The 71,416-nt window shown below is 35.9% G+C and overlaps 4 protein-coding genes across 6 annotated transcripts; 1 reads left to right on the top strand and 3 right to left on the bottom strand.

Annotated features, from left to right (window-relative positions):
• Positions 1-1,978: 1,978 nt before the first annotated feature.
• Positions 1,979-5,649, bottom strand: LOC136820235 (methylcrotonoyl-CoA carboxylase beta chain, mitochondrial-like). The gene is made up of 4 exons (XM_067076427.1): positions 5,407-5,649; positions 4,577-4,804; positions 4,099-4,289; positions 1,979-3,073 (listed from the first exon to the last, which is right to left on the bottom strand). The coding sequence occupies exons 1-4, from the start codon at positions 5,582-5,584 to the stop codon at positions 2,069-2,071; spliced, it is 1,602 nt and encodes a 533-aa protein (XP_066932528.1). The 5' UTR covers positions 5,585-5,649; the 3' UTR covers positions 1,979-2,068.
• Positions 5,650-24,300: 18,651 nt separating this feature from the next.
• Positions 24,301-56,982, top strand: LOC136820243 (dynein, cytoplasmic 1, intermediate chain 2a-like). The gene is made up of 16 exons (XM_067076438.1): positions 24,301-24,426; positions 25,322-25,451; positions 25,911-25,977; positions 44,836-44,899; positions 45,340-45,400; positions 46,110-46,184; positions 46,645-46,804; positions 47,563-47,662; positions 48,105-48,230; positions 48,671-48,817; positions 49,148-49,261; positions 49,982-50,115; positions 50,506-50,650; positions 50,976-51,116; positions 51,561-51,686; positions 55,982-56,982. The coding sequence occupies exons 1-16, from the start codon at positions 24,349-24,351 to the stop codon at positions 56,132-56,134; spliced, it is 1,821 nt and encodes a 606-aa protein (XP_066932539.1). The 5' UTR covers positions 24,301-24,348; the 3' UTR covers positions 56,135-56,982.
• Positions 56,983-59,635: 2,653 nt separating this feature from the next.
• LOC136820226 (zinc finger protein 107-like) lies at positions 59,636-64,286 on the bottom strand. The gene is made up of 4 exons (XM_067076412.1): positions 63,908-64,286; positions 63,024-63,668; positions 61,632-62,982; positions 59,636-61,320 (listed from the first exon to the last, which is right to left on the bottom strand). The coding sequence occupies exons 1-4, from the start codon at positions 64,191-64,193 to the stop codon at positions 59,961-59,963; spliced, it is 3,642 nt and encodes a 1,213-aa protein (XP_066932513.1). The 5' UTR covers positions 64,194-64,286; the 3' UTR covers positions 59,636-59,960.
• On the bottom strand, positions 64,246-70,612 carry LOC136820232 (uncharacterized). 3 transcript variants are annotated; one of them, XM_067076419.1, is made up of 5 exons: positions 70,175-70,612; positions 66,249-66,530; positions 65,790-65,925; positions 64,676-64,922; positions 64,246-64,414 (listed from the first exon to the last, which is right to left on the bottom strand). In XM_067076419.1, exons 1-5 carry the CDS (start codon positions 70,232-70,234, stop codon positions 64,246-64,248), a joined length of 894 nt encoding a protein of 297 aa, XP_066932520.1. In that variant the 5' UTR covers positions 70,235-70,612. The 3 variants fall into 3 exon arrangements, with proteins under 3 accessions (XP_066932520.1, XP_066932521.1, XP_066932519.1); XM_067076420.1 differs by having other exon boundaries at positions 64,676-64,910; positions 70,175-70,611; XM_067076418.1 differs by having other exon boundaries at positions 64,676-64,967; positions 70,175-70,608.
• Positions 70,613-71,416: the final 804 nt, after the last annotated feature.

Genomic DNA, 71,416 nt, shown 5'->3' with positions numbered 1-71,416 from the left:
TGTCATGAGAAACCTTTTAATAACAAGCTTTTTTATTGAGCTCTTTTGTTATTCCTTTGATACTATTATTATCTTTTGTTTGTGGTAATTATGTTGTTTAATTAGCACTTCTTCGTTGAGTCGTTTTGTGTTTTATGAAGAGAGATAGAGGGTGAGAGAACTCTATGGAGAAGAGACAGATGTTAAAGACATTTAGAGAATATCGGAATGCGGGAATCCACTTGTGAGGTTTTACTTTTCCCAAAATGAAAACTTCCCCCTTTGGAAAAATACTGCAGGCGTTATTGCTCAAAAGATATCAAAAACGATTTTCCTTAAATCTACAATACAGGCTTTATTCATATATCCTCTAATTCGACTTTCAAGAGGAATTGGATTTTCATCGAATAAGGGAGCTTAAACAGTAGAATAATAGATTGTCGTTTATGATAGTTTCTTGTTGGACAATGGCTTTCAATATTATCGAATAATGGAGCGTATCGAATAGTAGAGCGTCGAATTAGACTGTATTATTGAAACTATGTACCTCTCTCTCTTTTTTCACAAATCTTCGTATTGAAACTCTGTTAAAAAATCGTCCCGATGAGAAAGTACTACCCCTGAAATTTCATCCCATTCGGAGAACAGTTGACACATTCTGATTCGATTTTCAAGAAGAATTGTATTTTCATAATAAGAGAGCGTATGGAAAAGTAGACCATCTTTTTATGAGAGCTTCTTGTTGGCGGTGCTTAGAAAGAGTTCTTATAAAAAATTGAAATTGCCGCGGGAGAGTGGTTTGGAAAGACGTATTCAGTGAGCCCATTGCAAAGCGTAAGCTTCAGCGAAAAACAACGACGTGGTTTACTAGTCTATGTTGGCGGTGACTTTCATTTTAATATTATCGAATAATGAAGCCTATCGAATTGTAGAACGTCGAATTAGAGAGTGTCAACTGTACCGTTAAGCTCAGTACATCATTTTCTAATTTGTAAATGGATAGAAAGATCATAAGATTGCAGAAAATATCAAGTGAAAATTCTTCAAAAATATTTTAACGTTAAGAATCCATAAAATCCATAAGTTTTATTTACAAAAATTACCTATCATAACTCATAAGTTATCCTGTTAATTCTAAAAAGAAGTGATTAAAAATAAAATGCGAAATTGGAACTGAATATTATCCATAAAATAATGAAAAATTGTCCCGTATAAAACAAGGTTTTTAAAGGTGTTTTTCTTTCTGTGGTCTGGCCTTTAAACCACAATTTTTCTTTCAAGATGCAGTTAGAAACGAACCGGGGGAGGAGCAAAAGAGGATATTTTTGTTCAAACTGTGCACTCTAAGTGCTTTAATGTTTATCGTTTTTTTTTAGTGACCATTCGTCTAGTCGGATATTCCATTCAAAATCTTTATAGTTTTTCTTTCATTCATACAATAGACTACCGGTTATTCGAAGTGAGATGGTGTTCCCCTTGGATCTGCTTACTCAACCCAGGCAAAAACACTCTCGGTTATCCGAACTTCAGTTATTTGAACGTTCAGTTATTCGAAGCGATTTCTATTCCCCTGGGGATACATTATAGGCTAAATCAGCCTCAGTTATTCGAATTAATTGTTCATATTGGGAGATCTTCGAGTGAGAACATTGATTTTCTGCTATTGAAATTTTCTCTAATAAATCAGGTTTCAATATTCATGGCTATATATTGCTATTCAAGCAATTTCTTTGTGTTTATTACGCTCAACTGAACCACAATGTCTCAATTACTTCAGAAAAATCCCTCCAATTAAGTCTAAGTTGAGAATCTAACAGGAAAATGAATTTTTCAGTTATATTATTCGAACTCCCGGTTATTCGAAGTAAATTCTTACCCCCTTGGAGCTTCGAATAACTGGGAGTCTACTGTAGTTTCATTAAAATTCATAATTATTCTTAAAGGTCGTGTGAAGCGTACAGTACGTATAAAAAATAAAACCTTAAAAATAAAATCATTACTATTTACAACCTGACCCTGAATAAAATCAAGGGTAAAATAATTATTGCAAACGCGTTCCGACATATCGTTACGTTAGCGAATACTCTATTTAAAGTCTGACCACATTTTTATTCGAAGACTTCTTAGTCTCCTTATGCATCATACTAGCTGTCAAAGATTGAATCAAAGCCTGCCGTGTATCTTTTGGTAAAACAATTCCATCATCCCAAATACGTGACGAACCATAAACAGAAGTGACTTCACGTTCTAGCCTCTGCAAGTGCTTTTCATCATTATTTATAGTCTGTTTCATGTCATCAACGCTATGTATACTAACTCGGGCCGTCGGCCATGAAAACAAGAATCGTGGACTCATGCTACGACCACACATAGCATAGTTGCCAACTCCAAAACTGTTTCCCATTATAATAGTAATCTTTGGAACTTGAGTTGTAGCTACGTACGACATTAATTCAGCTTGATACTTAATAAGTTCTATCGCGGTTTCCGCATTTTCGACTTTCAAGATGTCTTGAAGGAACACAAGAGGGATTCCTCTTTCATCACACAGACAAACAAAATTGGAAGCTTTCAAACAAGATTGAGGCGTGAAACGCCCATCATTTGCGACCACACCAACAAGCATACTCCCCAGTCGCGCAAATCCACATATGATTTCACGCCCATAAGTTGGTTTATATTCGTGAAAACGACTTCCATCAACAATGCGTGCTACAATCTTCTTTGTGTCTAATTTTCCGTCCGCGTCACGCTTTACGGACAAAATAGACAGATCCTCTTCATTAAAGAACGGGTCCTCAACGAATGACAACTTCGGCAAGAACTCTGGTAAGTTCAAAGTCGATAAAACATCTTTCATCGTATCTATAGCATCAATTTCATCTTTAGCTTTATAATCAGCACATCCAGAAACCTCACAGTGCACCGTGGCTCCACCCAATGCTTCTTCTGTGATTTGTTGGCCGATAGCCGCGTGCACTAGTGGAGGACCAGCCAAGAAAATAGTTCCTATTTTGTCAACCATGACGACTTCGTTAGCCATTGTAGGGATGTAAGCCGCTCCAGCTGTGCACGAACCGGCAACCATACATAACTGAAAAGAATGAAAAATTATCAGTCTTCTATCAAACCACAAAATGAATTTGCAAGAATTTTACTGGATAAAAATATTTGCTGAACATATTTATGCTAATGTGGTAATCTCCGAGCAGATTCTGATTCTCCGCGCATGACACGTATTCACTTTAGAGGACATGGCTCCGTAAGAAAATCTACCCAGGTTGGCGCACCGCTTTGATCTTTTTCATCCACATTTGGGTTGAATATTGAATGAGCTTTTGAGCGCGAAGAATGGCTGAAGCAAAACAATCGCACCATAATCAAAGCCAATCATAAACATAAAGATTAGAACCCACCCGCCTTCGCTTTCGTTTTCAAGCAAAAAGCTACGCAGTTTTGAATGTTTTGGCTGAACAACCAGGTCAGATCGTCACATTCGCTATACCCCTTTAGAACAGAGCGTGGTCTCAGAGACAGACCGTACATAGTTTGGACACCCCCCCTTTCTTAAGGAGGGGTGACACCTTCCAAAAAAGTGAAGAAGGGGGGGGGGTCAGAAATTTTCATTAAGGAGGGGGGGATCGTTTAAGAAGGGGGGGCTTATATATATTGTAGATTATTTTCCAGCACTGTTATGAAATTTGGTCTGCATGAAAGGAAGTTCTTTATTTTCACTAAAAAGTGGTATTATATTTGCCAGACTTAATTTTCTTTACTGTTTCCCTTCCCTTTTTACCATAGAAAATTTAGCCCAAAACCCTTGGGGGATAGGCATTTTTAAAGGTTGGGGGGATGCCAAGAAGGGGGGGGGGTCATTTAAGAAGGGGGGATCAGACCCCTCGTTCAGGTCGCACAGACACGATGACTAAACTAGCTTGATAAATTCTGTTGCAGAGCATCAAACAGAGAGGCATCAAGTCTTTGGTATGAGCCGACCAGGATTGACCTTTACCTTGTGCATCGTAGCCGGATACTCTACCCTTTATACTATGGGCTCTAATAACGTACTAACTTTATGCCCCTGTATAAAAAGTTTCATAAATAAAGGGGCAACAATACCTGTGGAATTCCTTTGGAGTTCATGATTGCTTCATTATAAAAAGAGCGTCCACCTTCAACAAAAATTTCTGATTGTAACGGCAAGAAAGCACCACCCGAATCGATGAGATAAACAGCAGGAAGATTGTTCTGTTCGCAAATCTCTTGTAAACGAAGTTGTTTCTTCAACGAGATGGGATAAATTGTTCCACCTGTAATGTTAGTGTACGAATAAGAAAATAATCAGTATATTTAATTGGCGTGTTTCTTCTAAGAAAGTTCTGATTTTTTTGTGAGGTTCCAAGAAGTTATCAAATTAATTAAGTGTAAGTGTGTGAACATGTTCACATGCTAAAATTTATCTTGGGCATATAAATATACCTTCCCTAATCAAAAAGTTTCTAACATCGATTACTTATGAGAATCTAAAATACTTGATGAATATGGTGTAATATATTAGTGTAATATATTAGTTATGCTTTTAGTTAAAAAAAAGTACCTTTGACAGTAGCATCATTAGCATTGATGACGCATAGCTGGCCACTGACTTTTGCTATACAACCCACAATACCAGCACTCAAAACGTCCCCATACTCCATGTCCAATCCAGCCAGAGCACTTAGCTCCAAAACAGGGTAGTCCTGGTCTACAAGTAGTTTAATCCGATCTCGAGCTAGCAGTTTCTTATTTTTCTGTGTATGACGGGCTACAGCTGATGCACTACTTCCTGAAAAAAGAGAGAGGAAAATTATACTTAGTGGCAAAACTGGGTGTCCACTGGACAATCATTGGTTCACCCCGAATTTTTTTTTTGCAAATTATTGAACTTCAAGACAACCTTGGGAATCGAAACGAAAGATCCATTTTTCATATTTCTGCGCGATGATGAGAGAAAAACATCATCTGAATTTATTGCAAACAGGTATTTGCTTATTTTTTCTAATATAAAGCCAGCTTAACAAAGTTGGAATTAAATCGAATTAAATATATCATCGTGTAAGTTGATTTTTGTAAACTTACAGTATGAAATATTACATTAACAAAAATAATTCTTAAAGAAAAAATAAACGAAACGAAAAGTGTTTGAGGGTGAAACAAAAGTAATACGTTGGCTCTTAACATGCAAAAATAAATCACAATTTCATCGTCACTCCGAAATTATGGGTACTTTTGGGAGTGAAGAAGTAGTTGCCTTGCTGTCAAAACGAATATTAGACTAAAACGTTGCAATCTGATATAATACAGAAAGCAAGTATTACACCAGATTATCAAGAACAATTTCAAAAAAAGATTATGGGGATAATTAGATCTGAAAATGCTTCAACTTACCTGCCATAATTTGAGCCAATTTCTCTTGATACAACTCTTCTGACTTTTGTGCTTCATCCGCTAGTCTATCTCTTTCACTTTGATCCAAGGACAGATTTCCATCCAACACACGAAACCTTCTGATAGTTCTACACCCAAATTTGGTAAAATTGGAGTGTCTTCTTAACAGAGCTAACATGTTTGTCAAAATTGTGCAGAATTATCAAAACGTTATTTGTTTTTAATAATTGTTTTTTATTTGGATTTGCTATAAAAAAAGGATGAAAGAATTTGAGATACAAATTAAAGGTACCTACTAGAATCCAAGTGTCTCTAGGCCAAAATGACCTTACCCCCTTCAATGCTTTGCCAAGTTGGCAAAAACTTGTTTTGCAGTCCCAAGGGACCTTATAATGAGAAAATAAAATAAAAACCCATATTATACTATTTGTCAGGTGAACCAAGTCCTCCTACTGACTAAAAACAAATAAATAATTTCAAGTCCTGTGATGAAGATTCAATCATTTTGAGGGGAATCACACACACTATGGTTTAATATTTAAAATATTTGTGTATTGTACTTTAAATTTTGTATGAAGAGTTAAGGGCTATACTGCTTGAGTTAAGTAATAGCCCTTTAGAAAACGACACTGCCATTTTTGTTGGAGGTTTACCACAGCTCTTTTTCCCATCCCTTTCCGTGTTTAAGAAATAATTACTCTCCAAAGTAAACAAAGGAAAGAACGGCTGGAGTAAACGTTAATCAAAATGGTAGTGTCATCTTCTGAAGGACCATTTATGCTAAAGTTATTAGTTATTCAAGTTATTTAGTAGACTTTTTCCTTTTCCTTTTCTTTTATGCCTATATTCCAGACTCTCCCACTATCGATACAATCTATAACTTTTATTTAACTATTATCAGAATCAATTGATATCCAATCAATCAATTGGTTATCGATTAAGTTCATACCTAGTTATTATTTGAAAGAAATTATTGATTGTAATTGAGTGGTAGAGTCTGGTATATAGTTTTTAATGATATGTTTATGCAGTTAGGGAAACCATCCAGGATCCTGCCTTTCTATCAGCCAGCAAAAACTAAATGACACAGCAAGTTTCTTAACCATTTTCCATCGAAAACAACCAACATTGCTACTTCCCAAAGCCAGAGACCAAAACAAATTATCTTGCAAGATAACAGATGGCGAGTTACTTTAGGTGTACAGAGTTTTGGGAGCAGAAACTTTCGCAATTTTTGCAAATTTTAGCCTTTTTCGCGAAAGTAAATGCCTTTGAAAATTTTAAACAGGGCAATTCGCGAAAGTTTATGCTCCCGAAAGTTTGTACACCTAAAGTAGTTGCCACACGTGTTATGTCATGCACTCCACTACGGCGCGAAAAGAACGGTGTTTCAGTGAATATCAATGTAAGAATATCTTAAATGCTTTAACTTCAGTAGCCTTCGAGTGCTGAAGAAGGAGGAGGAGCCATTTCGCAACCATGGGGATCGCGATTTTACAGAAATGGGAATCCTCATATCAAATTAAGCATCTTCTGAAAATTTCATTCTTCCCCATATATAAATGCAAAAATGAAAAACAAAGAAACATTTGTTATCTAATTGTCTTTTTAATCTGCCATGAAGTGTTATAAAATTCCTTATTTATTGAATAACAAACACGTTCTCCTACTAAAAGAGGTTTTAAAAATGACGCAGAAACAAGAAACTTTGAAAATCGATTACAAAACCTACGTCACAAGCACGGAGTGCTGACTTTTAGTTTTAATGACTTGTTCTCACTTGTTTGGTTTCCGTAATAAAAAGAAAGTTGTTATTGTGAACTATGAACATGCTTTAAATGGAGGTATTTCCACTAACTGTTAGGAAACTGGTTCATTCCAAAGCTTGTTCCTCAACTACCGTGAGATTGGGTAACTTGCATCAGTGGAGTCTAACATGCATAGCCCTCAAATGAATGACCTGGCTGGTCATTAAAATACAATTTTAAATCAAAACAAAAATGGCAGAGTAGAGCTGCGAGCGGAGCTGCGTAGTTGTATTTTAATGACCAGCCAGGTCATTCATCATTTGAGGGCTATGCATGTCCAGACAATCTCAATCGAACGGAATCGACGATCGAACCAGTCGAACCAAATCGAACGCAATTGACCGATTGAAATTCGATTGTCGAACGCGATTGAATCTCAATCGAATATTACCGCAATTTTCAGATTCAATTGATATTCGATTGCATTCGATTGATGTTCGATTGCGTTCGATTAGGATCCGACCCTTAGAGAGACTAATCTTTGTTAAAAAGCTGACCCTTTTCGAAATCCTCTCGTTGATTCGATTCTTTTGAGCTATATATGAGAGTTAAGGAATAATGGGAAGCAGTGCGCGTCACGTAAAATATAATTGGGACATGCCTTGTTTCACCCGAACAATCGAATGCAGTCGAACAACAATCGAACCAGTCGAACAATAATCGAACCAATCGAATATTACCCAGAATTTTGACGTTCGATTGAGATTCGATTGCGTTCGATTGATGTTCGATTGCGTTTGATTAGAATAGCAACTCCAGAAGATTTTTCAAGTTTTAATTTTTTTTTCAAAATCTATCCTATCTTGTAGAGCTTTGAAAAAGAAAGAAAATGAGGGGTCGTAGGCCTCCAGAGGATTAGTGGTTGTAAAGATATTCAAATTTTAGTGTCAAAAATTTGACTAAAAATGTCAAAAAAAAGGTTAGGAAAATAGCTTGGAAAAACTCGAAAAATGGGTCAACAAAGAAAAAAAAGAAATTTTCCAGTCATGCTTCTTAAATTTTGCATATCTCTTTTTCTTGTGTAGCTAAAGGGGCAGGTCTAAAACGCCTAATACCTACTACTTAATACTTACTACTTAATACTTAATACTGACTACCTAATCCGTTTGGATACTTTACAGACCAGAACTTCCAGACCCTGACTCTCCTTCGCATGTTATGGTATGCACCCTAAGTTTCTTGGAATTTGAATGCTAACAGTCTTTGCTTTATATTTACCTGAAGTCTTTCAATGTGTTATCTAAAAGAATATTTAAATATTTTTGCATTAAAGTAAATATTTTCTTCGCCCCATTTAAGTACAAAGCAAAAGGTCATTATCTTAGTTTTTTTTCTTTTTCCTGCTCTTTTATATGACTTTGATCTAATTATAAGAAAACATATGTAAATATTCAAATCAGTTATTCTTATACACCCCTGTATCCTTTATAAAGATTCAATTGGCTAAAATGTTATTTAAACGCTCTTCGAAATTAGATATAGGTCATTAATTGTATCATTTTGTATTATCTGCATCATATCGAGTAGTGTCATAATACTTCTTGAGATTGGTTCGTAGGGATTTATATTCAATAACTATAATAATATTTTTGTCAAATAATGTCACTTTGTCAATAATAGGCAAAAGTTCAATTGGCACCTCCAAAAATCTCTCTTTTAGCACTTTCTACTAGAAATTTCTATCTAGTGATATTTAAAGCATCTTATTCAGCACATTAATAATTCTTACTATAATTAAGTTTCGAAAGGGTCATTTGTAATCAGGTTTGTAATAAAATCAAGTCAAGCCAAAATATTCTCGGTCATCTACTTCAGTTACCTGCTCCAATGAAACAGGGGAATACTCACTTATTTTGAATTTTCAGATCGACTGTTTCTTATAAATAATGCTAATATGAATGAGCAAACGAAATATTCTTCTCCTACGAAAATCTCGACAAAATCTGTGCAGTCTGTAAACTTTATAGAAAAAGCGCGGAAGAATAAAGTGAAGAGAAAAAAAGAGAGAAAATACTTTCATGTCTTCAAAACGCTATAAGACAAAAAGTTGAAATTTTTTTAACACCAAATTTCCAGATTAGGTCGAGTTGGGCATGCTGATTATTTTAAAGGTATTTTCGAGCAATTTTGAGGTATATACAGTAAATATTAGGTATTAGGTAGTAAGTATTAAGTATTAGGTATTAGGCGTTTTAGACCTGCTCGTAGCTAAAGACCTCAAATTTGGAGGGAGAATTCTTTGATGGTGTTAAAATATTATTATATAAAAATATTTGTAAAATATTTAGTATATTTATCAAAATAACGAAAGATATATATTTTTTTGAAAAAAGAAGACATTGCATTGTTTTATTTTTGTTTTTGAAGAAAATAGCTTGGAAAAGGTTGAAATGAGTCAAAAAAGGTGGTAGGATCCATTTTCAAGGGGCCTCTGGAAATGGAGGAACAAAAACTTATGAGTAAAGAATAAGTTTTTCTGAAAGGAGAAACCCCATGAAAAGAAAATCCATTTCGGCAGAAATAAAAACTTTTTTTTGGGACTTTCCCATGCTAAAGAAGCAAAAAAGTTTAAAAAACTACATGAAAATGAAAGAACTAGAATTAGCGATTGTGATTTTTGAATTCCTCACCCTTTTTCTGATAAACATACAAAGTTTCAGCCTCCAAATACATTTTCCTCCGTTTCCAGACACATTTGTTCTTCGATAGTTGCAAATTTTTTTTCTCCCGTCGGCAAACAATTTTCAAAATGTTGCAAAACGTTCGGCATTTTACCAATTTGTCGTCTAGCCCGTGTCCACAGTGTTATATACCGCTGGAAAGCTAAGATCACGGGCTTTCATTTAGTAAAAACTGGAACGCTTTAGCATACATAGAAAAAAAGTTCCAAGGGTTCAAAGTTCACGGAAAAATGAAACATTTGGTTTAAAACGAAAATTGGCCCTCTGCTGAACACAAATGGTGAATTGACGCAACGAAGCAAAGAAATGGCTGAAATTCTGTCAAGACAATATGTTTCCGTCTTCAGTGCACCAAAACCATTCGATATAATACAGAGTGAAAATGATGAAGTCAACGTAGATATCATTTCAGATCTACAAGTTACAGAAGATGATTTAATAAAAGCAATCAACGATCTGTCCCAAACTGCAGCACCAGGTCCCGATGGTTTCCCTGCAACCTTTCTCAAACAATGCAAAGAAGAACTTTCTATTCCTAGACAAAGGGATTGTCCCAGACGAACTTAAAAGATGCACAATCACACCAATCCACAAAGGAGGTAGCAGATCACTGGCATCAAATTATAGACCAGTAGCCCTAACATCCCATGTCATCAAGATATTTGAAAAAGTACTCAGAGCACATATTGTAAAGCACATGGATGAAAATAATCTGTTCAATCCCAATCAACATGGATTCAGAAGCGGGCGTTCATGTTTGAGTCAGCTTTTGGAACAATATGACCTGATACTAAATATATTGGACGAAGGTGCTAATGCGGATGTTGTGTACCTAGATTTTTCAAAGGCTTTTGACAAAGTAGACCATTCAATTGTCCTACGAAAAATAAAGAAACTAGGAATAGATGGAAAATTATTACAGTGGCTAAAGTCCTTCCTAACAGAGAGAAAACAATCAGTGCTAGTGAATGGTGTCACTTCTGAATCACAACAGGTCATTTCAGGAGTCCCTCAAGGTAGTGTTTTGGGACCTTTGATTTTCCTCATATTGATTGGGGATATTGACAAGGAAGTGGTGCACAGCTTTCTCAAATCCTTCGCTGATGACACTCGCGCCACAAAGGAAGTCAAAACTCTAGAAGATGCTGTCCTACTTCAAAAAGATCTTGATAGAATATATAAATGGACGGATGACAACAACATGAAGCTGAATGATATAAAATTTGAACTCTTGCGCTATGGAAAGAACCATGAGATCAAGACTCAAACAAGCTATACATCACCGTCTGGTGTTGAGATTGAAAACAAAGATGTTATGAAAGACCTTGGAATCCTTATGGACAGTAATTGCACATTTCAGAAGCAAATTACTGCAGTAATCGAAAAGGCTAAAAACTTAACATCTTGGATCCTGAGAACTTTTTCTTCACGATCTTTAAATTGTATGACCGTACTATATAAATCATTGGTGATACCAATATTAGAATATTGCTCCGTTCTGTGGAGCCCAAATGCAGTTGGTCTCATTCAGAGACTTGAAGATATTCAAAAGTCCTTCTTACGAAAGATAAATGGCACCCCAAACAATTATTGGGAGTGTCTAAAACAGACAAAAATTTACTCACTTCAAAGGCGAAGAGAACGCTACAGAATAATGTACGTCTGGAAGGTGATGGAAAAGATTGTACCTACTGTAAATGGTATCAAAACCACTGAAAACCCCCGGCTGGGCCGGATGTGTACACTGTCAATTCCAAAGAACCAAACATCAAAATTTAGAGACAGCACACTTGCAGTGCAAGGTGCAAAACTTTTTAATGCTATGCCAAAGAGCATCAGAAACCTCAAAAACATTTCTATCGATAAATTTAAAAGAGCCCTGGACACACACCTTAAGTCTATCCCAGATGAACCCCAGATCCATGGATATACTGGGTGCAGGAGAGCTAATTCCAATTCAATAATTGACATGAAAAATATCTGCTGAGATTCTTTTTCTCTCGACAGATTGATCACACAGAGGCGTGGTTCACCAAGAACCTTACCTGAAGCAGGAGGGTGCATGTCACTAGTCCGACACTTTCTAGTCCGACAGTAAAATAGTCCGAATCTATAAAATAAATTTAAAATTTGGAAGTCTTTTTTTCCGACGTCACTTTTGTCCGAAAACGCAAGATTTTAGAGTGTCGAATGTTGAATAAGGGTTTTTCTCTGAGATAATATTAATAAAAGTTTATTTTGGCGACATTTTGACATAAGTAGAAATAAAGGACCAATCAAGGGTGTAAATCACTAAAGAATAGGGTCGTAAAAACAGCTAAATCCAATCTCTTGACTCTTGAAAGCCTAATCGTAACAAGCTTTCCAAAATTTAAGAAAAGTCGGGTTTAGGGGCCTAACCTCAAAATCGGAAAAGATGTGTTTCCTCTTCCACGATTCATATTTCGATTTTTATATGTTTTTTTTTTACTCGTTGTCGGACAAAATTGTTGTCGGAATACTGACACTTTCGTCAAATCCAACGTCGGACATTTTTACTGTCGGACTAGAAAGTGTCGGACTACTGACGACCTCCCAAGCAGGATGCTCGAACAACCACACAAGTAACACAAGTAACACAAGTAAGTAACGTCAACGAAAGTTGCATGACTTCTGGAGTCACTAATTAGGATCCGACCCTTAGAGAGACTAATCTTTGTTAAAAAGCTGACCCTTTTCGAAATCCTCTCGTTGATTTGATTCTTTTGAGCTATATATGAGAGTTAAGGAATAATGGGAAGCGGTGCGCGTCACTCAAAATATATTTGGGACATGCCTTCTTGATCTTGTTTCACCCGAACAATCGAATGCAGTCGAACGACAATCGAACCAGTCGAACAACAATCGAACCAATCGAATATTACCCAGAATTTTGACGTTCGATTGAGATTCGATTGCGTTCGACAATCGAATTTCGATCGGTCGATTGCGTTCGATTTGGTTCGACTGGTTCGATTGTCGATTCCGTTCAATTGAGATCATCTGGGCATGTTGTTAGCCTCCACTGATGCAAGTTACCCAAACTCACGATACTCAGAATACTGACCTTAACAAGAAGAGTGGCAGTAAGTTGCTGTCTTAGTCTGGAAAGTGGAAATCTTACCCACAAGCAAAACAACAGTAAAAGAAAAAAAGGTGTCTAGCCAATTATTATTATAGATAGAAAAACAAAAACAAAACAGACTGTGTTTTAAAGCCAATAGTCCATTTATGCTAAGAGAAAGATGTAAAAGCCTTTTTGTTGTCAGTTGTCGAGATAATAAATACCAAAATATTACCTGTCTTTGTCTGTGTTCCACAACAAAAAGAAAGCAAATGTTACTTTTGGTTTTGAACTTTGAACACTGAACACGACCGCCATTTTGGAATTCAATGGGCCGCCAAAATGATAAAAACAACATTGAAAAATGGAGTGCCGATTTGTCAAAATCTAGCCTCTATCTTCTTCGAAAAAATGTTCGACAGTTCGAGTGATTGATCGCAGCCTGCAATTTTTCCTTGTCTGGGCTGTATCGTTTAGTGTGAATTTTCGGTGTGATTAGATTTGTTATATTTTATCTCAATATTTCCTAAATATCTTTTCATATTTGTAAGTCAGCTGATAGTGGCTGCAGGGGCCATGGCTCCACTTTGAAAGGGCAAAGGGATAGGGCCATGATAAATGATGATATGGGATGGCGAAAGAGATGCCACCATCATTCATATCATGAAATGGCTGAATGGTTGTTGGCGCGATGCCCAGTTTTCAGAGTATGGCAGAAATCATTGAGATCTCGAGGGCAGAGATTGCTCACTTTTCTAGGGCAGGGGCAAAACTTTCATATAAATATCTACAGTTCAAGGGCAAAATCATAGACCTTTTTTCAAAGAGGCAACCCTGTTGAATAATTATGTAGTCCAGCAGAAAAACAATGATAAAATCATGCATAATTATTACAATATGCATGATTGATACAGTATGGCTCTATCATTTTGTTTTTATAGCTGGAAGGACCCTGCCGACGCACCGGACTGTCCGGTGTATTTGTCCGGTGGCAAAAAGTATCCTTTCGCTACACCGGACACAATAAGTCCGGTGTCAGTATGGTGTTGCATACAGGGAATTTTGGACGCCGGACATTTACGAAACAAAAAATTAAGAAACACCGGACGCACCGGACTGGTCATGTCCGGTGTTTTGATTGCCCGGTGTGGAAAAAATATTCTTCTCCGACACCGGACATCCGACTTCCTTAAGTCCAGTGTAGAGATTGTCCGGTGGTAAAAAAAATTCTCATTTTACACCGGACTTTCGCGTGTCCGGTGTTCGTTACGTCCGGTGCGTCGGCAGGGTCCTTAGCTGGACTACATAATTATTCAACAGGACGTCCTCTTTGAAAAAAGGTCTATTGAAAACTGGCTATATGTATATTTACCTGTTTTTCCAGGTTTTTGTGGTGGGAAACAGAGCTTATGGGTTGAGTTTTATGTTGGAAATTTTCCTTGGGGGCAACCATGACATGCTCTGAAAACTGGGCGCGATCAAAAGGAGAAAATTTTTGAATTTTTGCCCTTTTTAGTAAAAACAGCAGGTTTGTTTTAACATTATTATTAAACAAAATTTGGCTTGATTCAGGGGGGGGGGGTTCGGTACTAAAATCCAAGACACGTATGAGTACCCAGGAGGTGTCAATCGAACTGTTCGATTATCGAACTAATCAAACTTAATCGAACCCTATCGAACGATAGCTGTTCGATTAGGCGACAATCACAAATATTTTCAGGACCCTGCCGACGCACAACACCGGACTTATTGAACATCGGACACGCAAAAGTCCGGTGTAAAATGAGAATTTTTTTTACCACCGGACAATCTCTACACCGGACTAAAGGAAGTCAGATGTTCGGTGTCAGAGAAGGATATTTTTTTCCACCGGACAATCAAAACACCGGACATGACCAGTCGGGTGCGTCCGGTGTTTCTTAATTTTTTGTTTCATAAATGTCCGGCGTCCAAAGTTCCCTGTATGCAACACCGGACTGACACCGGACTTATTACGTCCGGTGTAGCGAAAGGATACTTTTTGCCACCGAACAAAATACACCGGACAGTCCGGTGCGTTGGCAGGGTCCTATATTTTCATTTCGCGTCCTCGTTGGGTCTAAAAAGTGAGTCGGTCGGTCGGTTGGTCGTAAAAATTTTCGGGTTTCCATTTTTCCATCCATTTTTGGAGTGCATTCTTGGAGGAAACTGTCAGCCAGCCAGCAGCTAAAAGCAACCGCGTGTAATGGGTGGCTTAAAATTATGACCTTTGAACACTGTGACCTCTGACCCCAAAATGGCGCATGTAATGATAAACAAAGTCAAAATGCTGCAAATGTGCTAGAAATCGCTCCCAAAAAATCGGCAATAATAAAATTTTTGAACGAAGGAAAGGTCATTGACAGAAAAAGTCCAACAAATTCACCGACTCATCGACTCAATTCTACTCAATTTTAGAGAGTCGGTCGGCCGATGCGAAACGAAGATATTTGTGATTGCCGCCTTATCGAACCCAATAATCGAACACCTATCGAACCGCACCGGAAAAACTTTCGTAAAGTTCGATGACGGTTCGGTTATAGAATTATAGTTCGATCGCAGTTCGATGAATACGATTGAGGTTCGATCAGTTCGATTAAGATCGATGAAGTTCGATTGGTTCGACTAAATCGATTTATACCTTACCGCCGAATTGTTTATTTATATTCCGAGTTTTTACAAGCTCTTTGGTCGTTAATTTGTAAAAAAAAGATTTTAATTTTTATTACTTTCTTTAAAGAAAGTGTCATCTCTATTATTTCAAATGAGCAATAATGAGTGAAGCATACGGTGCCTGTGTTTTGATTAAACAACCTCGTAATTTTCTGAAAGGTAAAGAAAAGTAGAATCAATATCCGACACAATCATCAAACTTTCATCGAACTTAAATCGAACTCATCGAACTTATCAAGAAATTTCCGTAAAGTTCGATAGCTGTTCGATCGGGTTCAGTAATCGAACAGCTATCGTACGATTTTGTTCGATAAAGTTCGATGGTTCGATAACGAAAATCGGTTCGATAGGGTTCGGTTGACACCGCCTGGGAGTAACTAAAAGGTTTTTTTGACGATTTTTGACATACCCCCACCTAATTTTTGAAAAAGGAATTTTAGTACACAGTCATGTACTAAGCTTTTATTTTTTTCATTTTGCCTAAAATACTTGGTCAATAGTTAAATTTCCTAAAGTTTGGTGATTTTTAGTACCGTCAACTGCTCCAACTTGGGACTATGTTACGCAACATGGGACGGCCATTCCATCACCATTTCACCGAACCTCCAAAGTCATTTGATTTGAGTTAAATGAACCGCGTATTAAAAATTACACAATTTCTCTTTCGCACCGAGAAGGCTTTTAAATCGAAATATGAAAAAAATCCTTAGTAAAGTAAGTAAGTAAGCGGCAAGTCCGCGGCGTCCGGTCATTTTAAATGAAAACAAAAGTTAAAAAGGGCGCGCTATCAGTGAAGGTTATCCTGACATGTTATGACAGAAAGTATGATTGATAAACTTAGTGGAGTTATCAAAACAAATTTGTTGTCAAAGAGATTTAACAGTAAGTGAAAATACAGGCCAGATGTCAACAAGTCCCATGTTGCGTACACTTGTCCCAAGTTGGAGCAGTTGACGGTACTCATGTACTAAAATTTTTCTTAAATTTCTTGAAGACCCCACCTAATTTGGGATTTTAGTACACATGGTACTAAAATGCTTTAAAGGCCTTTTTTGTAATACCACCACGTCACTAAAAGTCATGATGTCTGAAATTTTAGTACCGACCCCCCCTGCTTGATTAGTAAATTTTCTTTTTACTTTGAAAAATTGTGGTTGCTCAGAGTTTGCTATACAGTATTTTCCTCACCTTTTTTTCATCACTTTTTATAGAAAAGGCTCGGAAAATATGACAACAATTCTGAACTCGAAAAATATATCCCATATTTTACTCTGTACAATAAATGTGTGTGATAACTACCGTGAGTAGTCCTAATTCCGACAGCCCTGTCTAAATCCGATGGGGTTTTTCAAAGATACAAACTAAAATAAAAACAAAAACCTTTCGCTGTGACACAATGAAGATACCAAAGTGTCAACTAAACTAAGAGATTTGATACACTGAACCAATTGAACCATATAACAATAATTGCTTCTTATACGAAACATAATTTTTTATTACAAAATTGTTAACATTTTAAACACGAGCAACAGATTCAGAATAATAGAGAGGTGATTATTTTTACAAGTCACACTTTTTCAATCACAATAATTGACATCTTGACATTATAGTCATCTTGTTAGATGTTTTGTTTCGCGAGAGTTCTTGCAATAGTTTATTGTTCAACTTGGAGAGGGAATGTTTGTAAACATAGAATTTTTTTCACAGCAGTTATTTGGGGGGTCGGATTTAGACAGGGCTGTCGGATTTAGGACCACTCACGGTATTACGTAATTACGTATACTACCGTAAGTTGGTCTAATATTGACATCCCTTGTCTAAGGCGGCAATTACAAATATCTTCATTTCGCGTCGCCCGACCGACTCCTGAAAATTGAGTAAAATTGAGTCGGAGCGAGTCGGTAAATTCGTAGGACTTTTTGTTTTGATGACGTTTCCTTTGCTCAAAATTTTTATTATTGCCAATTTTTGTGAGCGATTTCTAGCGCATTCACAGCATTTTAACTTTGTTTATCATTACACGTGCCATTATGTGTCAAAGGTCACAGTGTTAAACTTCATAATCTGAAACCACGCAAAACAGGCCTCCCGCCGCCTCAGTTAATGCCCTTTTACCTTTTACAGACCGCCTCACAGACCAATTTTAAGAAAGCCCGAAAATTTTTACTACCCAAAATGACGCAAAATGAAGATATTTGTGATTGCCGCCAATTCCAACACCCTTCTTTAGAGAAAGGAATAATATGAAATCTTGAATCACTGATTGAAAAATGATTATTCCTCTCTGACTACTAAGCAAAGAAAAACAGTTTCAACCTTTCTATAAATTCAAGCTGATAAAAAAGGTGTCGGAATTAGAGGAGGGGTGTCGACATTAGACCAAGTTACGGAAATGCATAATATCAGTATGAATTTTTTTACATTCAATTTACTTACATAAAGCCTGGGTCACCAATAAGTTGTGTTCGGTCAGTCTGTCGGCATCTTAAATCATCAGAAAAATTCGCTCTGAATATAGGCGGTCGGGCGGTGCTAAAATCATCGGAAAAATGCGATTTGAGCATAGGTCTGCATAGGTTTTTATGTTCAGGCGACAAGAATCATTAAGCGTGCAAGCCAAAATTTGAATATTTTGCATATCGCGACTGCCAAAAAAGCAGTTGCGTAGCGCTTTTTAACGCAAAGAATCTTTGAAAAATTGCGGATAAAAATCTTAAAAACACTTGATGATCAAAACGCTGGCTACGCTGAATATATGAAATTCTTTGAATAATATTGCTAAAAAATCTGACAAATTTTCCAACTTTCCGACTAGAAAAGAGTCAGATTTTTAAGATAAAAAGTGAGTCGGTTGGAGGACACAAACACAATTTATTGGTGAACCAGGCCTAACCTTTCAGGGGTGTCTCACAAGCAAGCAACGATGAAAAATGCACCCACACAAATTTTTATTCATCTAAAACAGAAAAGTAAGAGCATCCTTAAATCTGCAAATTCACTACTGTATCCTGGGAAAATTTTACTATTCCTTTGCTTCTTAATGACCAATTAACTACCCATGCTAGGAGCTTTTTTCGAAGGTTTTTCGTCGATTGCTTTTTTATTCAATAGAGGAAAGCGCTACTTAAATTTTGGTATATAAAACTTTATTAAACCCGGTTCCTTCAAACAAAAGTTAGGTTTAAAAAAACTGAAAATTTTGACCAACCCAAAATGACAAAATTCATTAAAAACAGGTAATCAAATGGATTTGTCATTGCTAAATTTTAGTGAGAATGCTTGTGAAGAGAACAGAGAATTCAAAGTCTGTTTCAAAAAATTGACGGTCCGTATATCATAAAAAATAAAACGTTGTTTTTGAATACAAATTAAAAGGTGATATCGCTGATTCTAAATATGATTGCATTCAAAAATTTCTTTTCGTTTTCAATCACAACCGCTTTTTAGCCCACAGCGTTGACATTCTTGTGGCTGCTGTGTAGTACAAAATTCCATAAAATAAGGAAATTGACGAGCTTTCCAAAAATGTGGCCCTCTTTGAAGTTGAGTGATTCAGTTTTGAAATATAGGATGGCAAAGTGAGGGCAGGTTTTGTGGCTGTATGTCACTGTGGCTCACTCAACGGGTTGTATTATATGTGCTGTCCTGCTTTAAAACTTCAATATTTTTTAACCGTTTTTCTTAAAATTGGTAGTTTAAGGTCTGATAAAGATACTTATGGGTTTAATTTGTGGCTGCAGGGTTTTCAATGGGCTTAAAATGTGGCTTCAATCATACTTCAATCACTAATTTATCAATTTACACATTCCAGGTCGGGTTTTGTTTTCGAAACATGAATATTTGCAAAGCCTAATGCAAAACAAACACAATCTGACACAATACAGTGTTATTTTAAGAAAGAGTGTACATTTTGTGGCTGTAAATACCATTTTTTGTAACTATAACCTTCTGAGCTGTTACATATAAGTATTAAAGTCTGTCCAGATATAATTGGCAGTGGAAACAAGAATGCCTGTAACTTTTGATAGTCAAATATAATTATGGAAATTCTTTTTGCTTGTTTTAGAGAATCAAAAGCGCTATATTTAAATGTATTTTTGGTTGAAAAATTCGCGATTTTTAGTGGTTAAATTTGCGATTGCAAAAATTGAGCTTTTTTTCTACTTATGCTATAACGTTCATTTTTACATCAGTGGTAGTTCAACCTTAGGTTAAGAAGTTTCCTAAATTTCAAGGGAAACAGAAAAGTCCTTCGGAAGATATGGGACCCGAAATACCCCTTGGTAGCACTTTTCTGTGAAATATCAAATCTCCAACTTATTACTAAAAACGGGGGTTATATGTTATCATGTTTTTTGAACAGTGCAATTAAAAGTTGGAAAATGTTAAGTGTTGGTTCATTGGTACTATTGGTATCATTAATTATTTCGAAACGAAGTGAAATCACAGTATAATTGCTTTTATTGAAAAGATAAGCATGAACTTATATTGCCTTTGTTATTTTTAAGTCATTAAAGAACTTTGCTAATTCCCAAAACACTAAACACAGTTTGGCTATGAGGTCATTAAAAGATCGTAAAATGTGTTATGATCGAAAAACTGTTTTATCAATCATATCACTACCCCCGTTTTAAGTAATAAGTTGGAGATTTGATATTTCACAGAAAAGTGCTACCAAGGGGTATTTCGGGTCCCATATCTTCCGAAGGACTTTTCTGTTTGCCTTGAAATTTAAGAAACTTCTTAACCTAAGGTTGAACTACCACTGATGTAAAAATGAACGTTATAGCATAAGTAGAAAAAAAGCTCAATTTTTGCAATCGCAAATTTAACCACTAAAAATTGCGAATTTTTCAACCAAAAATACATTCAAATATAGCGCTCTTGATTCTCTAAAACAATCAAAAAAATTTCCATAATTAAATTTGACTATCAAAAGTTACAGGCATTTTTGTTTCCACTGCCAATTATATCTGGACAGACTTTAGTTGGCATTTTTAGGGTTGGCTTATGTGCTGTCCTGCTTTAAGACTTCAATATTTTTTAACCGTTTTTCTTGAAATTGGTAGTTTAAGGTCTTAAGATACTTATGGGTTTAATTTGTGGCCGCAGGGTTTTCAATGGGCTTAAAATGTGGCTTCAATCAAAGCATAATATGAAAAAAATTGTCAACTTTGAGCCGCAATTCTAGCCCAATGACCCAATAATTTGGGTTCCATTTTTAATATTTTGTGGATAAACCCTTTTGCTACGAGTTTCATCTGAAAAAAATGATTTTTACTCATTGAACAAATTTGTGGCTGCTGTTTTATCAATATAGTGTTTTTCTTGATTTGTGCCGCAATTTTTGCCCATTTTTTACAAAAAAATTTTTTTCAACCTACTTTAGAACCAATATTGTGAAGTTTCGTTTGAAAAGAGTTATTTTTAAAAAGGATATTCAAAGTCTTTTTTTTTGATGTTTTTGAAAACCTCACACAATTTTTGAATGCCATCATATATTCTCATTTGTCATTATCTCTTTTGGATCAAAAGTTATAGCCCTTTAAAAAAGGTCCATTTCAATCTATTGCTCATTTGGACCCATTTTGGAAGGCTGTAATTTTTGAAAAATCAGAATACACTTTTGAAATTTGAAATCAGTTAGTAGCAAGTTAGTCAGGCAAGTTAGGCAAGTATAAAATCAATTAGAAAAATCTTCCACTTTTTTTAACCTTCACTATTCATCATTTTCAAATTTTCAGAAGATCCTTTAAAGCTTACATCACACCAGATCAATGCACTAAAAATTACCTTTCCAACAATGTATTACTTTAAACTATGTATTCGTTGCTTAAAGAGCAATGTTAAAAAGTACAAACTGCCAATTCTGTAGGAATAGACTTAATAAATAAGTACTCTATGGATGGAGACCTCCATATACAGTCTTGTCAGTGAAGTATAATCTTTTTCAAATCATCACCTAAAATTCCAAAATTTGGAAATCCCAATGACAGACTGGCGGAGTCACTCTTGTGACTTGTGTCTAATGTGTTTATCTCTTTGATTTGGAATAACAGCTGTTACTCAGGTAACTTAATGCATGTCCCAGAATTGCATTAATTTTCCGCCCCAGTTCCAGTCCCTAAACCATGACAAACTATACATTTTTGGAAGCGTATTTGGATGTAGAATACCGTATTCGGTGTAACTTAATTTTTTTCTCAAAGTTTTTTTAAGAAAACGTGATTGTGACGTCATTATTTATGGTATTCTACATCCAAATACGCTTCCAAAAATGTATAGTTTGTAATGGGAACTGGGGCGGAAAAATTAATGCAATTCTGCGACATGCATTAAGTTACCCGAGTATCTATATTTTCCCAAAACAGTAAAAAGATGTTTGTAAAACATATCACAAAATTGAGTTCAAATGTGTTTAGTGCATGTGCAAAACCAAGCTTATTAAAAATTGCACAGATCAATACAGTAAGACCTCTATCTTTAACACAAATAACTAATCAAAATTGGAAATTGGGAAAGCTAAATCATGTGGCTATTGCTGTAAATGATCTTGAAAAATCCATATCAATGTATCGTGATGTGCTTGGTGCAAAAGTGAGCAACCCTGAACCGCAAGAGGAACACGGTGTTTATACTGTGTTTATTGAATTGGGAGATACAAAAATTGAACTTCTTTACCCTCTTGGTGAAAATAGTCCCATTGAAGGATTCTTAAAGAAAAATCCTAGTGGCGGTATTCACCATATTTGTTTGGAAGTTTCTGATGTTTACGAAGCTATGGAAACCATGAAGGAAAAAGGCATCCGTGTGCTTTCAAAAGAACCTAAGATTGGTGCTCATGGAAAACCTGTTGTATTTCTTCACCCAAAGGACTGTGGAGGTGTTTTGACAGAATTAGAACAAGAATGAATGTAATTGGTTCTGAAATGAACAAATAATATTTTTTGATAAAAATGAAAATTTCATAAACACACTTTCTTCATTCTACTGACAACCAAAATAAATTCTTATATATTTATCCTATTTTTGGACCTACCCCGGTGGGGTGAAGGTCCTATAAATTAACCCGTGTTCGTTAGTTAGTTAGTTCGTTCGTTCGTTCGTTCGTTCGTTCGTTAGTTACCAACTTTTCTCGAGATTGGCTCATTCAATTTTTCTGATTTTTTGCACAAAGGTGCATCACTATAAACCCTCGAATGTGACGGAGCCCGATTTTCGAAAAAAAAATTTTTCCGGCCGGTAGAACCGGAAATGTCCCGAAAAAAGCGGTTTTTTGAGATTTTCTCGAGATTTTATCATTAGTTTTTTGCGATTTTTTGCACATAGATGCACATTAGTACTGCCGAAAAGGTGTCGAAAAACCGTTTGCCGAAAAAAATTTTTTCCGGTCTGTAGAACCGGAAATGTGCCGGAAATCGTCGTTTTTTCACATTTCCGTCACATTTTTTCAACTTATTTAATTGTTTCTTTACAGAAAAATGTTCTTTATGATGATGCCCAAAACTTAGCATCGTTTGATTTCCAAAAAAATCATCCTTTGAATCCGGAACTCCTTAAAAATCGCCGGAACAGCCGAAAACCGGCGTAAAACGGTTTTCCTTCATTTTTTCAACTTATACTCTACAGATTTTCATGATTTTTTGCACAATGATGTAAAATGGCAATGCCCAAAATGTGACAGAGCCCAATTTTCATAAAAGAAATTTTTCCGGCCGGTAGAACCGGAAATGTCCCGAAAAAAGCGGTTTTTTGAGATTTTCTCGAGATTTTATCATTAGTTTTTTGCGATTTTTTGCACATAGATGCACATTAGTACTGCCGAAAAGGTGTCGAAAACCGTTTGCAGAAAAAAAAAATTTTCGGTCTGTAGAACCGGAAATGTGCCGGAAATCGTCGTTTTTTCACATTTCCGTCACATTTTTTCAACTTATTTAATTGTTTCTTTACAGAAAAATGTTCTTTATGATGATGCCCAAAACTTAGCATCGTTTGATTTCCAAAAAAATCATCCTTTGAATCCGGAACTCCTTAAAAATCGCCGGAACAGCCGAAAACCGGCGTAAAACGGTTTTCCTTCATTTTTACAACTTATACTCGACAGATTTTCATGATTTTTTGCACAATGATGTAAAATGGCAATGCTCAAAATGTGACAGAGCCCAATTTTCGAAAAAGAAATTTTTCCGGCCGCTAGAACCGGAAATGTCCCGAAAAAAGCGGTTTTTTGAGATTTTCTCGAGATTTTCTCGAGATTTTCTCATTAGTTTTTTGCGATTTTTTACACATAGATGCACATTAGTACTGCCGAAAAGGTGTTTCTTAATTGCTTTCTCCGCTCCAATAGATATATAATTCGAAATTTAAAATTATACATTACTTCCATTGAATTCTAATTATTCGTTTTATAAATAGGTAGGTCCATTAAAGTATTGCTTGTTTTTTGGAATTTATAAAAAATTGTAAGATCACTTGAATAGAATAATTCTTTTTTAACCAACCAGTCTCTGATTGATGCCTGATCATTAAAGTTAAGAGCTGATTAGTTTTTCTGAAACCAGAGTAAAGTTAAAAGTGGCACACAATTGTTGTTTATGATTTTAGAATGACTCATTTCTTTTCGTCTATTTTCAGGGATTTAAAACAGATAATATAATACTGTAAGCAATATTTAAACAAAATGGCTGATCGTAAAGCTGAACTTGATCGCAAAAAGAAAAGGCTTGAAGAAATTCGTGCACAACGAAATAAAAACAAAGTAAGCACTAACTTTTTTGTTTTGATAGTCAAAACATCTACAAATCCACTAATTTATTTCATTTTTTATGAGTCCAGGGGGGGTTCGGTACTAAAATCTCAGACATCATGACATTTAGTGACGTGGTGGTACTGCAAAAAAGCTCAAAAATAATTTTAGTACCATGTGTACTAAAATACCAAAAAGGGTGGTCCCTTAAAGAAATATTTGAAAAATCTTAGTATTTTGTTCTAAAATCAGCCAAAATGGAGCATTTTTTTTAACAATTTTGGAAAAAATTTGATTTTTTTTTTCAGGAATTTTTGAAAAAATCTTTCAGAATTTTTCCAATTTTTTAAATATTTAAAAAAAATATTTTTATGTACAGTTTAGCATAGTTTAGTAATAAAATTATATTATTATGCAGATTGATGCGCTAAATTCGACTAGGTTTGTAACAATGACCCCATTTTGGTAAATTTAAACCCGTAAAAGGGCAAAAAATGGGTGGTATCTATGTTAAATTGCTCAAAATAATTTTAGTACATGTTACTAAAATAACATTTTCGAAAAATAGGTGGGGGTATGTCAAAAATTTGCGAAAATCCTTTTAGTACTCATGTATGTCTTACATTTTAGTACTGACCCCCCCCCCCTGATGAGTCTAGTTTGTGTTAGACAGGCTTTGTCAGGCCTTTTATAAGTCTCAAGTCTAAGGAGAGAGGAGACTAAAATGATATTTATCAGGTTTGAATGCAGCACCTAAATTTCACGGTCTCACAACCGGAGAAACCACCACCTGGTATTTTTGACCCAAAAAGGCAACCCCTCTCCTTCAGATGGGTTGGGTTAAATCTCAATCACTCAAATATCTGGTGACAGTATTTCCAAACTGAACATTTTCTCTTCTATTTAGCCTTCAGCAGCAGCATCAACTTCAACTTCCAGTCCAGTACATAGCAGTCCAAAACATGGTGCTGATGCAACAAGTGGGTCTGATATTGATAACTTGTTGAAAGGACTTGACCTCGGAACAACACCATCAGGTTTGCATTGTAGTTTTTTTGTTTATTACATTAAACTTTCAACTAATTGACAACTTGAACGCAACCTTTTTAAAGCCAGATTGACAGTACAGAAGTGGGTTTTGTATTGCTGAGAAAAAAATGCTGACCTTGCTAAAGAGCCTTACATATGACAAACTGGATTTAATGCAGTTAATTGCGTTTGCAATAAATTTGTGGCCTATGGTTAATGTTAATTTTTGTATACACACCCAAACTTTACACACTGACGTAAGTTTTAATTGCTGGGATAGATTTTACTTTTGAATAAAGTTGGGAAATCTTTAACTTAAGATGGCAAAATAAGATATATATTCTTTTCTAAGTAAATCTTATACCAGTTTGCAGATATCTTGACAAAATACAAACACTTTAAATATAGCAACAAAAAAAAATACATGGAAAGTTTAATTTGAATAATCACCAAATCCTCTTTTGAAGCTTCAACGCCGAAGTCTGCTCCAGATACACAACCAGCAGGAAGTGAGGTTAAGACAACTACCACGTCGTAAGTTTCGATTCACATTCTTCATTTTCTTCACAGTTTATTTGTTTATTTAGTGTGTGCTTAAGTTATCCCGTTTTACAATTACATGGTTATCGTTTACTATTTGGTTGACAAATAATTTAAAAACAACGATCTACTTTTACTAATTTATTGCCTTTCAAAGTGTGTTATTTCAAAGTTGCATCATAAACAATATAATTCTTTTGGTAAGAGGTGTCGGCGTAAGACATTTTATTTGTAATGATGTAAGATTTATTAGTCAAGAAAAAAATTACATCATTATTTAGCCGTCAACATTTCTGGCATTTTTCAAACTACTGCCATATTGATACGACTCTTTGTTCTGCTCCTTCGTTTCTTGATAAAACGTTCTTTCCAAACTTTTCTGTTCAAAACGATGTAAGTGGCAGGTGACAAAAACCAAGTTATATTCACCATAACAGACGCCACAGTTCTGCTCAAATCCATGTCTATTCCTATCCTAGAGACCATCATTAATATCGCACTAAAGGTTGCCACAGACATCAAACAAATTGTTTTCTTGTGTCGATACTGACCACTCACGCATGCGTTTGATATTGAATTTGTCCTGTATCGGTGTTTAAGGAAATTATAGAGCGTTGCTAGATGAAGCAGAACTAGGATACTGATGCAGACTTTCATTAAATGGTTCTTTATTTCAACCATGATGCTATTGTCGACGATTTTGAACAAGTAAAGTTGCATCTCGGTACCTGTGTAAACCACCATGAAGCTGTACAAAGCTATGGCTGCAATGTTTGTTTTTCTTTTGGTCACCCATAGTTTCACTTTAAGTGGGTAAGCTATGGCGATGAGTTGTTGAAGAGCTGCGATTGTTAGTAGTGAGGTTCCCATAGCTAAAAACCCGGTGCTGGTTTTAAGTACGATGACGCCTTCTTTGATCCATTTGTTCTCGAAACAGAGCATTCCGCCGGTAAAAGTTAAAGAGAAGATGAGGAAACTTGTATAAGTATGAATGACAGTGATGTCTAACGGTGTGTACGATCTCTTTAAAGCCATTGTCATGATTGCCAAGATGCTGGCCAACATCGAAAGCATGGACAGACTCCATAGTAGGATCCTGTCCCAATCAAATTCTCTTCCCATTTGGTGCTAGTGATAATATGGCTGAGAATGCTCTTTCAAGCGAACAAAAAAGTTTCATCAAACTTTGCAAGTCCGATTCTGTCTTTTTTCTTGCACTTTGAGACTTTAGAATGGTGTTTAAAACTAGAAAAGGTCATTCAAGTGCAATTTTTACTATGTGTTTTTAGTTTTCTTCATATAAAGTTGCATAAGCCTAGGAGATTGATTTCTCAAGTTTCAATTTCTGTTGTAACAATATTGTCAAGCTTGAAAACTCACGTGGTCTAGTTGCAGATGTTTTGAGTTTTTTGTTTGTAATTTCCAACTCCGATGTCACTTATTTTTTATAGTACATAAATAAAGGGAGGCAGTTTTATTAAGCACTTATTTGACCGAGTGATTAGGAGCCCAATTTCAAAATTTTAAAATTTGAATCTTTTCTATTTGAATTGTTGATTTAGAATTGAGTCTTAGCATCTTTTTACGTGGGACTCGGCGAAAACGAAACATATTTCAGTGAGGTTCTTATTTTTCCGATTCATTTATAAATTCTTTTATAAATACAATTTTTATAAGAATAGGAGGATTTTGTTTTTCAAAAATAAAAGAACAAAGTTAGGAAGAATGTCACAAAGCATTTCAGCCTGAAGATTACATAAAAATAAGAAAAGCCATGCTTCACTTGAAACCTACTGGTTCTTATACTAAAAAGCAAATAAAAACTTAAAGTCGAGTTCCCAAAGATGCACTCGATGCTCTTCTTTTAAAGAGACAGTTTCTCCACACTTTCCAATTGAACAAGATACAACTAACCGGCGAAAAGAACCACTGAGCAAATATCAATGCTATTATAATATCATAATTCATTTCCATCGTTTCTATGCTATGTCCAACATCTGCAGCCACCAACAGCAACGATCCCAATGCAACACATGTCAACAAACAAAGAGTCCTTTTGTGACGGTACTGACCGTGTGTCTGTGTTATTGATGGATCTGTGGAATCTGTTTTCCACATTTGTTTGAGTATGAATACTATCAGAAGTGTGATGTACACAAGAACTAGAATAATTATCAGTGCCTTTAATAACCAATCTTTTATCTTGCTGGATTGATTCACAGTGAACATTCTGAAGTATATGTCATTCAGATTAAAAACTAAACTAAAAGGTAACACAATGGCGTAGACAAGAATGACTACACGTTTGACTCGTCTTTTGGTGACACAAACTTTCATCTTCAAAGGGTATGTGATGGCTATGATTTGCTGCAAAGCTGCCAGGGTGAGGAAGATGATCTCACAAGCGAAGAAGGTTGAGCCTACTCTGAACACTACCGTTCCATCCTTGTACATCTTTTCATGCTCTGTAATATACTTTGCTACGGCGAAGTTTAAACAGTATAATAGATTGTTGATGTAAGTGTTGGCAAGAGCTATATCCAATGTGTTACGTCTTTCATTCTTTAGAGCGATGGTAACGATAGCTGATATACTAAGGATTGTTAAAACGGCTGAAAGTCCTAGTATGGTTATGTCTCCTTGATCCATTTTCGTGGTATCAGTTTTTTAACTTTAAAGAGTTGAAATAATAATAGGTTAGCCAACATGGAATTTTCAAAATGATATTTTGTACTTTTTTCAACAACACAAAGAAAATTCATAAACAATCTTCTTCGTAAATTTACCTGTCTTCAAATTTTTCTTTTCGCTTGAAACCTTTTAATAATTCGAAATTGCAGGTGTTTTCTTGACATCTTTACACAAAATATGTCTACCCTAAATTTCTTTTTTTTCAAATTCAAATACGGGTGACAGCTTTGTTTAAAGGCATTATTAGTATATGGTAAAAACAACGAATGATATTTTATGAAAGTTCTCTCAAGTTTTAATTTTAAACTTGAAAATTAAAGCTCAAATGAACTGACAGAAAACTCAAACTATAATCTCGACTATTGTACTGTGTTTTATTATCTATTCTCCTTGCCAAAAATTTGCTTAACGATTGCAATCTCGATGAAGATGATGAAGTCGTTTGAAATTTATTAGATGAAGAAAATTTGATGAGATCTTTTTGGGGACCGATTTAAAGAGAAATATTTGAAAATATAAAATCAATCAAAAATGAAAATTGAAGAAGGCTCACATTTATGTAATTTTTTTTGTTGTTAATTGTTTTGTTTTTTTGTCATACAGCTTTAATTCACTTTCTGAATAAAATCAAAATCAAAATCAAATTTTAACGTGTACAAATAATCTAAGCACAAAGCCCATAAAGTTCGACTGCCTGTTTACATCATCATTTGAAGGACGACTTCTTTTCTGTGGTAAATTTCAATATCTCTGTTAAAAAAACTTTTATAGTGTAGTTTGCTCGGGTGAATTTCTCAACCGAAACACGGTTCTTTGACCAATCACAGAGCAGTTGACATAAGAATGAATTGAACTTGTTCCGTTAGGTCTTCTATTCTTTCGTCTCTTGCAATTATCTTTCCACGTTTTGAAGTTCATCCCAACGTAAATACAAGGTGTCCATATCCACTGGCAGATGAGAACAAAAATACCGAAGCGAATCATGTCCTCCGAGATTTCATGTAACTCAATGAGAGTCTCCCCTACTCGTCTAATAACAGTTCCCATAGAAACGACAAATAATAAACAAAGTGTTTTCCGGTCCTGAATTTGGCCACCGTGTGTGCTTGAGGATGAATCGTCAGAGAAAGAGCGTTTGCAGCAAACTCGTTTCATGAATTTACATAACAAAGCTGAATAAATGATAAACAAAATGCCAACAAGAGTTGCACCAAAGACTATATCCTTTAAAATCTTATATATTGAACTCAATAAAGGTTGGTCCACTTTTCCATACCTGCCAATTAGATAGTAGCTCAAAAACAGACAGACAAAAAATATGTACGTAACTGCGACGGTTACTCGCGTTTTCCGGGTCGTCACCCAGATTCGTAGTTTGAATGGGTAAAACACGGCAATGAATTGCTGGATAGCGGTCATTGTTAAGAAAAGCATACTTTCCACCGAAAACATATCATAGAGCATGCTTAAGATTGCATAAATCTCAAAACTCTTTACTGAAGATGTAGCTATTGCTTCCCGTAAAGTGTAAGACTGCGCAAGGAAAAATATTTGACATAAAATTTGTGTGAGGAAAGCGTGAGCTAGTACTTCGTCTAAAACGGTCCTCGGTTTCTTTATAACGATCATTACAACTGCTATAGAACAACATGACGATGCGATAGTTATCAATACGGTAAGACAGGTAAAATAGGTATCCTCTTCTAGCATCGTTGCTTGATGATATTTCTATACGCCTTCAAGTCGGTACCAGTTGTAATAACGCAAAGTTTGGGGAAAATCTTTTGAAGAGTAGTGAGATTTTCACTAGTTAGAAAACAAGCTTTTCTATAAGCTCAAACTCGATTCTGGATTTCTTCTTCTCTTTAATTACCTCCAACTGCCGTCAATATACTGTTACTTTATATATCTCAGTATTTCACTCGATCAACATTTGATTAATTGACTGTCGATGGTGATTTTCTTTTATCATAGCCTGAAAAATTTAAAGAAAATACGGTTAATAAAGCTCTTTTCAAATAAGCTGTTAGTAAAATTACAAGTGGCAATAACTTTTGATAGAATCAGATTGAAATTTTGGACACCTTGAATAGATAATGGTGAGTGGGATATCATTATGTAAAGATTTTTTGAAATCGCTACTGCTTCCTACAATACTCAATAATTCAATTGAGTCAACTGGATAAAAACATTATCTTTCAAGAAAATTCAGTTTATCTGAAATTAATTAAAATTGGGAGCCGTGAAGAATTACAGTAGACACCAGTTATTGACAAAAAATTTTTATGTTTAACTAGAGCTTTTACGATAATTTTGAATATATATAATGGGCGATATGACCTGATCTAAGTACATCATTAGCAAAGCTACATTTTGTGAAATTAGCGGTATCTTAACGTAATACAAAATAGACGGTGTGTAACTGACCACTTTCAGTGTTATTTGTAAAGTCATAACAATGTAGGTCTTCCTGTATTTATCAGCCCTAACTTTATCGTGAGTACATTTCGAGTGTTTCCTTGTTTGGAAGTGTTTGGTGATGAAATTTAAACTGAGGCGTATAAACACTAACATAGCTATTAGAAACTTGATGGAGATTGCCAGAGATACGCCGTAAGTGATATTATCCACATTCAAATGCATCAATCTGATACCAACCATAATAGCAACGTAGAGACACGTGGTGAAACAATAGATCCCCAGTATACCAAGTTTTGTTCTTTTATTGTTTATCCATACTTTGAGATGAAGTGGATGTATTATAGCAACGTAGGCTTGGAAAACTTTGAACAGATGGAAAATGACTTGGTTCTCAAAAGCCAGTAAAAGAGACGTGAGTAAATAAGGAAAAGCAGGTGTCAGATAGTCCCACGATGAACAATACGCGATGATTTGACATGTTATGATGACCACGGTGACAAACAAGCTGTTGATGTATGTATTTGCCAGCAGAATGTCAAATGGTGTTCGTTTCTTCTTGTAGATCTGGTAAATACCGTGGCTGATATGGGCATCCCTGCGCCTATCTTGCCGCGGTGGTTTAAGTCAGGCGGCCGCCTATCTTTTCGGGCGGCCGCCTAACTTAGCGATGGATTAACTCGGGCGGCCGCCTATCTTAACTTAGGCGGCCGCCTAATTAGTCAATCTTGCTGATCTATTCTGGTCTGTATTTTTATCATCTCAATTCAGGCGGCCGCCAGTTTTATCATTTCAAATTTCAAAACAAACAACAAACAAAAATGGTAACCATTTTCCTTTTGCTTGCTTTTGAAATTCCTCTGCAACTTGATACACCATGGTATATACATGGTATTTTTGTTTACTTTTTATTAACACGTGCAACAAAAGATAGGCGGCCGCCTAACTTGTTAAATCTTAGGCGGCCGCCTGAATTAGAATAGGCGGCCGCCTATCCCAACTCAGGCGGCCGCCTATCCCAACTCAGGCGGCCGCCTAAGATTCAACAAGTTAGGCGGCCGCCTGAGTTAGAATAGGCGGCCGCCTAAGATTCAAATATAAAATACAGACCAGAAAGCTAATTCGATGACCATCCATCGATAAGTTAGGCGGCCGCCCGAAAAGATAGGCGGCCGCCTGAAAAGTTAGGCGGCCGCCTAAGATGATAGGCGGCCGCCTGACTTAAACCGCCGCGGCAAGATAGGCGCAGGGATGCCCATATCAGCCACGGTAGGTAAAGCACATATAAGTAGAGTTGACCAGAGACGAGCATCACCACCAGCGTGGTTACACCAAGAATTTGATATTCCTCCATTTTGGATTTCTAGTATATCAGTATTTTTTCCGGTTTTTGCGCTTGCTAGCTATTCAAATTTTCACGCTACTGATAAAACTCTAGCTACGATGAGGTATTCTCTGGCAATTTCTTTCTTTCTGCTGCGTTTTTCCAGTTTCACTGCAAAAAATAAACTCAAAAGATAAAATTCTCAAAAGATAAACATACTGTTGTTATGAAGAATCTGAACTTTTCAATATGTCAGAAAAAATCAAAACCAGTCTTCTTTATTTTATGCTAAGAGAAAAAGGGAAGCATTATTTTATGTCGAAATGTTTAGAAAAGATTATTATAAAAGTAAACTGGGAGGTCAAATTCGAATTTAAAAGGCACCTCTAAAGTCTCATAATTCATTACCAGGCACAAAAGTACAAACGTCAATGGTAAAAATGGTTCCCAACTTTTGGAGGAGCAGATGTTTCCTCATGAATCTGAGGTAAAGGTAAAATAAAACGATAAACAGGCTTAATTGCAATTACAAATAAAACTGTTTCGTGTTCATGTTTTTTAATGAAAATGATTTTCCATTATTGCTTTTCCAGTTACTTTAAATAATATTGCATAACGTTGCTCGGCCGTTCGGCCAATTATTTCCTTGAATGATAAATTAGCTCACATAGTAATGATTTCGAACTTTCAGTCCTGTTCAAGTTCCTTCATCTCGTTCAAGCTTGGTTCAGTTTGTTCAAACTCGTCTAAGTTCGTTTAATTTTACCCTACTTCAATGTTTGTTCAAGCTAGTTCCAGTTCGTTCAAGTTCGTTCAAGTTTATTGAAACTCGTTCTTTTTCGTTCAAGTTCGTTCAAGTTTATTGAAACTCGTTTTTTCTTCGTTCAAGTTCGTTCAAGTTTTTTGAAACTCGTTTTTTCTCCGTTCAAGTTCGTTCAAGTTTTTTGAAACTCCCGCTCTGGTTCGTTCGCCTGCTCGTCCTGCTTGAAACCGCTTGATGATGTTTTCTACTAATTTTCTGATTTATACCAATTATCTTACCCCTGAAAATTTTCATATATTTACAATTCCTTTTGAAACAATTTTTAAATTGATACATTATAATAATTGGTCATTTAGGAAATTCAGTTTTTCCTTTACTATCGCCAGTGGAGTATATATTTTTTTCAATTTTATTTTCTGTGACATTTTTCTTAACGAGGACAAACTCCATCCATTCTTGATCCATTGTAATGGTTTCTTCTTCTTTCTCTCTATTCTTTAAAGTATTGCAAAAAAGTTGTGTTTTCCTACAAAGTTGACATGGAAATTGTTTGATGTAGCACCTGCAACATAATAACTCTTCATTTTTTGCCGTTTTTTAGGAAAATAGAAATGTCATGAATTCTCATTTCAAGAGATAAGAATTGACTTCTTTGCGAGATTAGCTGTGTTTTTTTTAATGTTTCCCTCAATCGAGAAATGAGGACAGAAAAACACACTTGAATTTCTTTAGCTTTTTACGTTTTTATTTCAATTTATGTCAATCAACTTTGTAGGTGAACATCTCCACAGCCAGATACTTCTTGTTAATATTTTCTGTTAATATTTTCATTGCATTGTTAAAAAAAAAACAGATAAAAATTGAATAAAGGCTTGGGGACACGAGAAGTTTTTTTCGTGTGGCAGAGATCCCACTCGGCATGTTTTTCATGATTTTTATGATTTTTGGAATTTTAGCATTTTTCATCATTTTTAGCATATTTTAGGCCAAGTTAGCATTATTTTTCCAGAAATCTAATCTTCAAAAAAAAGTTTATACCGTACTGTTTTATTGAAATATTACTGTTATCAGCTATGTTAAAGTTTGTGTAATTGCTTATTGTTTCTTAGAATCTTCATGATTATGTCATTTGATTTTGTTCATTTTAGAAAATATTACTATTATAGAGTTTTACAGTTAGGCACACACTCGGCCTCTAACCCGCTCTTCTTACTATAAGTTGTTTCCGTAATGGTGCTAGACTTCTCGAGTATAGCTTTAGGACTACGTCTTACTTTCCATATAAGATTTTTGTTCAATTATCTCTTATTGTTCTTTTCTTGCAAAATCGTCAGTTATTCTAAAATTTATCAAAAGATCTTACTTATGGATGGATGCCAGACTTTGTTTCCTTTTCTCTTCATTGTTAAGAGTTTTTTACGGCCTCCATTATATAGATTTCATCTTTCCGAGCACCTAAGCGTTCTGCCTTGAGTACCCTTATATCGAAACCCATACGTTTTTTCACAATTTCTTCTAATCCTTGTCGCCGGCACGTTGTTGGGTTCGAAGATAACTTCTCGTGTCCCCAAGCCTTAAGTGAACTAGAAATTGTACTCTTTTTTGTAAGGACTATCAATCTTGTGTTTAGACTGGGCTGTTCTTATTTTATAAGCACTTTGAACTGCAAACTGTTCCTAACATGATCTTGTTTCTAGGATTTGGCCCTTAATTTTATTAAATTTCAGCCGTTTTATGCTTAGGATCCTTTTGAAACCTGTTCTTTTGGACATTTCTGAGCCTCATTCTCCTTATCCAGTTGTTCTGATAAATACCTCGATTACTCGAGTCAAAGCGACAAAACCTAAATCTCGTTGGAAGAAGAATTCTTCTGATACCTTTGGACATTCAATTTTGATTCTGACTTTGTATTAGCCAGATAAAAACGCTCAATCAAAAGACTGTTTTAGTAGTATTGTTTTAAATCAATAGTATAATAGAACGTAACTATCCTAGTACATGAAAAACTAGAGAAGAAAAGGTTTGTCGATGAAAAAGTTTAGAATGAACATTCTTGTTTGATCATGATTCAATCTTCAACCGAAATTCGATAGTCTTTGATTATCATCAGCTCTGGTGAAAACATCTTGAGCAATGAATGAGCATGTGCGTCAGCTTCTGATCGATTGTGCAACATTCATCACTATCTCATGTCTCCTTCATTTCATCTGTATCCTCTACATCATCACCAAGAAACGATTCACACCTGCAGATTCTCTTTTCCTGGCCAATTACATCAGCAGTGTGTCATTCATGATTGTCCTCATATTTGTGCTTGGTTATATTCATATTATTGGAGAGTACGGCTTTGTGATGTTATCATTGTTTGGTCAATTGAAAATTATGGCTATGTTTGGTTTAGCTCTCCAAAAATATGTGGCCGTTTTTCATCCACTGAAACTGAAGTCCATTGTCACCAAAGGTAAAACCAATATTTACATTTTAACCACCACTTTGGGAACACTGGTTATTTACAGTTTGGGCTTTTTGAACGTTGGTTACAGAGTGATCGAACCGTTGCATTTCATCGTTGCGATGGGAATTGTGTTGTCTGTACTATTGTCAATCATCTTGATTGCCAATGTAGTGATTGTGGTCAAATTCTTTTGCGATTGGCAACAGAATCAAGAGAATCTTGTACGCCAGCGAAAGCAACAGAAAAGAGCGTTATTAGTGACTCTGGCAATCTCAGTCCTGATGGGAATCAGTTACACGCCGTTAACGTTGGTTAGCTTACGCATACTTGATGGGACACACGTCAGAGTGAGTTTTTGGTTGTATTGGATCGATCATATATTGTCGCCTGGCATTTTTATATGGCTTTGTATGGATTTGAAGAAAACGATTCGAAAGATATTGTGTATGAAACAAGATGTGGACCGAGGATCAAGCATTCATATGAGTTCTATTGACAACTCATGAGAAAAACTGGTGTTTCAAATAACAAAGTTTCTTTGGCTTACACAGATGTTCATCTTAACGAAGTACAAAAGGACCGTCTCAAAATGCAGCAGAATTTTTTAAGATTCGAAGGATGTGGGCTAATTAGTTGTTTAAATTTCAGATTTCGGTTAACGAGAAAAGTTCTGCCTTGGCCACACTGGATATTTGGACATTCCAAGATCTTTTTTTTTTTTTAAATGATAGGTTTTTCACTAGCCCTTCATGGGGTTTGCTAACATGTGTGTGGCTACCAGAAAAATAGTTTACAAATTTTCATTCAATGAAAATTTTAATTTCAAAATAACTAGTTTGTTAACTACTGAAAATTTGTTATTTTTTAAAATCAATTGCTTGCTGACATTCTGTAACAAAATTTTTCATAATTATCTTGAAGCAATTAGAAAATATAACACTGTATATTGAGATATAAAATACATAGATTAAAATTTTATGTGTTCGTTTTATAACTAAGATTTCTTTTGCCTGCAGATTGTTAGACTAACAAGAAACTGGTTTTGGCTTAAGTCCTGAATTCTGGTGGAGTTCTTCTATTTTGAATTGCACTATTTCTAATGAATTTTTACATTCTAGTGACTATACTTAAAATATCCTTTGTTTTATGGATTGAGACCACAAATGTTATGGTTTAACTTCATCTATGCAACCTATTTGATGAATGCTAGGCCACATGCTTATTGTAATCATTCTAGCAGCTGTGGCAATACTATGTTGCTCCATAGCTATCCTTGTCATTTTGCTGAAGAAATCAAAAACTGTTTTGGATGAAGTTCTCGGTCATACTTTCGTCAACCACATTCTATTCGATGCTTTCTTTTTACCTGTACTGTATCAACCTGAATATTATGTTTTAATATGCATTGCACAAATGTTCGCTTTGAATGGTTTAACATTTTTAACAATGACCGGCATCCAGCAGTTTATTGCAGTGTTCTTCCCATTGAAACTTCGAATGTGGGTCACTACTGGCAAAACAAGAATCACTCTTGGTGTAGTATACTTGATGACTTTTATCCTACAAGGTAGTATGTACATTGTCTCCAGGTGGTTTCAGAAAGGTGTTGCATATTTTAATCATTCCTATACTTTTATTGTTCTTTTCCTATTAGCAGTTATGATTTTCATGTACTTTGCAATGTTTTGTAAATTCTTCTTCCGAGCTTGTTGCAAAAGTAATGCACCAGTCATGGAAGGTTCTCAAACGCACGGAGAATTTCACGACAAGAAAACAGTGTGTATGCTGTTTGTTATCACGCTGGGATCTGAAGTTACAATGTCGTCACATTTATTACTGAACATGTCGATCCAATTGTTTGGTTTAAGGGTTGAGTATCTTGGCTACATTCTTATGATGTTCCAATGGGTCTTGGCTCCTTGTGTTTACATTGTTATGAATATCAAAACATGTAAAGGAATTTTCAAGAAGAAACCTACTCCGACTGCCCCTTGAATTTAATTTAGCTTTTTGTAATGTAGCATATAATGAGCATATAATGGGTAGCACAAAGTTTGTATATAATTTAGTTTATTAGTGATGATATGAAGCTCGAGGGAGTTTCATAAAACCATTATGATTGAGTGGGATATAATTAGCAAGTTTATATACGATGATAGCAAAATATAATGAAGCATTACTTGAGAAATTGAAAACCTTCTTGACTTGAGAGAAAGATTTCAACTATTGTTAAATGAAAATACAAAGACCCTTCCGTATTTTTTAGAGCACAGTCTTTAAATATTAATAGAATTATGTATTTTCCTAAAATGTAATATCTTTACCTACATACCTTACGCGGCTGCGGTCATAACTAAAACTAACTCAAAAGAATACAAAGGACTGTAATATACTATGATATAATATATGCTAATATATGCTAAATATGCAATGACGTAATACGTATAATTATACTTTCTTTTCCGACACTTCCGCCACGGCCACGAACGTTAAAGTGTCTTTTTCATCAACAAATTTGATAGTGACCTTTTCGTCGGTCTCTTCATTCTTCCTAGAATACTCAAATGGATAATTTGCCGTTTGTAATAACGGATAGCTCACAGGCTCGAACTTTACCGTCCGTGCTTCTAATAAGTTTTGTGATTTTACCCAGTTTCCAATTCTGTCGTTTGACTTTGTCATCGTGGATTATAGTACCACGTCATCAGTTCTAGGAACTACGTCGATATTCCTACTCAAATGCAATGACGTAATACTTATAATCATAATTATACTTTCTTTTAAAATAGTATTTGCTCCTCGATAGGCTTTCAGTTCATAAAAAACCATTTCACAATATTCAATTATAATTTCAAAGTGATTTATTCATTGATAGATAGACACTCAGTACCCTGGGAACCCGTTCAAAGACCTTCTAAGGGTCGTAAGAATCACAATATCTAATTTCAGTCGCCCTAAGGGTTACAAAAAAAAACAAGGGTTTCAAAAAAAAACAAGGGTTTCAATATTTACCCCTAAAAAGGCTAAAAGAATTCCCGGTAAGGGTTCCAAAGTTCACAAAATTTATGTTTTTTTCCCCTCAATTTTAGACACTAACGTTTGCGATGTTCAAAAATCGGGTGGTACCCCTCGTTATTTCGCAAACCTAGTACCCCCTTGGGCTTAAAACCCACTGGATATTTCTTTTGTTACGTTTTACCTCGTAAATTACCGAGTTTATGTATGTGTGTCCCAAAAGTACTAATACATAAACTCGCTGTTATAGAGGGATGAGGAAAAAAATTATTCACAATTTTCATTGTAAATTGTTTTTTTTGGAGGGGCTTTTATTCGAGGAAAGCTTTAAAAGAAGGGGATGTTTATGAAATCTATGCCTTGTTTAAAAAAAATCGTCTCTGCTAGAGTTTGCTAGAGCTTTAGTTCGAAGGGGGCGTTTATTGATTTTTTCCTCAAAGGAGGGAAATATAATTTTACAGGGCTGTGTCGGCTTCCCTCAATTTTGTACAATCCAGTTTTTTTGAACAATCAATAACAGGAACCCTGCTAGTGCCAGATCTCCGTTTACACCAAGCCCAATCTACCATCAAACACATGTACCAGATTGCTGAGAATATAGGTTCTGTCCACACTAGCACACGAGCAATATTCAAAAGTTTTTGTTCTCTGAGACCGAAATTATAAATGATTACAGGTACCAGGGAGAGTAGATTTGCAGTCAATAAGAGACAGCAAAACATACAAGATTTGACAAGTTTTTTGTTGCGCCTGGTAGCTATTGTATTTCCAATGTTATTCTTGCATTTACATAACCTCACGAAAATGAGCACGTAAAGACAAAAAGCCAAAGACTGCTCGATCGCAAATATTGCGGTGTTGACAAGAGATATTGTTACTTCGAACCCAGGGTACATTATCCCAAGAATACTGACAATTGTATAGTAGATGAATGTTGCCAGGTAGTTGCCAGCGATGAATCTGTTAGTCACTTTGTTAGTGATCCAATATCTGCATTTCAAAGGCTGGTAAACAGCCAAAAATCGTTGTATGGATATGAAAACCAAGCTGTTATAAGCTAGATGCGAAACAAACCAACCCAGAAGCATATAGATTTTATGCTCTGATGCATTTCTACGGGTCATATTTTCCAAAACTAAGAATACAATGCAAAATACAATCCCTAAAATGAAGTATTGTGTAAAAATGAGGACCATGGGTGTGGTCGGTTGTCGCCGTCTTTTCCGAACTATAATTAGAAAGACAATGACATTTGCAAGTAAAGCGATACTGCATAATGTGAATCGGATAGCTTGCTGTTGCCATGGTATCTCCATGTTGATATTAGTTACCGTTTCGTTATCTGTTCTTGTTGTTGTTTTAATCACCAAGGTAATATTGACTGGAAAACTCATATCCCAACGTTTCCAGTTTGGTCAGTGTTAGGGTAACAGACAAAGTTCAAAATTTGTATTCCTCTTTCCTCATTGAGATTTTCTTCAATTTTTGGTCCCAAATGATGATAAGGGATCAACGAATAAATTACGTCTTAAAAAGTAGTTGATTCTTCTGTTTTATTGAGATTGAAGAAAAGATCTTCCTTCATGAAATTAAAAGACTGTGACTTCACATCATTAAAATATTGACTCGATATTTTTTCGATTTCTGAAAAAAAAGTTTTTAATTTCAGAGCTCATTTCAGCTCATTTTCTAATGATCGGATCTTAATTGACAATTTCAACTGGTTTCAACTTTGTGCAACCTATTAAAGTTCTTTGCATAAAAAATTTGAACGTTCGACTTTCGTTGATTATTTTTTGATGATAGTTTTTAAATTGAGATCTCGCGAAGCTTTTCAATCACTCACTACTGTTTGACAGTACTTAAAAGTTTATCAGCTATCAAAGAAGGGAAAGGACAAGAACAAATATTTACCATTCAGGAAAACTGTATTCAAAATCTAGGAGTAATATTGTGTAGACTCGCACGACTGCAAGCTTCGGTAGATTAAAGTGTGGTCAAACTTTGAAAAACATAAGAGTTGATAAAAAAATTTCCAACGGAAGAAGTTACATTGAGATCTGTAAATCAATCAAACAAACATCTTTAAGAGCAATGTCAAACCAGACCTTTTCAGCCAACCAGACCTCCATCGCTTGGTTCAATGGTTTCACTTACACTGTGTATACCCTCAGTATCACCATGAACATATAAAAGACTGGACGTCTATCTTTTATTGTCTCTTTGAAGCGAGCTTCGTTGCCGCCTGTATTTCAAAATTGGTATGAAAAATCCGACAATATTCCGTCATAATTTTATTTCTTTGAATTATTTAAGTAAAAGGATTGATAGAGCTTGAACATTACTCCTAATGCACAAAAAAATCATTTTTGAATTTTTTTCACAAGTTTGCAATATATTTTATCAACATTTTCAACTCTAAAATGCAGAATTTCGACTGCGTGTATACTTTTGAATCCCTTTTGTCACTCCAATAATTTTTTTTATGACTTGAAAAAAATAGCTTGCCAAAGTTGAGAGCCTGTTTCATAAGAATATCGAAATTAGAATGTGACACTCTCTAAAATTATTAGACACTTTTAAGTCAAAATTTAGAAATATTAGTTGGAGTTTTGACAAGCTGACGATGATTTTGCCTCTGTTATTTTTGTTGTGATATACATACAACGACTTTGAGAAGAATAGAACAACAGAGACTTTTGTCGAAGTTTTGACGTTGTTAGCAAGCTATTCCCAAGTGGTATATCATCAAAATCTATTGTTTCATTTTATGCTTTTAACGAGGCGGCAACGAAGCTAGCAGCCTTTTCTACAAAAATACAAAGGAGATGGATGTCCAGTCGTTTATATGTCCATGGTATCACATCCTTCGTTTTGAACCTAACCGTCTGCATACTATTATACAAAGACAAAAGCAAGCGTCGATCCTTCAACGGAGTTTTAACGCAATACTACATCATTTCGACCATTTATGTAGCATACTATATCGCTGGTAACATTGTAAAACACACTGTAGAATGGAATCGCTGGAGAATCTACGAATTGTTCCACACTGGCATGATTTGGGCCTTAAGTCATGCTCAGATTAACTTATTACTTCTAATGGCTGTACAAAGATATATTGCTATCTGCTATCCAGTCAAAGCTAGGTATCTTCTAACTCCTGGTAAAACGAGATCTCAGATTCTACTCTCGCATATCGTGGTTGTTCTTTATTATACGTTATTTATTGTTGTTGGATATTTTGAAGAGAAGTCCTGGTGGAATGTCATGTTCGATCTTTCCAACGTTGTTCAGTCCATACAGATCTTGGTAAACGCTATAATTTATTTGGTCATCTTTTACAAGATGCGCCGCTTTACTCCACCCAAACTATATTGTGGCGCCTCTGCCACCAACCACGCCACTGGTGGTGCTATCAACGCTACTGCAGCTGCTCGGAATGAAGAGAATATAAAGAAATCATCTTTGTTTTGTTTACTGCTGGCGTTGAGTTATGGGATTGGTTCTTTCCCTATTTTCTTGGGATTGCTGTTCAATATTGGTTGGATCATGAACTTTGGTAGTATTTTGATTTGGGTCGAATTCTTGTTTACGGCTATTTGGTATATCTGTTTGATGGGTGATTTCAAACACTGTAAGAGGAAGACTTCAAATGAAAATGAAAATATTCATAAAAATCAAAGTCGAGTTGATATGAGAAGTCAGACGAAATCTTTATCCAACATTGAACTTGGAGAGGGTAATGACGGTCTAGCTGGGACCAATTTATCCGATGTGAAAGATTAAATAACTTGTATATTTTTTCTGACATTATGGTCGAGTGAAATATTCTCTCTCGGTTGTATATAAATTAATGTTTATCTTTTTTTTCAGAAACTTCATTTTCTTTCGAAGTATACAGTAATAATATTCGAATGTATTAGTATGCGGAAGTGAAAGGATTCCTTGTATAAAAAGATAGTTACTTAGTCATGAAAACTTGTTCCTAGGCACAAATTTTCTGTCACGTTTGTTCCACGCTTTGCTGTAAGCAAAAGGTTTCAGGTATTCGAAGTACCTTTTTGAGGTTACTGGGGTTTAGTCTGTTTGAGATTTTTTTATGTATTGCAATGTTAAAAAAGTAAATAGCGAAGTCGCAACAATCAATTTACAATGCATCTACTCTAGAAAGTAAAATAATAATTTTATTGAAACAATTCTTCGTCTGTTTCATTTGAAATATCAATCACAATCGTATCCCGATTTGTTCCCCGATCCAGTTTCCCGTTTTTTATCGACCTTTTGAACGTTGCTTTTATGTCTCTCGTACTCTTTGTGTGTCTACATTTCTCATCCAACTGTAGAATCCATTTTACGATTTTTCCCCCGATTTTACGGCCTCTCTTCAATATGATGTAGCTAATCGGGTTAAAAATCGGATCTACCCATACCAATAGAAACATGTAAAATTGAGAGTATTGTAGCCCGAAAATATGGAGCACTATTGGAATATAAGTCACCAAATTTGACACTGTTATAATGAACGAAAATAAAACCGATTTGACCTTTTTCCGTTTCCGAGACTGTCCGTTACCTTGAGTGTCCGGCTTGTTCAAGGCCAATTTGATAAATATGGAAACATAGAGTATCGACATAATTACACTTTCTACGATGATTAATATTCCATAAGATACGACGCTACTACGTCTATCCAGAATCCCTTTCCAGTAGAAAATACCCAAGATGCAACTCAATGTAAACATGAATGTATGTGTTGCGTAGATGACGTAATTTGTGCGTCGCGTAGTAATCCAAATTCTGACTCGCAACGGGAAAAAGACAGCTATAAAACGCTGACCAGCTATCAAGGTCAACATTGATAGTTGAGCGATTCCAAAAAACCAACTTGCGGATTCCAGTATTGAATAAAAAGCCGCTATATCGTTCGTAACTCTCATTAGTACCTCAATCAAACGTAACACGCCGTAAATGAAACTTGACGTGAATACGTGAAGCAGTAGCGTGTCCATGATGCGTAAAGGTCGTCTCGTATACAAAATGTAGAGGGCGATCGAATTCAAAATGGTAGCCACCATAACGATACAAGGATGAATTAAATATACTGTCCATCCCATATCTTCAATTTATACCTTCGCCAATTTTAGCTATATTATTGTCCTAAAACGAAAGGTAAATGGATCAAAGCGTAGTGTTTACACTATAACTAGATCTCTTTTATTGGAATCTGCCAAAAATCAAGACTAGCTTCGGAACAGTTTTATCAATCAATTTACGCTCTCGTTTAAATGAATGAATCGACTAGCATAACAGTTTTTGAATCCCTCATTCTCATCTCCTCTAATCATGAACTTGATACTTTCAGTATGTACCACACGTGAGTGGTATAAGAAATGTAAAAGTGTCACAACCTTTGAGTAATGATTGATATTTTTCTGACTGTGCTGCCTACACTATTTTTTAGCAAGTAAGCTCAAATTTCATGATTTCATTAAAGGAAACCATTACATTGTCAATATTTGAATTTAAAGAAACGCGGATTTTATGCTATTTTATATTTGTACAGTTTGCATATTTTTGAAAATTCACCGTTAAACCAAATATCTGATTAAATGATTAAAGTAAATACCTTGTGGTCTTTTAAGCAGTTTATTCAAGAACTCGCAACTCGTACTTTCCTTGGGTTTTTAAAAGCCTACTCAGTAGGCATAGAAAACTATCAACCAACTATCTGCTTCCAAGCAAGCTATTACGAAATTTGAAACTCACAAGTGATTCATCTGTCATTTACAACCGTGTATGACAAGTACTTACTAAATAGTGCTATCTATGATAAACTTTCGAGTACGATCACCGAAACAAATTTTTAAGATGATATACAGTCAACTCTCTCTACTTCGAACCTCTATTATTTGAATCTTTCTGTAATTCGAACTCAAATATTAATTATTGGTCCCCCTCACCTGGAAAGCGGTTTAAACTACTCTCTGTAATTCGAATCTTTCGTTGGTTCGAAGATCGAATTAGAGAGAGTTAACTGTAAGTACGGGGGGTTATATCCCTGTCATACCTGCCTGATTGCTTGAATATAAAGGTTACTCTACGATGCAATCCAGTGCTCTCTTACTTAAACTTCATGGAATCAAATTAGTTGTGTTACTCTTCAACATTTCGTTTCTTCTTTAGCGCACCTACAAAATCAGTGACACTGAGTGTCAGCCATCGCGAACCGGTCAACGTTGCTCCAAAGGTAAACAACTATTTTCAACAGACTGTCTTCGGAGCTTCGAAAAGTGATATTGGATTTCGTAAATTGCATGACTAAGTTGTAGGGGCATAGTCATTTAATAGGTTGCAAAGGTTTTGCAGAAAGGTGTTTTCTTCTGGTCGGTGAAATAAGGAACAATTTTATCTTAAAATTTCTTTGGAGCTGCTGGAAGCTCTCTTATTTTTTTACTAGACCTTTTCATAAATTACGTCACAAACATCACTTGCCTCGTTTTCAAACAATTACTATGGTGATTATGTCCCTTGAGACATTAAATAATTTTTTTATGAAAAGAAAGTGGTTTCAAAAAAATCTGCTGGGTTAATCACCATGGTAATAATTTCAAAGTGATGTTTGTGACATAATTTATTAAAATGTCTATTTGAAGGAAAAAAGACGCTCTCTTTTTAAAACTTTTCAAGGAATTAGTATCATATGAGAAAGGAGTTCAAGTTCAAACGATCGAAGAAAAAGATGAGCCAGGTACCTGTTTTTCTTTGCTGCTTTTTAGGATGTCCTACCCTTTTCGTGACAAGTTTCCGTATTCTCTGGTATTCTATTTATTTACTAAAAATATTTAAACCAAGACTCTAGAACCTTGAAATCACATCGGTGAATGCTTGGCGAGAAATGATAAGGGATAACATAACTAGAAAAAGAAACTCCTTCTGATCGTGGTATGATCGACCTTTTAATAATGGTGCTCGTCAGATGAAATTCTAATGATCTCCTCATATCAGATACACTCTTATTTTTTTATAAGCATAACGTTGATAAGCATAATCAGGCTCAAATTCGGCAAAAAATAAGCATAATGCTAAGCATACCTCCAAGCTGAAATGCAAAAGAATTGTGCAGCTTTTCTAAAACGCTGACTTTTTTTAGGGTTGCTTTTAAAGCTGTTTGAGCTTCCTTGGACCAAAGATTTCCACCTGCGGCGCCAAGTTTCAAAGAGAAAACTTTCATTCTTTGAGCCGAATCAATGTTCCGACTTAAAAATACAAAATTTTCTTGAATCCAAAGATAATCAACAAATCGAACTCTAAGCATATAAATAAGCATATACATTAAGGCTGAAAATGAGATTTTGCTGAGCATATTGAGCCTCGACCCAATTTTCCCGTATGCTTATAAAAAAAGAGTGTATATCATTTGACATTAAACTTGACGATTTCCTTCTTCTCTATCTCAGAACCAGAACCAGAAATCAAGACTGAAGAAGGCAACAAAGATGAAACGGACGATAAACCAATCAAAAAAGAAGAAAGTGAGTAATATTCAACGGCTCTCGGTCTAATGTTTTTCGCCAGGGACAGAATTTCGAGAAGGAGAGAATTTCGTGGTATGGCGAGGTTTAATAGTTTGACATTCTAGAGACAAGATGTTTTGTTTGAATTTTAGGAGAAATTCGAGGTCGAGAGATTGAGAACATTCGGTTACAGTGTATCTTCCAGTATTGTGGCTGGCTTTACCGATAGTGGGGTTTTCCCCAAATTGAAGAAATTATGACCTTGGCCTGTCTTGGCGGGAAAGTTTGTTAAAAAAAGTTTGTGAGCGGGTACTGTACTAAAAAGTTGAAAAATCTAAGATTCGTTTCCTAAAAGACAGGCTTGTAGAATGATAGCTACTTCGTAATGTTATGCCATGGGTAGTTTACCCTAAATAAAACGCAAGGTTACCCGAACAAAGTCAATGCACTAATTATTATGTTTTTCATTCAATTTCAGCACCTCAAGTTGTCGAAATGAGTGACGAAGCAAAGCAAAAGATTTTACAATCGCAAAATTTTGCGCAATTTTTCGACCATGCAGCCAGGATTATCGAGAAAGCGATTTGCGAGGAAGATTACGCGTTCGATTACGGTGCCATCAAAGACGAAAATGAAGGGTAATAAATTGAGCCATAACTTACTGGTTCTCATAAAAAACAGCGTCTCAATTTCAACCCACATCCCACATCACTTTTCAATATGTTTAGTGCTGACCTTCTTTTTGCAAGGCGAGCCTCCTCCTAGTAGTAAGTAGTAAGTCTGCGATCGCAGTCGGAGGCGACCCGAAGGCTCCTCTTTCGATAGCTGTCTACCCGAAGGTAGGGGAGGGTGCCAATCTTTCTCCCTGGATTTCTCCACTTATCCTTGATCCTTCCCTTAATTGCTGAGCATCAAGCAGAGAGGCATCAAGTACCATTTTTAAAGAAGTCTTTGGTATGACCCGGCCGGGGTTTGAACCAACGACCTTGCGCACTGCAGCCGGATGCTCTACCACTGCACTACGGCCTCCCCCTAAAGTCTCAATATCTCCAAGTGTTAATGATTTCACAAATGATAGAAAACGATAAGGCGAGTTAGGGTTGAAATAAAGTGTGTGTAGCCCATATTTCAGCAGATTTGGCTGAAAATCTCTCCATTTACCCAAAATGATCTGCAAATTGACACGGTGTTTGAAGGAAAAACAATTAATGCTGAAATATTCTCTAGATCTTATAATATAATGCAGATTTTTCATGAAAAAAACCCTAAAACCCCACTGTTGGATCACGACTATGGGTATCCTCTATTAAAGGTCTGAGGAAAGTTTCGTTGGGTAAAGTTTCCTTAAAATTGTGTTAAAAAACACTACAAAATTGTTTTATTGTTATTTTTGTAGAGACACAATGACATCAAAAAAGTTGGCATTGAATCGTAAGTTCTTCGACGAGCGGTGGTCGAAGCATCGCTGTGTGACATGCATGGATTATTCGATACAGGTAAGGAAAAGACCATTTTTAATGAAAGCTTTTTCGTATCGCGTATCTACCCTTTTGAGGACGCATGAGTGACTGAAACGATTTAAAACAACATGCAGTTTCGACCCGTAAAATCGAGGACGGTAAAATCGCTGATTTCCCTTTATCTTCAGCTGGTCAGGATTAAGAGAAATAAGTAACGAACCGTTTCGCTGCAGATAACACACCACTTGTAAACTTTTATTGATTTATAACGAGGGACACAGCGTTCCCATCCCGCATCCTGCATCCCCACCAGCCCTTATTTAGTGTGCGTATCCGATTTTAGATTCTATTTTTGTGCATCCAGGAAGTATCCAACTACTTCTACGAATGCACCGACTAAGAAATTTTTAAGAATTTTGATTAGAAGAAACCTGTTGAATGAACGCTTTTAACTTTGAGTTTTATTTTGACTTGACAGTATCCAGAATTGTTGGTGGCATCATACAACCAGAACGAGGCTGCACCACAAGACCCTGATGGCGTCGCATTGGTGTGGAACAACAAATACAACACACAAACTCCTGAATACATCTTCCATAATCAAGTACTGTCATTTTTCTCCTTTAATTAATTAATTAGTTTATATGACAACGTAGAATTTCTTATGCCCCAGCCCTGATTAGTTTGAGGACATTTTGAGCCTTTTCACCCTGCCTATTTTAATTGTGAATTGAAGTGGACAGAGAGTTGTTTGTCTAAAGCCGATGCGTTGCCGTCTTTTGACTTCCATGAAATGACTATTTTCAAAATTTTCAAGTAAAGATTCTAACTACCCACTTTTTGCCTACTCTAACAATCGGAATAGGCATGACAGAAAGTTGGCCGTCTAAAATAGAGCTTAGTATAGCTTCCAACTTCCTCGTGAATCACACGTGTTTTAGCGATATGCAACGAATATATTGTATCTGGCACCATCCTTGAAAAGTAGACAATATTTTGGTTATAAGGTTATCTATTTAATTGATGTATTCTTTCGATTTTCAGTCCGCCATCATGTCCGTTTGTTTCGCACAATTCCACCCTAACTTACTGGTGGGTGGTTCATATTCCGGACAGATCGTGCTGTGGGACAACCGAAGTCGTAAACGAACACCTGTACAAAAGACACCTTTATCTGCTTCTGCACACACGGTACACAAGCATTTTTTGATAGGCTTTCTATCTGATATCAAATCAGATTTGTTTTTTTAGATCAACAGCTTAGAAAATATTTATAAATAAAGGCTTTATAGCTTCAAGGTCTGTTACGAAGAATTGACAATTGACAACTTTTCTCTGGGGGCCTTTACGCTAACATATCCTTCCCTTATTCTTTTGAAGAAGAAATCTTGATTTTCAAAAGAAGAAGACTAAAGATATACGAAGAGCGATATTAAAATCCGTTGCTGTCCGTGGTAAGAACGATAAATGTTGAGATGCACTTTGCGGTACTATAAAATTAATTCTTCTTTCGTTTTCCAGCATCCAGTATATTGTGTAGAAGTTGTGGGAACACAAAACGCACACAATTTGATCACATTCTCAACAGATGGTAAAATGTGCTCTTGGAGTTTGGACATGCTATCACAACCTCAGGTAGGCTTATTATTATCGGTTTCATTCATAGAAAAAGAAACCTACCGTTTGATTAGATTTCAATAATATTTGACCTGGAAATTTTCAAATTTCGTCAATACTACCACGCAAAATTAAACAACAAGCATGATGCGCTTAAAGACTTTTTTTATGACATAGAAAGAGACGCGCTTTCTGCTGAGTCAGCAGAATAAACAATACAATTTCCCAATATTTGTACTCGCATGGCACAGAAAAAAGAAAACTTGTTCTTTGTTTTGTTTAAAAAAAATGCTGTGTAAGCAAATAGAAGGAGAAACGTTAAATAATGTCCTTTAAAGTTGGAAAAGTGTTGACTTTGACGTTTTATGTACAGTCTCGGTCAAAATATATTGGGAGTTTTGGTTAATTCCTCGTTTTCAGCAATTTAAAGTTCGGGTGAAAAGTCACTTATGGGCAAATTGATAAATTTATTCGAATATTTCAACTCGGGAGGGACTATTATTCTGAGCCCTATTGTACCATTTTTGGACTTTTAGTTCCTCAGATCCAAGTCTAGCGTTAAAACTCTACCCGTCCAACCTAATTTAGAGCGCTTCCAAATCGTTTGTGGTTAAAAGATTTCGTGGGAATTTCTCCTTTTTCTCAAATATTATGACTTTGATTGTACTTTACATTTCAACCTTGATTCAACAAAGAACGTTGATTATTCTTTCTAATGATCTGTTTTCTCACCAATAGGATGTCATTGATTTGCAACATACTCACTCGCGATACGTAGCCGTGACTGGTGCATCATTTCAACCAGGAGACGTAAACAATTTCGTGGTTGGAACGGAAGACGGTTCCGTTTTCTCTGCGCAACGTCACGGAACGTAAGATGAACTTAAGTTCTGAAACATCCATTCATGATATGCATTATTTCAATGTACTCTGGTATTATATCATAGACCTAACAGCTGATTGGTTGTAAGTGACGTGAAATCAGTAAATACGTCACTTGCAACCAATTTTCTTGTGGGTTCTTGATGTAATGTAAGCAGGCGTTGGAGTGATGCATATGAAGGATTTTTGTTTAGTGATGTTTAGTGTGTCCTACATGTCAGATTTTGGGAAGTGTGGTCAAACCTAAAAGAGGGTTCAGACGAGTTCTAATTGAAGCAGTTTTTTTTAGGGATAGCTCTTTAAAAAGTTTTAAAACAATTTGACGAATTTAAATTTTGATTTGATCTTTGGTATTCTTACTCACTTATGTTGTCTTATAGGAATCAAGGATTATCCGAGCAATTCGAAGGCCACCACGGACCAGTGACCGGTATCAATTACAACAAAGTACCTGGCCCTATTGATTTCTCACATCTCTTCTTGACGTCCTCTTTTGATTGGACAATCAAGCTGTGGAATAACAAGGTATGTACGATGGATTGAAAATGTTTTCCCCTAATTTGTAAACCGTTTTTACTCATGTACAAACTGAGCTGATATATTTTTTAATTTTTCGTACAAACTTTTTTTTGCTTAACTTTTTACCCGATAAAGTCAGATGACAAGTGGCTAGTTGATAAATTGATTCAGTTGTTGTTGTTGAAAGTTTTGAACTGCTCATGTGTCATCTGTACCACATGTCATTACTGCCAGATAAAACAGGGAATATACTTTAAGAATCAGTTAAAAGTAAGATAAGGGCAAAACGTTGTGAATTAATAATATTCCTTTCATTTCTCACTCGTTCCAGTCCACCAAAGTGTTGTACTCATTCGAAGACAATGGAGATTATGTTTACGATGTGGAATGGTCTCCCAAACATCCCGCACTCTTCGCTACCGTCGATGGAATGGGGAAACTGGATCTATGGAATCTCAACAATGATACTGAGGTAAAGTCCTCCTTCTCTATATAAATTGAACGCCATAAATACGCTTTTTCGCCCGGGTTATGGGAGGGGGTCGGTTAATGAAGAGGTTTTTAAATTCTATTATCTTGGATTATCTCGAAACTTTGATAAACTAAGTCTACAGTCCACTCTCTATACAACCCTAACAGGGGAGCTTAAATTTGTTCGAATTATTGAGACAGTTCGAATAATAGAAAGTCTTTCATGAGGGTTTACAGGCTGTAGAGATAAGAAAATATGTTCTTATTTAAAATTTGCTACTTTACTTTGAAAAAGTGGATTCTTTCATTAATTTTCAGTAAGTGATGAAATATCAGAAGCTGCTTGTTTTTCATGATTTATTCCATTGTGCGATAAACCTCTTGGTCTTAACACATCCCGATCATTATCAAAAAAAATTGTTTCTAATGTACTACATTTGACTAGGTACCGACATCGAGTGTGACGGTGGATCCGATGGCTGCCATCAATCGCGTCAAATGGTCGGGTAGTGGATTGCAACTAGCAGCTGGTGATGATGAGGGCTACATTTATATCTATGATGTCGGAGAAGTATGTTGCTATGTTTATCAGATTATTTTTTGGGGGAAGTTTTGTCTTTTGAACTCTCGCGCAGTTCCCTGTTCGCGAATTTAATTCCAGTAAAATAGAATACGATCTTTTGATAGGGTCAAGTAGGTTTTGTCAAATTTAGCCTCTTATAAATTCTTTTTATAAAAAGAGTGCGTGTAATCATTTGAATTAGGAAAAGATGAGCTAAAAAGGTTTTATTTATGAAATTAATAAAATGAACTCAAGAGTCAAAAAGTCCTGAGTAGAATGGAATCCTCTATCTAAAAATGGATTTTTTCCCTCGGTTTGAAAAATAAGATTCGCTACATTATTAATCATGTATTAAAGTTTGTTGGGCCATTGGGAAATTTAAAACAAACAGTTTCGAAATTGTTTCTGTCTGTTTTGAAATTCCCTTTTCTCACTATCCAAATCTTCACAGCCACAAGAGGATGTGAACACAAAAGTGTTTCTACTGCTACTAATCGCTCGTGTTAGGGCAAACGTGGTCCAATAGAGGTCGGTTATCAAATCAACCTTCTCGCAAGGAGACTCCCCATAATTCAATGGGGTGATGCTAATCTGAAACTCCCCGACTTTATAAGCCCGCTTAGGGATTGACTGCATTTTAATCGTGTTATTTTATCAAACACCACTTGAAGAATATGAGGGTGATACACTAATCAACCGTAAACGCTATCAAGGGGCTGGGACTGAATTGACCAGGATGGAGATGTCGTCAAATAAGAGGCCTTCCACATAGTACGTACGCACTAAGGGGGAGGGGGGTCTTCCCAAAAGCGTATGCTTCCGTACAGGGGGAGTTTTTCATAGCCCTTTTTTGCTTGTTTTTTTTTTGTTGACTTTTACGCTTCTTATACGCATCAAGCAGTGCTGCAAATAGGGCAATTTCAGTTGGCCGGTAATTTTTCGAATGTAACGAGCAGGGGGTCTGGCGGAACCATCTTTGTAGTCATTTATTACAGATTGACTTATTGGATTATTAGATTGGCTAAACATAATTTAAAAGCTGTTACTCCTTTAATTAGAAGCGCTATTAAGTATTAATCTAAGCCTCTAATCTTCAAATTTTGACCGGACAAAATGAAAAACTGAGCTTCAGAATGGCCGGTAGAAACTTCGCAAGGAATAGAAAAGGTTTCTTACTAAACAATGAGTTTTATGTATGAAATAAAGGTCCGAACGATTTGAATTCGAAACTTTCTTCAACCGGGGGGGGGGGGGTTAAATGAAAAAGCACGTACTTACCAGGGGGGTATAGCCATTTGCGTACGCTTGCGTACAGGGGGGAGGGGATACTCGATTTTCGACATTTTAGTGCGTACGTACCATGTGGACGGTCCCTAACTGTTCTCATTGCGTTGACACATTCATAGATACAGATGTTTTATATCATTCAAGCCCTGGTAAACTTGGCCTAGAGTACCTTGTGACTTTAGAACTTTAAAGGTAACTTTAGGACGCAATGGCTGATTGGTGTTTTGGACTTTGCGTTCAAGGTCCGCCCTGGTAGATCGTTAGAGGTTCTAAGATATACGAGCAAACCAAACAGTCTTTTTACTAACGAGTATATTCAGAGTGACAATAGATCGCTCCAAAATTATTTACTTGCAGTGAAACACGATCTATGCATCAATCATTTTATTTATCTATATCAAATCATCTCAACATGGCTTATATTACGTTGTCGTTATGGAAACTAAGATTATCATTGAGGTTGAGGGTTTTCCTCTGAAAGAAGGGTTTCCTCTTTCAATTTTTATGTACCACAAGTGAACTTCGTATAAAAGTGTCTTACACTGTAGTTTGATCTACCAATTTCATAGATTGTATAAACGTGAGCCGCTGACGTTTCATGTGTACACCAATCACTTAAACTTGATTGGTTTATCCATCTCGCCATGGGAGGCACCTGTGCCTTAAACAGGAGACGCTGCGATCGACTATACGTTTTCGTAATCTGATTCACCCCTGTGTCATAGACCCGGTAGAACCCCCTACCCAATGGAAAATACCTTAAAATTTTAGTCAAACTGGAAAATTGATCTTTTTTGTCCCCATTGGAAATTCAATGGGGAAATTGCACTGCAAAACCAATCCCACTGGATTTTGTTAACTGGGAATAATAGAATTGCTATTCCCATTGGCATTTCCATAGAAATTTGAAATTTCTGTCCCAAGTTCCCACCGGGCTGTGAGACAGGGGTGTCCTGATTCTTAACTTCTCACGGGGTGCACTCAGACTACACGCTTTTATAGGAATGGTATTTTTCAAATTCATCATGAATACTCTTCACTTTTTGGGAAAAATAATCTTGAAATATTCTCACGGTATTCTTAGGTTTGGATCCAAAATCTAGCATGTAATACATGGCTAGGTTGCAATATATGGTGTCTTGAATATGACGGACTTTTAATACTGAAACTGTCGGGGTTTTGTGACGGAAATAAGTATCGACGATATATTTGTTAAAACGTCAACATGAAATCTCTACTAAGTGAGTTATTCCCTGTAATCCATAAAACTGGTCACTTCATAACATGCATAGTATATATTATAATACTATAATACATAACGTCTCGTACACTAGAACAGTTATTAAAACGCCCTTAATAAACGCCAATCCACGCCTTTCACATCCACCACCACAGAGTCTATACAGATGGCCCACACAGAGACACCCTGCAATTGGAACAGCTGGAACACTAGAACAGTTAATAAAACGCCCTTAATAAACGCCAATCCATGTCTCTGTGTGGGCCATCTGTATAGACTCTGTGGTGGTGGGTGTGAAAGGCGTGGATTGGCGTTTATTAAGGGCGTTTTGATAACTGTTCTAGTGTTCCAGCTGTTCCAATTGCAGGGTGTCTCTGTGTGGGCCATCTGTATAGACTCTATGGTGGCGGGCGTGAAAGGCGTGGATGGGTGTTTTATAAGGGCGTTTTATTAACTGTTCTAGTGTTCCAGCTGTTCCAATTGCAGGGTGTCTCTGTGTGGGCCATCTGTATAGACTCTGTGGTGGTGGGTGTGAAAGGCGTGGATTGGCGTTTATTAAGGGCGTTTTATTAACTGTTCTAGTGTTCCAGCTGTTCCAATTGCAGGGTGTCTCTGTGTGGGCCATCTGTATAGACTCTGTGGTGGTGGGTGTGAAAGGCGTGAATGGGTGTTTATTAAGGGCGTTTTATTAACTGTTCTAATGTTCCAGCTGTCCCAATTACAAGGTGTCTCTGTGTGGGCCATCTGTATAGACTCTGTGGTGGTGGGTGTGAAAGGCGTGAATGGGTGTTTATTAAGGGCGTTTTATTAACTGTTCTAATGTTCCAGCTGTCCCAATTACAAGGTGTCTCTGTGTGGGCCATCTGTATAGACTCTGTGGTGGCAATCATTATATTATACTTTAATGGGATAAATTTTCGCGGGGATTAATTTTCGCGGATTTCGCGGATTTGGGTGTCATCCGCGAAAATAAGTCCCATATGAAATTTGAAAAAGGCCCATTCGCGAAATATTTCTAAACAAAACTCAAAATATGTCAAATAAATACTATTTGAATGGTTACTTGCATCAAAGAGGCGCAAATAATGTGTATTTCAACAACCAATATGCATAATTTGACAGTAAAAGTCACAAAATCGAGAAAATAATGCCCCCCTATAGTGTCATCCGCGAAAATTAATCCCCGCGAAATCTTAAAATTTCGCGGATGAGCTCAACCGCGAAATTTAATCCCCGCGAAAATTTATCCCATTAAAGTAGCATGTGTATGAGACGTTATGCATTAATAAATAGTATTATAATATATACTATGTATGTTATGATGTTACCAGTTACTTATTTCCGTCAAAAACCCCGACAGTTTCAGTTTTTAAAGTCCGTCATATTCAAGACACCATATATTGCAACCTAGCCTAATACATACCTCAAGCAAAAATTTGGCATTTTTGTGGAACCTTTTAGCATTGTTGGGGAATAGTTGGCATTTAATAGTAAAATGCTCTTAAAATGCCATTTTTAGTTACAGTTGCCAAATTCCACGATGCCGGTATTCTTGCCATATGGCTTTTACCTGCTTTTACTATAAATATTCGTATAAAAAAAGTGTGCTCAGTTTACTTCTGACTGAACAGCTCAGTGAAGTAGACTAGGAGCATTTGAAGAGGTCATTTTGAAAGAAAAAAAACCCAAACAAAAAAACTGCTTGGACTTTGAAATAACTTTCTTTCTAATAAAAATATTGCGTCAGTCATTTTTTACCCTTTTTAACCTTTTTTAGCAACTTGCACTTCCTCGACCCGACGAATGGAATCGATTGGTGAACACACTTCAAGAATTACAAGCTAACCAGGCTACCGTTGGTGATCTTGAAAGACCTTTATCGCCTTCATCAAGTCTACAGTCTAGCCTGGTTTCACCTGGTCGTATTTAGAGATCTCGGTGTAGGCTGGTTTTAATTGGAAAATTTATTTTTTTGAAACATAGCTCTCATTCAGTACTAGGATATTATTCAAATAATTTTAACAAATGTATTTATTTTGATAAAAACCTAAGAAAAAGACAGTTTCGGCCAAGCCTTTTCAAACAGGGAAGGTAAATTCATTTGTAAACTACTTGAGGGGAGACTAATATAAGTGGTTGTTTTACGGGGCTGACTCTGACCCTGAAAATTTGAAACTTCTTGGGCGTAAAACAGCAAATCAAGTTTGCCTTGTCTTATTGTTTTTTTTTTTATTATAGCTGATCTGTATTCGACCACTTCTATTGAACTCAGTCAATCTTACCAAGTGAAACAGCTAGAAAAGTTACGATTTCTGACAAATGGTGTAAACGAAAGTTAAAGCATAATGCTTTAATCTCGCCAAAGTTAATCCGATTATAGTATGCCCGGGCTGGATTTCTCGGATGGAAAGCTAAAGCTCGGGTCTATTTTCAACTATATGTGAATATTAGCAAATGATAGAAAATTTTATCAGATGAACCCCGGATAGTTAGGCCCATTCGTTTTTTGCCTCGAACTTGATTGAATATTCAATTGTTTGTCGCTTTCTTTTCACGTGTTAACAAATTTAGGTTTCTTCTCATTAAATTTCTAGCTCATGAATTATAATACATAATTTTCCTAGCTTTACACCAAAATTTATTTATTTCCCATCGTGAAAACTGTGGAAATCTTTCTGTTTTTTGGTTAGGGATATCTTGGAATTTCATTTTTTTCCTATTTTGTATTACTTTTTTTTTATTTGCGTAAAATGTACTTATAAAAGAATTATTGTGTAAATGACCAAAAAACACCTGTAGCTGTTCTTTTGTAAATCTTGTGGAGGGTTCTCCCCAAAACAATTTGGTAAAAAGTCTCCCGCAAGACTTGAAAGGATTGGCTTCAAGTTTGGAGATTTCTTTCGGAAAAAAGAAAAACTTCTGACTTTAGAAATATTTTTTCTTTGCTATTTTTCGGGTATTTTTGAAATATTTTGTTCTTTATAGAAAATAATTACCTGGAAAAGAAATCCTGAAAAAAATTTGACTTTCGAAATTTATTTTTTCTTTTCAATATTTTTACCTGCTATTTTCTGAAATTTTTGTCTTTTAGGATATTTTTGGAAATTCTTTTTGGAGAGAATTACATGGAATATTTATTCTTTTGGGAAAAATTTACCTGGAAAAATTTACCTGGAATACTTTTTGGAAAGTTTTTGGATAATTTCTTGGAAGAGAAATCCTGAAAATTTTGACTTTCGAATTTATTTTTTCTTTTCAATATTTTTACCTGCTATTTTCTGAAATTTTTGTTTTTTAGGATATTTTTGGAAATTCTTTTTGGAGAGAATTGCATGGGATATTTATTCTATTGGGAAAAATTTACCTGGAATATTTTTTGGAAAATTTTCTTGGAAAGTTTTTGGAAATTTTTCTGGGAAAGTTTTTGGAAAATTTCCTGGAAAAGAAATCCTAAAAAAAATTTTGACTTTCGAAATTTATTTTTTCTTCGCAATTTTTTGCCTGCCATTTTCTGAAATTTTCGTTTTTTGGGAATTTATTTGGAAAAATTTACCTGGAATACTTTTTGGAAAATTTCCTGGGAAAGTTTTTGGATAATTTCCTGGAAGAGAAATCCTGAAAAATTTTGACTTTCGAAATTTATTTTTTCTTCGCAATTTTTTTGCCTGCCATTTTCTGAAATTTTCGTTTTTTGGGAATTTATTTGGAAAAATTTACCTGGAATACTTTTTGGAAAATTTCATGGGAAAGTTTTTGGATAATTTCCTGGAGGAGAAATCCTGAAAAATTTTGACTTTCGAAATTTATTTTTTCTTCGCAATTTTTTTGCCTGCCATTTTCTGAAATTTTCTTTTTTTGAGAATTTATTTGGAAAAATTTACCCGGAATATTTTTAGAAAAATTTCCTGGTAAAGGTTTTAGATAATTTCCTGGAAAAGAAATCCTGAAAACACTTGACTTTCGAAATTAATTGATACATCGCAATTTTTTTGCCTGCCATTTTCTGAAATTTTAGTTTTTTGAGAATTTATTTGGAAAAATTTCCTGGTAAAGGTTTTAGATAATTTCCTGGAAAAGAAATCCTGAAAAATTTTGACTTTCGAAATTTATTTTTTCTTCGCAATTTTTTTGCCTGCCATTTTCTGAAATTTTAGTTTTTGGGGATAATTTTGGAAATTCGTTTTGCATTTTGGAAAGAATTACCTGGAATATTGCCTGATATTTAGTGAAATTTTCATTTTGAGGATTTTTCAGAAAATTACCAGGCTGGCACTTCCGACCTAATTTACTCAAGTTTTTATTTCGTTCAGTAAGTTTCTTTGTTCTATATTAAAATCTCAATTCAAATAGTGAAAACAGGGGTCTTGTATAGCGGCGTACCCTGATGTAAAAAAGTTCACGTTCACATTTATCTCTACCTTAGCCGAAGTTTCAAATTTTCATTCGAAATGATGGTTTTGTGAAGAAAAGAGGGTAAAAAACTCAAGGCAATTAGCACTTTGCCTTTAAGCAACGGATTAGAATAGGTGGATTAAGAACTCATAGAAAACACTCCTCGTTAGGTTATCAAACTTTTTTACGAGTTTGCTAGCAATTAAAACTTGATAAGTTGTAAAAAAGTTGTAAAAAATCATTACTTTCAACATTTTCATTGGTCATTACGTATCACGTGGTACATTTTAAATAAGAAAATGCACTATTTTAGCCCTTTCTATCCAATGCAGAAATTAGCCAAATAATTTGAAATTTATTTTCCTAATTCTAAATACAGTCTTCTTTCACCAGTATGCAACCCATTCGTGACCCATCGATAGTTTCTTAGTTATAGACCATACGTTAATTTTCACTTATCTGAAGATTGCCATTGACAAAAGATTAAAAATTTACATTAAAACTGGTCTAGCGTTTGTTGATGCTAAAACTTAAGTGCAGGACTTAAAATATTTGCAAAATCATCAAAATTGATCGAATCATAGGACAAATTCGTTTTCGAAACTGTATAAATTGGAAAATTGTTCTTATAAAAACAATGAAAAAACTAAACGAGGAGTGCGCAGAGTCATTTACAGATTTTTCTTGTAACAATGAGAAGACAATGGATCTCTCTTGGGAGCAACGAGAGAAGTTAATCCACCTATTCTAATCCGTTGCTTTAAGAGATAACTGAAAGTCAAGACAGGAAACGGAAACGTCGTTATTTCGGGCAAATACATAGAAGAAACTTAAAATCGTTGGAAAGGTAAAGATCTATGAGCACCTAAACAATCTGATTTCATCGCTTCAAAGTATCAGTTGGATATGGGAATTGGAAATTTTTCGGAAAGGAAATGATTATTGATATACCTTTAATATATTTTGATCATCTAAAACTATTTATATAAATCCAAAAAATGGCAGAAAAATTTACAAACTCTGAAAAATATACTATCATTTTTATATACTAAAGCTATCATGCAAAAAACTTTCACGTTACTAGTACGAAAAGGTACATTAGAAAAATAATTTTAAAAAGGCGATGAACGTGAAAATATCTTATAAAATTGTCAGGAAAATGTAGCAAAAACCTTAAGCGTCCGAAAAAAGTTATATAAATGTGATAAAAAATTGTGCAATTCGGACACGAGCATAAGGTGAAAAACGTCATATGTAAGAAATATTTACAAAATTACAACAAAGTCTATCAATAAAAAAGACATCAGTAAAACGTTCTATACGAAAAGTGTTCAAAATATTACAGGTCTCCCACCAACAGGACCTTATGTTTTAAGTGGGACATGAATGGGGCCCTCGTGGGGGACCATATGTGTGGCATCGTGTTGCCGCATATGATCAATAAGTTCATCTTTGGTTGGGTAGATTTGATTGCAAATACCACATCCGAAAGCACTGGGCGCTTGATGAACACTGAAATGAATTTGTAGCTGATCTTTATCTTTAAAGGTTTTTCCACATACAGAACATCCGTATAAGAAGTTATCCGGACCGAGTGTGGTGGTTGTTGCAACAGGGTTTCCGGGGGCTAATGGGATTCCTGAGTTCATAGCGTGATTTTTCATGTGCTGTTTGAGCGACCACGAGCAACGGAAAGATTTGTTGCATTCGGGACAGTTGACGGTCTTCCGGTCTTTGCTGTGGATCAGTTCGTGACGTTGAAGATTTGCTTTCTGTCGGAAGGCTTTGTTGCAAACTTTACAAACAAATGGTTTCCTGTTTAAATGAATAAGTTTATGTTTCAAAAGATTAGCTTTTTGTGAGAAATGTTTGCCGCAGGTTTCGCAAACAATCGAACTGTGTGCGCTCTTCTTGTGCGCATCAAGACTAGCCATCGATACGAAGAGTTTAGAGCACGTATCACAATGGAAATTGTCGTTTTTGTTTAAAGGTTTCGTCGGTTCTCGGTTCATTTCCGTTGTATTGTTGTTCTCCAACGCGTCCGAAGGCATGACAGTTACAATCTCATCTTTTGGTCGGAGTTCGTGATAAGTAGTTACGTTGATGTTCGGCACAGGCGAGGGTGCTTTCGGTGGGGTTTCGGCTCCACCACCGATCATAGTCGGGAGAGGCTCTTCCATATCGTCATAAAAATCGTATTCTTCTTCCACCTCTTGCTTCTTGATACGAACACGCTCCGATTGTCGTGTCGGTGATTCGATATTCGGGAATGGTTTGATGGTCGCAGGCATCGGGATCACTATCGGTTCGTAAGTCTCGTCATCGGACGGTTCGTAACTCATCGTGTCTAATCGATCGTTTTCCATCCGATAACTACCTTCGCCACTCGATAAACTATCGCTTCGAATCTTTCCACGTTTTCCGGTACGATGGGTTTGGATGTGTCGTTTGAGGTTACCTTTCTGGTTGAAGCGTTTATGGCAGACGTAACAAGCGAACGGTTTGGCACCAGTATGGATGAGTGAATGTGTTTTCAATGAAGCCATGTGGTTGAAACGTTTCCCGCAAACGTCACAAACGAAGTCACGGTTTTGCGTGTGCGTGAGTTGATGACGTTGCAGGTTGGATTTTTGACTGAAAGGTCGCGAGCAGATATGACAGACGTACGGTTTCTCACCGCTGTGCACAACCAAGTGTTTGTCCAAGTTGGCTTTGTGGTTAAACCTATGGAAGAAAAACATCGAAGTTTGATTGATGAAAATTAACTCATATACATCAAGGTCCATCGGAAAATAATGTGAAGAAATATAACGCGATACAGGGATGTAGCCATTAGGTAAAATGTTGAGCATATTAAAAACTAGAAAGGCGGAAAATCAAAGACAATACAGCTCTTTTTTATGGAAAACCTTAGTAATAAAAAATCATTCTGAATCAATTGGTGTAAGTTAGTAAAGAGCAGGTTGGGTAACTAACCCTTGAAGAAATGGAAGAAATTCCAAAATTTCTAATACCAAGAAAGATAAAAAACCAACCTTTTGGAGCACAGTTGACATTTGTACGGGAAACTGCCAGTGTGAAGAAGCATGTGTTTTTCCAAGCTGTACTTATAGGTCAACACACGATTGCAGATCTTGCAACTGTAGTTACCACGTTCGTATCGGCCTTTCGATTCGTATTCGGCCGGTCCACCAAGGATATTGTCTTTGATGAATTCTTCATTCTCACGAATCAACCGTTCTTCATTTTCGCTGACCAAAGCAGAAGCGGGAATTTGCGAGTTTCCATCAAGCACCTCGTTCAACTGTTCGTCATCTATTGCCCCGTCGTCGTCGTCCTCAAAGACGTTATCTTCCTCCATGATGTCGACTTCCATTCCGTCGTCGGGTAACGCAGAGTCTGATTTCAAATGAGCAGACGAATAATGTCGTTGCATTTCTTCTTTTGAATGAAACATGTCTTTGCAGACTGGACATCTGGAAAGTCGATAAGAGGACGGACTAGCTGCTGGCGAGACAGGTTCTGATTTGATGCTTTTACCGATATCGCTGGTAGAAGCCATACTGCCGTTGTTGCTCGTCTCGGTGATCATGATCTCTTCTGAAGTCAAAGGGATTGGGTTGGAAGGTTTAACAGTTGCTTCAGTGATGCTTTCCAGGGAAGAACTCTCCTTCTCATCCATCGAATGCGTTGCCATGTGTGATTCGAGCTTAGCAACGGACATGAAAACGAGGTCACACGAGTTGCATTGTAGAGGACACGCTTGGTTCTCTTCGTATGCTTTGTCAGGGTCACCGATGTCTAGGAGATTGGAATCTGAATTTAAGCTACGTTTATGACATTGAAGATGCTGGCTGAAGATCATTGGTGATTCGAAGATGATATCGCAAGTTGCGCATCTGTAGTTGTGCCCTGGCTTCGATTGTTCGAAGTATCGTTGTGGTAGAGAAACACCAGGCATCGTTTCGTCCACATGTTCAGCAAAGTGACGTTCCAGGCTGTCCGTTTCTGTGAAGGATCGATCGCAAAGGTAGCATTGGTTGGTGGCCGTGATATGAATCAACATGTGACGTTGGAGGTTGGTTTTAGAGAGGAATGAACGTTGACAGGTTGTACACGTAAATGACGTGGTATGGTTTGTATGCACGGCGTAATGTTTTTGCAACGACAAACGTAAACGGAACGCTTTACCGCAGACAAAACATTGATATGGTTTCGAGTCTGTATGCGAGAGCATGTGTTTCTGGAGATTCAGTTTATTTGTGAATGACTTCTCGCAAACATCGCACTGAAGGTCAGCTTTGTCTGCTGATTGTGAAATTGGCGTATTGGGCGCCGAGGTGGATCCGCCTATAGATTTTTTGTCGCCCATCACTACAGACATGGCTTCGGCTCAAACTCTCATTGATAGCGTTATTGACTTCAGATTCGTTTGGGATTTCGTTGAGTGCTTGTAGTACATCTTCCTTGCTGTATTCCGTGTGTGATAAAATATGGCGTTGTAGGTTGGCTTTCTGTGTGAACGATTTTTGACACATTCGACATGTGAACGGTCGTGATCCATCGTGGATATGCATGTGTCGTTGAAGGTTGACTTTCTGTGTGAAAGCGGCGAAGACAGATATGGCACTGGTGTGGTTTGATGCCTGAATGAACGATCATGTGTGTGGAAAGATTGGTGCGATGTCGGAACTGTTTACCACAGATGTGACAATCGAGGGACGAGGATCGATTGACGTGGACGAGTGAATGTTTAGCACGTGCGTCTTCGGTTTCGAACAGCTCGTCACAAATGTTACAACGGAACATTTTGCGTTCACCGCTGACACTACTGGTGCTGGCCTTGTTGTGTAGAGCCTCGTTGACTGGTTGGAAGTCCAGAGTGGTCATGGATGTCGATGGAGGAGGAGTTCCTATGTCTTCACTTTTAACCGAATCATGTTGTTCTTTCTTCATGCGGATCGATTCGTTCATTGATGCGTTGACTTTCTCGTGAAGTAGGGTGGAGTCAACGGGGATGACGGTTGGGTCCAAGAGAACAGGTTTGCCGTCTGCCGTCATCAGTTGTCCTCCTACGAAAGAAAAAATGGATTAAATTTAAAAATCCTTACGGAATACTTAACAGAGACACTTTGATAGCTTAGTCGCGATATACTTTCACATAGAAATCTTCATTACTTACTGTACTTTTAACGAAGTAATTATTCCTTTCTACCTGCAGTACGCTTTATACCTTAACCCAGAAACGTGGCAAATGTGTTCAAAGGAAAGGTAGGTAACAAAAAGCCCTTGGTGAAAGCATAATACATACCTTGAAGCTGTTGTTTGGGAAGAATATAAACTTCTTTTCTCTGCGAATGTGTTTGCTGATGTTGTACGAGTGCGTTATAATGCAGAAACTTCAAGTCACAGAAAGTGCACTGGAAGAGCTGATCAGCCGGTTGAATGAGGGCGTGCTCTTTCTCGTGTTTTTCTATATAATGTTGCTTCAGTCTCTCTTTATCGTCAAAGATGGCGTGACAGAATTTACATTCGTACGTTCCAGGTTTCATCATTTTTGGAGGGTCGTTCTTGAGTAGGGAGACTTGCTCATGCATGAAGGCGTGAGTGCGGAATTTCGCTTCGTCACTGAACACTTCCGAACAGATGCTACACTTGAGTAAGTACAGATGCGCCAGTGTTTGGTTGGTGAAAGTGCTGGAGTATTGTGGGTTGCCCGGATGTCGATGGAGGAACACCAGTCCGCATTTGCCCGGGTTCGTAGAATACAGTACCGGGCGGCAAATTTCGCACGACGGTCGTGACACCCGAAGGTAATCTAAAAAGTAAACCACATCATTGAGATGTATGGTTTAAATCCTAGTCTATCCTACCCAACCGAGCGATGCTTGTATACCAGGGACTGCCCTGTCTGTCTGGTACATGTTTACAATGGTACAATTGAATCCTTAAGAATACTGATCATATCAATCAATCCGATTCAGTCGTAAACCTGGACACGCCAGATATGTTTAGGGTGATTCAATGAAAAAAAAAACAAAAGAAGAAACGTGGACTTCCAGGAGAATTGAAGATGTACCTTTGAATGAGTTCGTAGCTCTGCGTTGTTTTCAATGGGTGTCCTCCTGCGTTCAAATCGATCGATAGGGCGGATGTGGCGGCCATTGGCGGAGCAGGTGACGATGATTGAGAATGAGTTCTACTGTCAGATCGTGTGGCGGATTGCAGTTGTGAAGTAGCGTTGGATGTAGGTAGCATTCCTTCGGGAGCTTCGCAGGCAGCGGTTGGTGAGAGAGGCGTTTTAGCCACATAGTCTGAAGAAAGATCTGTACTGCCATTGCTGATTGGTGGCAAGTCTGTTGGTTTGAGTCCTAGAAAAAATGAGTGAGGGGTTTTCAACCTCGTTTATTGATTGTTTTGTTTCTCAAAGAAAAAAATGTCGGGATATACAGATATAATCTAGGAATCAGTCAGTGCTAGAAGCTCTTCAAGATTTCAATAATTACCTTATCACAATCCATATCAAGAAAGAAGGAGAAAGAAAGGGGGAAGGTTATCTTCGTTTTTCAATTTTAGAAAAGCATGTAAAAAGAATGTCATTAATTTAAACGGAGGCAGACCATAAATGGGTCATTAAATCAGTAACTTTAAAAATGACTTCTAGAGGATAATGGGAAAATTAAAGAATTGAAAACAATAGATTTAGAGAAGATATTTTAAGACTAAACTCGTTATCCATCATTTTCAAAATCCTATTATGTTGAAGTGATTAGCGAAGAAACCCGCAAGATAGCAATCAAACAAACAAACACTCGAACGCCAAACATAACTACTCTTTTCTTTTTCATTTCGGACATAATTGGGCAGCTTGTGTATTGATATCTTTTCCTTGTTTTACAGACCTGAATAGGCCGTCCTTCTTAAAGTTGTTCTTAGGACTTTTTAGCTTTTACTTCAACCCTTCCTGGTAAAAATACCCAAAACACCCAAAATTTCCAACCATAAACCCTTTATATTATATATTATAAACTATATTTCTCCAAACTTGTAAAACCCATCGAAGCTGTTCAAGCAACCGGGATTAAGGCCTAGTCTTAATTGGGAGCACTAAAATCTTAGACTAGTTCTTCAATACTATAAAGTGGACTACCCAAAAATTTAACTTCAAATTTGTGTGAGAATGGCTAGCGAACCTTTTTGTTGTGTTTTTTGTAATCTTGAGATGATAGCATTGATGCCTTTCTTCCCAGCAGCTTTCTTGTTCGGAGGAGAGGAAAAAAGATCAGAGAGTGCTGGCTCCTTTGCTGTTTCTTCAATTTCCATTGACTGCTGGGGAAGCAAAAGTTATTGAAAGTTAATTAGTTACGATGTACAAAACTATAACTCCCGTTTCGATGGTTGCTAAAATTCAATTTGAGTTCCGCACCAAAGGCCCCAAAGCGTTGAAAATTTCTGTAGAAATACTACTACGCTACGTTTAACGCGAGATACACTTTCGTAGCGAGTACTAAAAGGGACGCTAATCAATTCAGGCAAGTAAGCAAACTAAAGACTAAATTCATTTTCGCATTTTTGAGACATTATTAGAATAATTTTAGATACCATAATAGGAAGTAAGAAGGCATGCCAACCTTAGCAATCAAATGACGAACCTCATCGATCTGTAAACCATCTTCTTCGTCGTCGTCATCGGCGATTGAATTCGTCGTCGTCGGTTCACTGTCGGTTTTTGAGACATCTTTCGTTTTATTGTCATCGGCGATATTCGTTTGTGCTATCGGTTCCTCATTGGGTTCGATGATCGAATTATTGTTTTCTTCGCATTGCCCCTTGAGGAATTTTTCGATCAGTTCTGATGATTGAGCTAATGCTTTGAGAGCTTCTTCAGTTTCCCATGTGTTTTGCCATTCCACTTCAAATTGTTTTTGTCCGTCCTGTTGAAGGAATCGAATGAAAAATGTCTGTTATAGTTATTGTAAGTAGAGGGGTACACAGATAAGGTTTGGTAACTACTTTCGACGCGTAACCAAAGGAGTTGTATTTTGGAGTTATCTTTTTAAGAACATAGAAGAACCGAAAATTTAGGCTACATTTTCATTTATTTGTTGGTCCTTTCTGTTCCAAAATTTCGATTTTTTCGATTTTGGTGCTGAAAATGAAAGCTGTCGATACTTTTGAGTAAGATTGGAGGGTTGGTATTTAGTACAAAATGCCTATTTTTAGTACTTCGAAACAAAAGTTTGACGCATGGCAACAAAATGGAGGCATCTTTTTTCTGTCCGATTTATAATGCACTTTATAGTGCCTTTATAAAGAGAAAATTTAAATTCAATCTTCATTCACATGAAATAATTAGAGATGAGAAGAAATAGACGAAACAAAACAGTAATGCGATTAAGGATTTCTTGATTTAATGTTGCACAGATTACTAGATATTTTCAATATGTTGACAAAAGAAAAGGACAGTTTAAGTAAAAGATTGGATTAACAAGAGGACAATGAAAAGTCAAAACTAAATAAAACAGCAGAGGAAATAAGGTGTATAGGTAACGAAATACCACTTCAATAATGAAAACAATACATGTGAAATTCTCGCTTCCGATTCACTATTTGTTTTCCTTTTACATTTTATTTATAAAACAACGGCTACGAAAAAAGGAGATATTTTTCCATCCTACATACTACTCATATATGACGAACAGACAAACAAATGAAAATGGAACTCAACAGGGTTTCTTCTCTCTCCTTTAAAGAGAACTTTTGATAATGACGTGAAAAATGGATAAAAATACCGACCTCCGTCTACTCTCCCTTGGCAACTAAAATCAACATTTTAAACTTTAAACCCAAGTACCCAAGGCCCGGATTTTTTCATTCAAAAGCTAAAATCTTTAATTACGTTTATATTGCGCAATACACGAAAAGAGCCATCTAATTAATGTTTAAATCATCACGGGGGTAATTAACACCCAAATTAGTTTCAAACAATGCCTAGGGAGGCTTGTGCGTATATTTTTCAAGCCTTTCCTTTGCTCTTCTTGTCAAGAAGCATGTGACAGATTTTAGGGTGCGAAATGAAAACAAATTAGTTGCGACATGACAAAAAATAAGAGAGAAAATTGATGCTTTGAAAAGAAAGATGAAACAAGAAGAGGGCTGGGCCTGAGTTGATATTTTCTGCGGTCAAGATCTTTCTTAAGAGGTATTTTGAAATCAAGAATAACATAATCTTGATATTTATAAAAAAATGTTTGACAGAAAGAAACTTCAAATTAAAATTGCTGACATATAAGAATTAGAGAAACAGAAAATAAAAAATGTGTAAAGTAAAGAAAATTGAAAAGCCAGTGGAATTAAAAAATAGAGGTCTTTTCTGCTTATAATCACTTCATTTTTCTTTGTGACAATGGGAAAGATAAGGTGTCGTCAATATGCGATTTAAACCCATTTATTTTGCTTTTCGCGAGAGAAAACACTCATAAAGACTTTATAAAACTCATCTTTGTAGTGATAAGGTTAGTACTGAAACCTCATAAAAAGAAAATGAGCTTTTCTCTTTACAGAGATAAGCAATGCGGTATTACCTTCACAAAAACTTTATTATGCTGACGTTCAAATTCTTTTCTTTTTCCGAGTCCTTTTTTCAAAAGAATAGATTTAAATCTAATTTAGGAGATGCTGTCCTTTGATTTTGAGTCATTTCATTGCCTTTTTTTTTTTAATTGAAAAACTTCGAGCGAAGAAGGGGTTTTCTTTGATTCACTAACAAGATTGTTTTTTCCATCGAATTTCTTAATTGAAGATTAATCGCCCCTTGTAAATTTGAAGGGTAATTATTTTTCAACGACATTTAAGAGTGAGAGAAAGGGAAAAATACTTTTATTTGTTTTATCGATCAAAAATCGAAAACAATTTGCTCCAAATAACAAGATATTGGACAATAAATAAAATACAGCCATTGTTCCTTTTTTATGTAAGAAATGTAAAAGTTACATGATTTTCATAAATTTTTGATTAGGGGGTGTGATTATTTCAACCATTGATCAATCAAAAAGATCAAGTGGGGATTTAATGGAAAAAAAAGCAATGAAATTTCCCTTTGTCTGTGTTTTTTTTGTCTCTCCCTTTTTCTCTTTTATCTTTTTAAATTGAATTTGATCGCGGAAGAGACTTAAATGGGATAGCCAGGATAGAGAGTCTGTATTTTTCATTTCGTATGTCGACGTGAAGAAAAAACGAGGAAAATTAATCAGATTTATCCAAATTCGTCAAGATCTGGCAGGAAAAAGTCATTCAAAAGATGTCCTTTTCCTTGTATAAACAAAAAACCAGTACCATCTTATTTAGTTACGAAAAGAAAACAAAACAAAAAAAGGAGTATTTTGTTTGAATATGAAGTGAAAAATGACTCTCTTGTCTTTACAGTAAAAGAAAAATATCAGTTCACAGAAAAACACAAACAAACAGGCGATAGACACACATAGAAGTCGAAAAATGATGTGAAATGACATATTAGAGAAAAAAGTCAGGATATCCTAGAAAACCTTTTTCAAGTCTTAAGTTCGCGGGCTCTATGTTTCATTAAAATTTGAAAAATTTTCACATTGTTGTTTTTTCTTCGCTATGTTCGATCATGAGAGCATTGAACCTTTTTAAGACGATTATTTTTCTAACATGACAGTGAAGAAATTTCACAACGAAGAAAATGACTGACCCCTGTCTTTATTTTAAAATTGAAGGCCAACAACTGATTTTTTTTCTTCTTTTCTATAAAGCGCATGATAAAACAGGAAAGCGAATGCTGCCCTTATTTTAAGATAGATGCTTTATAATTAATTAACATAAAAAATTATATTTTTTGATAAAATTTCAGAAAAAAAGTCAATCATGCAGGTCTTTTTAATTTCCTTACAAAAAGGGAGTTGATGTACCCCCTGGGTCTTTCTTATTTCGCTTATCGCTTTTCCTCGCTGCTTTAAAACTTGTTGATTTCAAAATGACATTCTTGACAATAAAACTCCACCGTTGTGGCTTTTCTCCTAAATTTCAAGATCGATAGGTTTATAGGTCATTAGAAAGCCGCTACGATGGTGCTCTGTTACTTATTATGTTATTATAGTAAATCGATGTCGAAAATAAAGACATTTTTTATCATCAATTTTTATGGGAAAACAAAACTCATGAAGAACTTTGGAATTACATTACATCCCAGTGTCATAAGGATTTTTTTACTTTTGAAGAGAGAGAAAAAAAGAAAAAATATCGGTTAGAGATTTGTCAGAAAATGTAGACTCAAACCAAAGATTTTGACAACTAGAAATTCTGCATCAGCTATACATCGGGAGCTCTTCTGCAGGCCAGCTTCCAAAAATTTACAAATTATTTATATTTCCCTCTTTCATCAAAAGACACCATACACAAAAGGAAAGGCAGATGTTTCAAAAAGCTTTCCATAATAAAAAACACTTCTCAGAAAAAACCTGACAAAGAGAAAAGTTTTCAATATTTAATGAAAATGAAAAATGAAAACGAAAGTGAAGAAATAAGAAGATGCAAAAAAAAAGAGCAATCGACAAACCTCTGTTTCCTTAACATTGACAATTTTCTTGATTACTCGTTTGGAAATTTCTGCAGCCATCTTTCTTCAAGCGTGTTTCAAGAACAACTGAAAATATTTTTCGTACACCAAAAATTTGAAGCACGTGAAATAAAAGATCATGAAAGCTCTACCAGGTACTTTTGTGCAAAGCAAAAACAGCGTTTAATCAACTCAACTGGAAGTCTATTTAAATCAATATCATCTTCATTTTTTGTTACACAAAACTCACATTCGTCTTTGCATACGTGAAAAATGAAAAACTTCACTTGTGCACTCTCTCTTTCTCTGCTACACACGCAGTGCATAAATCATGTGTTTGCAGCGCAATGTCTTTTTCTCTTTTATGATCACACACACTAAATTGACTTATGAAGAACATTGATTCTTTTCCTCGCTTCAACAATTTTCAATATCCGTAATTAATTTTACAGACCAGATTTAATTGTCAATACAATGGAATGTGATTTTTTGTCTTGATTTTTTTATTTGTAAAAAGAAAACAACAGTCAACCGACTTTGCTCTGTTTATGCAAATGACAAATCTTTTGTGATTTTTGAGTCTTTTCTCTGTGTGCTTCAATAAAAAGATATTTCGATAAAATAAGAAGGATGCTTGTAAAAAAAAAGAAAAGAAAGAAAAGAATTTTTTAATGTTTCGTATTAAAAAAAGATGTGCATATATACTGTCAGCGCCTATTTAGGTTTTCTAAAAGATTAAAGACGAAATTTTTTTATAGCGAAGAAAAACAAAAACTTTAACAATGAAAATTACGTGTATATCATAAATGGGGACTGTTTGCCTTTTCCATTTCGTCAAAATCTTTGAAGAGTTTCACCACTTCTCCGAGAAACCGGAAATTGGTGATTATTTTCGTTGATATAATTAGGTCGACTAATCAAGTTTTGCAAAAATAGCGAAAAATTAAAGCAAATATTATTTAAAATTTTTAAAAATAACGTAAATTAAAAGTAAATATTAATTAAAATAAAAATAATAGGAAAAAGATTGGAAAGTGATCATTAATTTTCGAAAACAACATTTTTTGGATGAGTGAAGCAAAAAACTAAGATTTTTCACAACTTTATGACATAGGGACACGCATATAAAAAGATAGCTTATGAAAAAATGACAAGACGCGAAGAAAAACAAAGTTTAGGGGATAAAATAAACGCATAGATGAAAAGGAAAAAACAAACATGAGTTCCTAAGACAAATACAAA

The sequence above is a fragment of the Clytia hemisphaerica genome, unplaced genomic scaffold (assembly GCF_902728285.1).
Source record: "Clytia hemisphaerica strain Z4C2 unplaced genomic scaffold, Clytia hemisphaerica genome assembly, whole genome shotgun sequence".
Taxonomy (NCBI): Eukaryota; Metazoa; Cnidaria; class Hydrozoa; order Leptothecata; family Clytiidae; genus Clytia; species Clytia hemisphaerica.
This window is presented reverse-complemented; position numbering and strand designations above follow the sequence as displayed.

What these genes read in the sequence shown, in the direction of transcription:
- LOC136820226 (XM_067076412.1), bottom strand. Translation starts at nt 64,193, where the DNA reads ATGCATGAGCAAGTCTCCCTACTCAAGAACGACCCTCCAAAAATGATG. An exon ending in TCAACGAAATCCCAAACGAA is followed by an intron (nt 62,983 to 63,023) that starts TCTGAAGTCAAT and finishes TTTGAGCCGAAG; the next exon opens with CCATGTCTGTAGTGATGGGC. An exon ending in TGTCAACTGTGCTCCAAAAG is followed by an intron (nt 61,321 to 61,631) that starts GTTGGTTTTTTA and finishes TTTCTTCCATAG; the next exon opens with GTTTAACCACAAAGCCAACT.
- LOC136820243 (XM_067076438.1), top strand. Translation starts at nt 24,349, where the DNA reads ATGGCTGATCGTAAAGCTGAACTTGATCGCAAAAAGAAAAGGCTTGAA. An exon ending in ACCAATCAAAAAAGAAGAAA is followed by an intron (nt 46,185 to 46,644) that starts GTGAGTAATATT and finishes ATTCAATTTCAG; the next exon opens with CACCTCAAGTTGTCGAAATG. An exon ending in TCTGCGCAACGTCACGGAAC is followed by an intron (nt 50,116 to 50,505) that starts GTAAGATGAACT and finishes GTTGTCTTATAG; the next exon opens with GAATCAAGGATTATCCGAGC.
- LOC136820232 (XM_067076418.1), bottom strand. Translation starts at nt 70,234, where the DNA reads ATGGCTGCAGAAATTTCCAAACGAGTAATCAAGAAAATTGTCAATGTT. An exon ending in TCAATGTTAAGGAAACAGAG is followed by an intron (nt 66,531 to 70,174) that starts GTTTGTCGATTG and finishes TTCCTTCAACAG; the next exon opens with GACGGACAAAAACAATTTGA. An exon ending in AGCTACGAACTCATTCAAAG is followed by an intron (nt 64,415 to 64,675) that starts GTACATCTTCAA and finishes TTTACTTTTTAG; the next exon opens with ATTACCTTCGGGTGTCACGA.
- LOC136820235 (XM_067076427.1), bottom strand. Translation starts at nt 5,584, where the DNA reads ATGTTAGCTCTGTTAAGAAGACACTCCAATTTTACCAAATTTGGGTGT. An exon ending in ATTGGCTCAAATTATGGCAG is followed by an intron (nt 4,805 to 5,406) that starts GTAAGTTGAAGC and finishes CTCTTTTTTCAG; the next exon opens with GAAGTAGTGCATCAGCTGTA. An exon ending in ACTCCAAAGGAATTCCACAG is followed by an intron (nt 3,074 to 4,098) that starts GTATTGTTGCCC and finishes CATTCTTTTCAG; the next exon opens with TTATGTATGGTTGCCGGTTC.